At 37.8% G+C, this 72,089-nt stretch overlaps 1 long non-coding RNA gene across 1 annotated transcript; it reads left to right on the top strand.

Annotated features, from left to right (window-relative positions):
- The first annotated feature begins 21,993 nt into the window (after positions 1-21,993).
- LOC132519181 (uncharacterized) lies at positions 21,994-53,553 on the top strand. The gene is made up of 4 exons (XR_009540110.1): positions 21,994-22,103; positions 29,847-29,931; positions 31,921-32,029; positions 53,426-53,553. It is a non-coding gene; the product is annotated as an uncharacterized LOC132519181 (long non-coding RNA).
- The last annotated feature ends 18,536 nt before the right edge of the window (positions 53,554-72,089 follow it).

Genomic DNA, 72,089 nt, shown 5'->3' with positions numbered 1-72,089 from the left:
CAACTTTCAAGTATATAATTCAGTATTATTAACTCTGATCACTGTGCTGTACATTAGATCCTCGGAACTTATTCATCTTATAACTGGAAGCTTGTACTCCTTGGTCAATATCTCCAGTCGCTCCCACCCTCTCGCCCCTGGCTGGTAACCACCAGGCTAGTTTCTTTTTTTTTTTTTTTGCGGTACGTGGGCCTCTCACCATTGTGGCCTCTCCCGTTGCGGAGCACAGGCTCCGGACGCGCAGGCTCAGCGGCCATGGCTCACGGGCCCAGCCGCTCCGCGGCATGTGGGATCCTCCCGGACCGGGGCACGAACCCATGTCCCCTGCATCGGCAGGTGGACTCTCAACCACTGCGCCACCAGGGAAGCCCCAGGCTAGATTCTTGAAACAGGTCTTTTCTATTAAGAGATTTGCAAATACGAAAAACAATGCTACTCTTCTCAGTATTTTTTTATGTTTTGGAAAATATAACTCATTTTATTAAACTATTTATGGTAGCATATCGGAGTTTATTGTTACTTTAAATGATTGAAAAAATGAATATTTTAAATATTTCTGTTTTAATTTCTAATATTATAAATATGGATAGATATAATCCACACAAACAAAAGCTCTTTGGAATCATCATACGTTTTAAGAATATAAAGAGGTCCTGAGAACAAAAACATTGACAAATGCTGGACTAAATTAGAGGAGAAAATAGATGAAAATAAGATAGTAGGATAAAACAATAATTTTAGCATTAAACCTGACGGGAAACCCAAGAATAATAAAGATCAGAACACTTTCATTTCCAAGGCAAAATTTCTAAGATGCCAGTCATATTTGTAATTACATATTTTGATTTAATATATAAATTAAACTGTTAAAAAAGCAAACTTCAAAAAAATGTAAATTAAATATGGAAAACTGATCAAAATATTATACTTCCTTTAAATAGTGCTCCACTCCACCCATGTTTAAAAAAACTTCCTGAGGGCTTCCCTGGTGGCGCAGTGGTTGAGAGTCCGCCTGCCGATGCAGGGGACATGGGTTCGTGCCCCGGTCCGGGAATATCCCACATGCCGCGGAGCGGCTGGGCCCGTGAGCCATGGCCACTGAGCCTGCGCGTCCGGAGCCTGTGCTCCGCAACGGGAGAGGCCACAACAGTGAGAGGCCCGCGTACCGCAAAAAAAACACAAACAAACAAACAAACAAACAAAACTTCCTGAGGCAGTCGTAGAAAATCTACACTTAGGTCCTTAAACTTAATTGTAATTAAATCCTGAAAAAATAAACACACAAAAAAAATCAAAGCATAATAACTCAGAAAAATAAAAACCAAGCCAAAAAAAAATAAAAGATCAGAAATGGATGCATTCTTTATAAAGATCTTATGATGAAAATAAATCCCCAAGTATAAGTCAAGTTAACTATGTCTCTCAGTGAAAACAAATGAAGAGAAATCAGACAAATGGTTAGTTTCATTAGGCAAAACAAAACACCAGATCTTAGAGAAGCTGAATTAATGCATTGCAAATTAATGCCGTATATAGTAAATTCTATTATGTGTAAGACCCTGGGCTGTGAACTTCTAGGAAGCCTTAGATGATTTGTAAAGAACATTGTGGTCAAGACGTTTGTAGTTTAAGATAAAAAACAAATCCAAAGTCATTTAGATGATAAAGTGAAGCGTAATTTTTTGAAAAAATGATAAAATATGTAATAGGCTATAAAATAATGAAGAAAGTTTTTTTAATTCTTCAGAAATTTTAAATTACATTAATAGCTATATATATTTCAAATTTAGCCGGACATAACCCTTGGCAACAACATTCATTCACATAATTCGCATCTACTCATTCACTCATTTATTTAGTCTATTAGTCATTTAGTTATACAAAAAATATCTATTAACTATCTACAATGTGCCAGGTACCTTGTAGATGCTAAGAATAAAGAAAAGAGCAGAACAGACTTAATTGGCCCTCATGGAACTAAAGGTAAAGAGAAGATAATAGTCAAATAACATGGTTAAACATATATGTTCAAAACTCACTGAGCTCTGAATGAGCAGCAGAGATGCTGTGAAGTACAGGACAGGAGGATGCGATCAAGCTGGGTTTCTGAGAAGGCTTCCCTAAGAATGTGCTATTTGAGCAGGCCTTTGAGGGTGTGTGGAAGAATGGGTAAAGGAGAAGGTCATGATGATGAAGAAGATGAGAAACTGAGAGGCCTAGGTATTGAATTTACCTGCTGTGTTGGAAAGAATTAGAGTGGGGAAGACCACTGTCCAATATCAAAGTTCAGTGAACGAGGAGTGCTCAGCGGATGGGCCCGCTAAGTGGCATGGGTCTGAAAGCTGCTGTTCTGGTTCGTTTGCTTGCTTTGATAAGTTCATGGTTTTATTTTGCTCTCAAAAAGAAAGTAGAGGAGGAATGGTCCAAAAGTTTTATCAGAGGACTAAGGGATACCAGTCCTAATTCTGAGGCATGAGGGGTGTGAAAGATTAAGAAGCCACAGCTAGCCTTGTGGTGGCCATGAGAATGTGCCTTGCAGACCTCCAACTACAGGGAGATTAACTAACCAAGGGCCCCAGCAGCCGGTTCTGGCACCAGGACCATGCTGCCCACAGGCTGCCCCAAGCACTGACCAAGTACGGCAGGGGTGATGCTAAGGCAAAAGGCAGCTCTAGGGAGACACAGGACTGCTCATGGGCCCTCGATGGCCTTGCAGACCCGTCCTTAGACTGCAGGACTGTCTAGTCTGCTTCCCTCTCTCTCTCCTTCGTGCCCTGTCATACCTGCACCACAGTCTCAGCTCTCCCAGCCTGTGCTGGCGACTTCTCCATTTTCTCTCAACCGGGCATTACCCTTGAGAAAATCTTTGTGCCTTTAATCCCATTTTAGAGCTGCTTTTCGGAAGACAGATTAACACAGGAATAGACTCCTGGAGGAAATGCTTCAGTTCAAGTAAAGAACCACAGAAACTGCACAGAGGTTAAGGCTAAAGGGGTTTGCTGATTATGGCTTAACAGTTCTCAATGGCAGAGAGGGAAGGGTTGAGGAAAACATACTTTCCAAAAATTGCACCCTTTGAATCATTTTTGAAAGGGCATTTGTTTACATACTGACAATCTTTAAGCTATAAAGAAAGAAGTTATTAAAAAAGATACCGTGAAACATGCATGAAAGGTATAAAAACTTTGTGACTTTTTATATTCTTCATTGCTGACAAGCAGGGAAGGTCCTTCCATTCTCCACCAGGCATCGCTCCTAAATTCATTCTTTAGGTGTAGAAAGATAAATCCCACCCCTGACGCCCACCCATGCTGTTGTTTGGGGGTTTGCTATCAAATCTCAAATGCATTAACGTGTGGGCTCAGGACCAGGATGAGGCAACCCTGGAGGGCAAGGCTTAGAGGGGCAGGTCGCACAGTGACAACCCAGAGCCTGCAGGGCCCTAGAGTGAGTGCCTCCTCGTTTGCCTCAAGTCCTGGCCCTGTGCAGGCTGTCCAAGGACTCAGAGAGGGGCACAAACTTTATTTGTAAGAACTTTCAGCCCAAAGAATTAAGCCAATCCAAAGCTTTCCCTCGTCTCTTCAGGCCCCAGAAGATGGACACTCAGGGTCTTTCACTGATGGGTGGAGTGAGGCAAACAGTGCTCAGAGCTATTTATTTGCTCTTCTCTTTGGCCGTCAGTAATTTCACATAAATAAATTTCAGTGAATTGCAAAAAGAAGGCTCAGGGGTATTTTTCTCAGCAGAGTAGCGAACTTGGAAATAATTCCTTATGTAGGAGCCTCAGTACTTTTTTTTCCCCCTAATAATTAGGAAAGCCACTTTCTTATCTCATACCACCTGCTTGCCTGAGTTGTTAACTTCTGCTAGTGCTTTCAGTTCTTCAGTGCTAGAGGTTTGGAGAGAATTGTTCCGTTTTTAAGGATTGGTCTGTTGAATAAAATAAATATAAGCAGTGTGTAATGATTTGGAATCATTTGGAAAATTCCAGTGTCAATATTTGATAGAAAAGACAACTGAGAGGTCATGTTGAAGAGTAAGGAGACAGTTAACAAAGCTAGTGAGGACAATGAGGAAAATCCAACTAGGTATGAGTAATTTTTAACAAGATTAAAATTTCCAGTTCACCTTCCATTGGTAGGGATTGATATCTTCAAGTTGTCTGCATTTGGAATTGATAGCAACAGTTGTGATAAATCAGAAATAGAACAGTTCAGCTACATTTGATTGGCTCTTCAGTAGAGTCAGCTTTGGCATCTTAGGGCTTATAAGAACCTTCCTAGGTGTGTACATTTCACAGATCAGTAAACAATTTTAAATTTAAAAAAAAGGAGTGAGAGAGAATACTGACATGGGTTTGTCAATTACTTTCTGTTAAGTAAGGACATTAAAAAATCAGCCTCCATTTATCACCATAATCATTTAACTCCCCAAGAAAAGACTGGCAAAATCCTAGAGGAGGGCTTCCCTGGTGGCGCAGTGGTTGAGAGTCCGCCTGCCGATGCAGGGGACATGGGTTCGTTCCCCGGTCCGCAGAGCGGCTGGGCCCGTGAGCCATGGCCGCTGAGCCTGCGCGTCCGGAGCCTGTGCTCCGGCAACGGGAGAGGCCACAACAGTGAGAGGCCCGCGTACCGCAAAAAAAAAAAAAAAAAAAAAAAAAAAAAAAAAATCCTAGAGGAAAGTTGGGTCTTCCCTCAGGAAAGAAAGCTCAGCATTTTAGAAATCTTAATCTCTCTCCTTTTCCCTTACTATTATTTTCTCTTTTCAATATAGACTGGTTAAATCTTTGCCACAGACTGGCCCTAGTCCACAAACAAATATTTGAGAACCACAGATTTGCCAACCCACTTTATAAAGAGCAAGAACTTAAGATATTCTAGAAAGATGTAAGTCTATTTCACTCCTTAAAATCTTTACAATGGGTATTTTTTAAAATGTAATACTATTCTGATTGAGGATTTTTTGAGATTTAAAAAAAAAAACGCATTCCAAATACCGCCTGCTTTAATACATATTAATTTATTTTACTTTTATAATCTCATAGTAGAAGACTGAAACTTTTTTAAGCTTTTATTGCCAGAGGCCTAATCATTTATATTCCTATGTTCCTTGAATAACTATTTTATTGCTGAAATTCGCAAATTTTTATTTTGAGAGGAATGGAGGCAGAACACTTGGTGATCTTCTTGTCCTAAGAAGATCAACGCCATACTAGTGGAACACGAGGCACAGAGGTTTCCATGACCATTTCTGGAGAGTTCAGATGTCAATAACATGACCCATTAGGTGAACTGAAAGAATAAAATATAGACAAACATCAACAGCCATTGTTCAACCTGAGGCTTTTACAGTTCCCTTCTACAACACACCTGTTACTCCAGATGAAATTCTGCTGCAGTGTGAAGTGCCCTATTTTGCATGGACTTTTGGTGACCTATCTGTAAGCACACAGCAAACACACACCTGCCTGAAAGGTTGGGTCCTCTATTTGTATGTCATTGCTTACTGCAGGGAAGTATAACAAAGCAAGACAACATAGATAAAAATCGCAGACATTAAAGAGGAAATAGAATAGCAAATGATCAGATTAAGTAATAGGAGTGTCAAAGTGAAAGGATAAGACAGAACCAAAAGTCAAATGAATTGATTTATATCTAGGAAACTCCTTGTGAGCCCTGACAATTTTTTTTCATGGAGTTAAAACACAAGGTAAAATTCTTTCATTTATAGGTCTTGCAAAATAATGAACTAGGTTTGGTGGAGAAAACATGAGGCCAAGGGAGCTTGAGCCTTTGAATGCACAGTTGGCCAGTGGGCTTATGATAGATCCAAGGTTCACAGAGAGACGAGTACAGGCAGTTAGTTCTAAGAGCTTCTGACAATCCACAGGGACATTGTTTCTACTCTGCATGGTATCTTCACATCTTGGCTGAGAAACATTAAGGTGACAGGTACATCTTCTCAGTGCACTTTTGTACAGGTAATTTTAGGAAGGAATTTATTATTTCCTTGAAATAAAATTGGTCTGACTATATAATAAGAATATAAATGAGAACTATATACCATGGGAAGATGGGAAAACCAGATAAGGAGCCAGGAAACCTGGGTTCTGATCTTAAGCCCTAAAACCCAGCACTGTATTGCAATAGGAAAACTACAACTATGTCTATATTTTGTCCTCACTTGCAAAATAAAAGGTTTAGACTTGATCTTTAAAGTCCCTTTCAGCTATAAAGTGTTAGATGCATGATGTATTTTCTATCTCCCGAGGGATCATTTCATCTAAACAGTGGCTTCATTGCAGTATTGTTCCCTCTTAGAGAAGATTTGCAGACTAAAATCAATATGCAATGCTACCCAGTGTTAAAACATTCTAAGGAGTAGATGAAAGTGATTTTGAAGAAAATATGTCATGCTACCTCATACAGCTATAACAAAATAAAGACACGAACTCATATAGTTATACCAAAATAAAAATAAGAATTAGTATGGTTAACCTGAATAAAACAGATTACACCTGTCCTTTTTATGGACAAAGTTGTCCATAAAGAAAATCTCATGCATCTTTTTTCTTTTCTTTTTTACACGTTCTTTTAAAGATATTTTTCCTGAAAAAGGATTGCATTCAACCTGTGATCCATCACAGCTAAGAGATCATTACTGAGGCTATAGTCAGGCATATAGTCTCAGTCACAGAAAATTGACTCCTCATGCGTTAAGGACTGTGATTCAGGCTCTCTTGGCTTTTGATAAAAAGTGATTTCTCTTTCAATATCTCCATTGGTCTTGCATCTGCAAACCGCACTGTCAATTTCCTTCCTCTCTCTGCTCTGGTCTGTGCCCTGGGCTGGGGAAAGGGGAGGTTCTGATCCTTGAAGACAGCAGCACTAAGTTCATTTGGGCTTCTGGAGGCACAGCAGGAGATAAGTGGACAGGAGGAGAAAGAGATCAGGGTATTTCTTCCCTCTCTCTGGCTTTGGCTCTATGGCCGTGTCCCTCTCATGTGGCTGAGCTCTCACGTGGTCTGGAAACGCTGCTTCTTCCACTTGCCCAGTAGCTTTCCAGTGGTGATGGGTTCCTGCTCTTGCTGGTCCCTGGCTGACTCACCATCTCTTACTGGTTCCTTTACTCCTACCCACAGCTGTGACAACTGTACCTTCCTTCATTCAATTTTCTTCACTATCCCTATGAGGGTGTCTGCTGCTGAGCAGTACACTATCTTTCAAGGGTTTTAAAAGTCTTCCTGTTATACATTTAGCAAAAGTACATTTGTCCCCCAAAAGGTGTACTTTGATTTTAAAGTGAGGTTTAATTCTTAAGAGTTCCTGTGAATTTTTAAAGATAAAAATATTACAGAAAACAGATTTCTTTGTCATGGCAGTAAGCTTTTTATTTAGTTTTGTCATTAATCGGGACAGCGTGCTTACAGCCCATTCTAAAAAAGTTGATGATGAAACAGTCTCCATTATGCCTTTTTCTTTCTCTTAGACATTCCTTCTCACCCTACTAAAAAATAAGTCAATCCCTCTGCACAACCCCCGCCCCCCCAACAAAAAGGAAAAAGAAACCTACCCAAATCTTTTTGGATACATTAATTCTTATCAGTGCCACTTTATACCTGAGAGAGCAACAATTTCTATTTTGTGATTTTTTTTCAGACTCCTTAACATTTATGTGGCAATCACTGGTATAAGATTGACTTTCCAGTGTTACCACACAACACATCATAAGGCATCCACAAAAGACTAAAGATACTAGAATAAGCCAACTGATAACTGAGCTTTGATATACTGAGCTGCCATCATCTCTCTTTTCACTTAACGAATTCTTTGAAAGGAAGTTGGAAATAAAAGGCAAGGAGCAAAACGCCCAGTTGCCCAACAGAGATTTCTTTAGACTAAAGATCACCTAACACATTTGTTTCTCCTTCCTTTTTTCTTGTTAACTATGTCTGATCCTGCTGTACAGGTGCTGGTTGATACATTTTACCTCTGCTGCTCCTCCTTTTTCTTCCACCATTAACTCTTCCTGGATTCAGAATATTTTTGAAAAGATTTTATCAAAGAACTACACCCTTAGATTGAGTCTCAGAATCTCCAAACATAGAACGAAACTTAAAGGCAATTATATTTTATAAACTTTTTATTAAAGTTATAGCATTGTTGCATCTGGCATGGACTATTAAATGTAGCATGAAAACTGGTTTACTTCTGATGGACAAACTTTGGTCATGTGTACATAATCCAACCTGTGGAACTTGCTACAGGGATAACAGCACATCTCAAAAATCAATGCAATCAATGCCCGTAGTATACTATCTGAGTTTTTTCCCTCCCCATATCCTACTCCTTTTTCTTTCTCCTTTTTTAAGGGTTAAACTGGGTGGTTTTCAGAGTTTTACAAGAGAACTATTAGTGAAAAACAATCTGATACATTCAACTTACTAAGGCCCTACTCTTTCCCTCTAATCTTTCAGCAGGACCCAAGGGAGGCTAAAGTTTAGATCAGTCTATTCTCCACAAGAACTTTGATTCACTATTAAATTCCGTCTAATGAAGATGACTTTGCCATCCCACGGCCATCAGCAGGCTATGTGTGGGACAATGCAAAACCCACCTTGTATAGAGGAACATTGTTCTTTCTTCTTAGTTACACCAGTTGAATAGAATCTCATGGAAATTCACATGCACAAGAGACCTGTGAAATCAGTAACAGTATTAATCTCTAGGGTGCCTTGCTGAGTCAAGTTAAGGAAATAACTATTTTGCTTAAGTACACACTTGTTCATGTCTTACAGCTTGTCATGTTTATGATAAGAGCAAATAGCTGAGACAGAGAAAGAGAGGGAGGGAGGGAGGGAGAGAGAGAGAGAGAGGAGAGAGAGAGAAAGGGATTTTTTCTCAATGATAAAAGTTAAGGGTATAACAAAATATAATGCAAGTATTTGCAGAGTATGCACTAATCGCATTGAATCTAATTTTCCTATACTTCTTGCCTTGTATATAAATTTAAAAAGAGAATGTACAAGTTTGAGAATTCTGGAACTTGCTTTAGTGCTTAAAGAATTTCTGATATATCAATCATATAAACTAGAAAAATGAAAAATATGAAATAAACTCTGATTCTGAAATTAAACTATTCCATTTAATAAAATCATATATTTACAATATTTATTTACTATTTACTTCCTATTTACTTCACACAACACACTAGAAATTAGGGAAAATTAGACAAATGCAGCCTTATAAATAACTAATTTTTTGTGTTAATAATGATCCAAGCTAGTGTCAAAGACAACAATTTGTGTTTTTAGGAGGCAGTACTGCATAATGGCTATATGCATGGGCTCTTACAATTCACCATATACTACCTGTGTAACAGGTACATGCTACCTAATCTCCTGGGCCTCAGTTTCCTCATTTCTAAAGTGAATTCTCTTCTGTAAAACTACTGCCTAACTTGTATGTTGATGTGAAGATTTACTGAAATAATACATATAAGGCATTTAGAAGAGTAATTGTAACATTCAGTAATAAATATGTTATTATTATTAATATTTTATTCATCAGATACCATGCATGCTTTCTGATGGGGAAAAACAACTTCAAAGTGATGAAGTAGAAATATTTAACATATTAGAGTTAAGTAATGGTTTAAAAATATAGCATAATCCATACATGTTATTTAACATGAAGCAAAATGTTAATTCTTAATTTTTTTCTATTAAACTTGTTAGAAAAACAGGTGAGTCTACTCCAGATGTGATGGCGTAATTCTTATAAGATCAAAAGCAGGCAAAATCTGGAGGGGACATGATTTTGGGAAGAAGGGAATAGCCCTTATGAGTTTCTTTTTGTGTGTGTGGCTTTTTGACTGAGTGCAGGCCCACTCAGTGACATAAGGAGCACCTAAAACTTGGATAGAAATCTGTAGTCTTAATGGCTTGAAGACTTAGGGGATAGAGTTTGAGACCGCCACAGCAATTGGGAAGTAAGGGAATGTACTGGGTTGAATAGCGTTTCCCTCAAAATTCATTTCCACACAGAATCTGTGAGTATGACCTTACTTGGAAATAGACACTTTGCAGATATAATTAAGGTAAGATCATATTGAATTACAATGGATCCTAATCCAATGACAGTGTCTTTATAAGAAGAGGGAAATTTTGACACAGACATACACAGAGGGAAAACTGACCTTGTAAAGATGGAGGCAGAGATTGGAATATGCAGCAACAAACCAAGCAATGCCAACTGTTGTTGGCAACCACTAGATCCTATGAGAGAGGCATAGACCAGCTCCTTCCTCAGAGCCTCCAGAAGAAGCCAACCTTGCCAATACCTTGATTTTGGACTTGTAGCCTCCAGAACTGTAAGAGAATAAATTCTTGTTTTAAGCCACCGGTTTGTAATACTTTGTTATGGCAGCTCTAGGAAATTAATACAGGGATAAAACATAGGAAAAGAGAAAATCAACACAGGATACCCCCAAATTCTGAGTATAAAATCTGCCACTATCTCTGGCTGACCCCTGAATTGCACATGTATGGAGTAACTAAGGCTAAAATAATTGAATAGGCTTTCAGTTGCTTCACTCTACAGGGATACAGAGTTTGGATTTCGAGTTCAGTCAAATAAACTGTCTGCTGAGACAACAACAGCAACAACAACAAAACCCACAATGCTTTTGGAAGAATATTAAAAAATCCAGAATCTTTACAATATATCACTCACAAGATAAAATATATATTTACAAAATATCATTCACACAATACAATTCCAAATAACCAGACAAATGAAGAAACAGAAAATTGCAATCCTTACTCAAGAGGACAGGTCATCAATAAAGACTCTTAGATGATGCAGATGCTAGAATTATCAGACAAGGATTTTAAAGCAGCTATTATAACTACGTTTAAGGACGTAAAGGAAAATGTGACCTTAAAGAGCTAACAAGGGGCTTCCCTGGTGGCGCAGTGGTTGAGAGTCTGCCTTGCCGATGCAGGGGACATGGGTTCATGCCCCGGTCCAGGAAGATCCCACATGCCGCGGAGCGGCTGGGCCTGAGAGCCATGGCTGCTGGGCCTGCGCGTCCAGAGCCTGTGCTCCGCAGCGGGAGGGGCCACAACAGTGAGAGGCCCGCGTACCGCAAAAAAAAAAAAAAAAAAAAGAGCTAACAAGTAGGACATCTCAGCCAAGAAATAGAAACTATGAAAAAGAACTATTAGAAAATTATAGAACTGAAATGTGAAATGTCTGAAAAAAATTTTTAACATCTTTATTGGAGTATAATTGCTTTACAATGGTGTGTTAGTTTCTGCTTTATAACAGAGTGAGTCAGCTATACATATACATATGTCCCCATATCTCCTCACCCTTGGGTCTCCCTCCTACCCCTCTAGGTGGTCAAAAAGCACTGAGCTGATCTCCCTGTGCTATGTGGCTGCTTCCCACTAGCTATCTGTTTTACATTTGGTAGTGTATATATGTCCATACCATTCTGTCACTTTGTCCCAGCTTACCCTTCCCACTCCCCGTGTCCTCAGGTCCATTCTCTACATCTGAGTCTTATCCCTGTCCTGCCCCTAGGTTCTTCAGAACCTTTTTTTTTCTTTTTCTTTTTTTTTTTAGATGCCATATATATGTGTTAGCATACGGTATTTGTTTTTCTCTTTCTGACTTACTTCACTCTGTATGACAGACTCTAGGTCCATCCACCTCACTACAAATAACTCAACTTCGTTTTTTTTATGGCTGAGTAATATTCCATTGTATATATGTGCCACATCTACTTTATCCATTCATCTGTTGGTGGACACTTAGGTTGCTTCCCTGTCCTGGCTATTGTAAATAGAGCTGCAGTGAACATTGTGGTACATGACTCTTTTTGAATTATAGTTTTCTCAGGGTATATGCCCAGTAGTGGGATTGCTGGGTCATATGGTAATTCTATTTTTAGCTTTTTAAGGAACCTCCATATTGTTCTCCATAGTGGCTGTATCAATTTACATTCCCACCAACAGTGCAAGAGGGTTCCCTTTTCTCCACACCCTCTCCAGCATTTATTGTTTATAGATTTTTTGATGGTGGCCATTCTGGAAATGTCTGAAATTTAAAAATACTGGAAGCTTAACAGAAGACTGAAGATGACAAAGAAATCATCAGTAAGCTTGAAGATAGATCAACAGAAATTATTCAATCTGAAGAACAGAAGAAATAAAGATTTTTAAGAAAATGAATGGAGCCTCAATTTCTGTGGGGAAATAGCAAAAACTTTAACATATGGTTAGAGTGGAAAATATTTGACAAATAATAGCTCAAAAGATCTTAATTTTTGATTTAAGAATCTTACTGCAGAAAGACACAGAAAACCAACCTAGGCACATGTTAATGAAAAATAAAGGTAAAGAGAAAATATTACCAGAGGAAAAAAAACACATTACATACAGGAGAATAAGAATACAAATGATTTAATATCAAAAACAATAATGTCCAGAAAACAGTGGAACAATATCTTTAGGACACTGAAAGAAACCTGTCTGACCAGACTTCTATATGTAGTGAAAATATCAGATATTTAGAGAATCCCTCAACATTTGGAAGTAAATAACCTACTTCTATTTTTTTTTTTAACACAACAGAGAGAAACATCAAGATCAACAATTTATCTAAAGGTTGAGATTATTTTTATAGCTAGTTTGTCATTACTTTTGGACACCAGGCACTATTTGAGGTCCTAATCGGCACTTAGGAATAAAGTAATCATGCATCTTATTTTTACTCAAATGACAAATTTCTAAAAGAGACCAAGAGGTTTTCCTTAAGTCAACCATCTCTGGGAAATTCCATTCTACTTTGTTACACTCTTAAAAATCTCTCAGGTATTTTCTGGACAGTCTCAAAGGACTTACTAAATTCTCACCTTTCTTAAATTGGTATTACCCACTTTGACACTGGGTAAGCCTTACATTTGTTCAGAAATTTGCACAACGCCATTGATGCTCATCAAGGAGACAGCTATCTTAACAGCATGACTAGGATTGCACAGCCACATATGACTCACAGGGATTACTTAGCGGTGTCTACTGGTGGGAGTCGTGAACACCCTGGATTTCAAAAGGAAATTACTTTGGTTATGGCAAACCATATATTTTCACTAGGAAAAGTCTGGCATCACAGAAAGATTTTTATTACCTTTTGTTGTTGTTGTTGAATGAGAAGGAAAATTTTTTGAATGGTCCAAGTTTAAATGGATGGTTCTTAAGTAATCATTTGAAAGATCAATATATCAATTTACACTGTGAACTATGTGCCCACATGTGTGAACTGGGAACCACAAAAGGAATGGCAAGACAATGACTTATCCTTTTTATGCTATTTTTGTCTTTGACATATATACACTATTGATACTATGTATAAAATAGATAACTAATGAGAACCTACTGTAGAGCACAGGGAACTCTACTCCATGCTCTGTAGTGACCTAAATGGGAAGGAAATCCAAAAAAGAGGAGGTATATGCATATGTATTGCTGATTCACTTTGCTGTACAGTAGAAACTAACACAGTATTGTAAAGCACCTATACTACAGTAAAAAAAAAATTAAAATAACAGAGGAAAAAATAAAAGAAATACTGAATATATTTTTTTCCTGTTGGAAAACAGTTAAGCTGTATTTGCATCTACTAGTCAAGAAGAGCAAAACATCTGTCTTCTAAAGCAGAATTAAAAAATAAACACTTTTTTACCTTACCAAAAGCAATATCTTTTTTTTTTTTTTTTTTTTGCCGTACGCGGGCCTCTCACTGTTGTGGCCTCTCCCGTTGCGGAGCACAGGCTCCGGACGCGCAGGCTCAGCGGCCATGGCTCACGGGCCCAGCCGCTCCGCGGCATGTGGGATCTTCCCGGACCGGGGCACGAACCCGTGTCCCCTGCATCGGCAGGCGGACTCTCAACCACTGCGCCACCAGGGAAGCCCCCAAAAGCAATATCTTTTAAGCTTTTATTTTTATTTTATCAAGAATGCCTATATATGTTTCATAAGCTCCTTTTATCCATTACATCAGTTCCAAGTTTCCATTATTGGAAAGACAAGCTTTTAGCAACTTTTCATAGCATGAAAGAAGTGTATTTTTCTTGCTTGCTTTATTATTTTTTATTTGATGACAAAATTTTTAATATCCTTTATTTTTATAATGTTGATTAAATGAAAAAAACCCAGTTGACTAATTTTCCACACCCCCAACCCCCTGGCCTGCCTCTAGCAACCACCAATCTGTTCTCTGTATCTAGATAGATAGATAGATAGATAGATAGATAGATAGATAGATAGATAGATCTATATGGCAGGATTTCCTTTATTTTAATGGCTGAATAATATCCTATTGTATACATATGACACAATTTTTGAATTCATTCATCCATTGATGGGCATTTAGATTGCTTCCATGTCTTGACGATTACAAATAATGCTGCAGTGAAGATGGGGGTGCATATATCTTTTTAAGTTAGTATTTTCTTTTTCCTTGGATAAGAACCCAGAAGTAGAATTGCTGGATCATATGGTAGTTCAATTTTAATCTTTTTGAGGAACCTCCATACTGTTTTCCATAGTGGCTTCATGAATTTACATTCCCACCAACAAGTGCACATGTGTTCCCTTTTCTCCACATACTCACCAACACTTGTTATTTCTAGTTTTTCTGATAGATAGCTATGGGTAAAAGAAGAATTCACTAGTCAATTTTAAACTAATAATGAAAGCACAAAATTATAAAAATTGTACAGTGCAGCTAAAGCAGTGCTTAGAGAGAAATTTATAGCTTTTAAATGTTTTAATGAGAAAAGAAGAAAGGTATAACATCAGTGGAAAGTAGGGAGACAATTGAAAAATTTAACAAAGTTAAGTTAGTTGTTTTGAAATATCAGCACAATTGATAAGCTCCTAGAGAGAGGGATCAAGAAATAGAGAGAGGGGACATAAATTATATGTGTATCAGGAATAAAGAGGGACTTTCACTATAGATCTTAATAGACATTAAAAGGATAATAAGAGAATATATGAACGACTTTATGCCACTATTTCTACAACTTAGATGAAATTGATAAATTCTTCGAAAAATACAACCTACCAAAAGTGACACAAGATAAAACAGAAACTCTGAAGAGCCCTATATTGTTGTAAATTTATCAACTAATTAGAAAGAGAATGTTTTTTCTTCTTTTTGTTTCATACCTGATTGTTCTACAAAGTGTCTTAATGTATTTTGTGTGTGCCATGGATCTCTTTTATTTTAGTCTGTCTGGGCTGCTGTAACAAAATACTGTTCTCTGTCAGCTGTTTTACACCTTCATCATGTGATCAAAGTTAATATCACCTATGATGGGACAAATTGATACCATGTGCCTCCTGATATGATGCACTGAGAAGGACACAACATCACTACTGTGGTATTCTTACCAACAATGAATAATCTGAATTTAATCATGAGGAAACATCAGATGAATTCCAATTGAGCAACATTCTAAGAAATAACTGGCTAGCATTCTTAAAAGTGTCAAGTTCACGAAAGACAAAGAAAGGCTGAGTAACTGCTTCAGATTACAGGAGAGTAAAGTGACATGACAACTAAGTGCATCATGTCATGATAGATTAAATCCTGAACCAGAAAAAGGACATAGTGGGTAAATTGGCTAAATTTGAATAAGGTCTATAAATTAGATAATAGTATTACCTAATGTTAAGGTTGATTCTAATGTTAATTTCTTGATTTTGATGATAGTGCTGTGGTTATATAAGATAATATTTATGGGATATGGGTGGAAGGTATATGGGAATTCTCTGTAGTATTTTTGCAACATTTTGCAAGTATAATATATCAAAATGAAATTTTAAAAAATTCTAGGCTTAAAAATTAAAAGAAATTTAACAAAAAAGTAGCTTTTGCACTTGGCTTGCTCTCTTCAACCAGTCCACAATTATTTATGGAAGGTTTACTGCCTGCTAGTGATTATGCTAAGTTAGATGTACAGTCTCTGTGCTCTTGGAGCTTGCATTCTGGTAGAGGAAGACATTTATTAAAAAAATACTTACAAGAATGCAAGTAGATTTTTTTTTTTTTGCCACTAGAGACTTTACCATGAACTAGGCTTCTGGGGCAGAATTTAAAAGCACCAAAACTTTGATTCTAATGTTATAAATTTAAGTCCTAATACTCTAACTTTAAATCCTAAATCTATCTACCAATTCACTCTATACTCTGCACTTCCCTATTCATCCTTCCTTATTCACCTCCTTATTTCTGTGTTACAAGGGCAACTCCCCAGATAGACAGTAAAAGATGAGATTAGCTTTCTTTTTTGTCTTTGCATCTTCTCCTAGTCTTTGTGCCTAGTACACAATAAATGTTAAATAAATACTTGTTTATTATAGGCTTTATTTAAACTCCTTAAAATTTGTCTATGTATTTTGAAATTCACAAAATAATAAAGTCCTAAAGTCCTAAAGTGTCTATAAAGTGAATATAAATCTTTCACTTTATGTATATTGCTGTGGACATCAGACAATATGAGATGTTGATTGCATATATATTCATGTTACATTTATTTAAATTATTAGTAAATTTTTAAAATTGAATATCCAGTGACCAGCCTGTGTCTATTGCTCTTTACAGAAATTACTCTGTCCTTACCTCTGAAGAGGATATATTGACCAAACAATCACAACCTGAGCCACGTCCCCTAATAAAATAAAACTAAATACAAATGGGTAATATGTATTGTACTTATTTATATTTAATCATTATGATGGCGTCAGTAAACAGTTTTGAAGATGAAGTTTTTAGTCTTGCTGGCTGGCCCAGTCTTTCTTGTGACTAGTGAAAATTTTGGTGCTGTCTGTGACCATAAAACTTAATATACACAGGAATTAATTCTATGGCCTTAACCTTATGAGAAGACTCTATAACCTACTGAGTTCAGCAAAATCAACACAGTGTTTTAGAGCACAGAGATGTGGAAAGCCAGTGAACCAAGAACAAAAATGCTGGGCTGACAATTCTGTGTCCTACTAGGGCACCTCTGCCTTTATTGTTTTGGAGAAAGTGCTCTGACATTCAAAGTTCAAAGGACATAATGAAGTGTTTGCGCTCATATTTAATTTTCTGACCCAGGTAATAAATGACACCATAAATTTAGGATTTCTTCAACCTTAATGGATGAAATTTTTTTTCTCTTCATGGGCCTGTAAGTACAAACCCTTAAGGATGAACATTTTAGTCTCCCAATGACGATCTAAATCTTCACATTTTAAACTTTGGATCAATTGTTCACTGTGCAAGAAAGTTTAAAGACTGCAGTCCTATCATGTTTTCTTCTACCTTTCATTAAGCTTTCAAAATCCTTGTTATGGATAGTCTTTTTCTCTCTCTCGGGGCCTTTTAATTTTTAATCACTGTTGTCTCAAGTGCTGATCATATTTCTGAGAAATTACTTTATGTAAAAGATGGAGCAAGATAGAGTTGCCACATACCTTTTTATCTTTTCTGTGAAATTATTTGGACCTAAAGTTGTGGTGACAAGGTTGCTTCTAATAGATTCTGTTGCCATGGAAGCAGGCTGTTGAAAAGAGCAGGACTCAGGGCCTCCAAGTCTTTGCATGTTTATATCCACACTCACAAATATACAAATTTTAGATTGAATGGCAAACTGTATACAATGAAACTTGTTGATCATGCAATATTTTTCGAAAACAAAAGTTATAGATACTAATATAGCAGAGTTGAGCTAATCATATATAATCAGGATTCTTTTATACAATAAATTGGTGAGCTGAAATAAATTTTTTTTTTATGTTGGGGGTAGGAGTTTATTAATTTATTTATTTATTTTGGCTGTGTTGCGTCTTTGTTTATGTGCGAGGGCTTTCTCTAGTTGTGGCAAGCGGGGGCCACTCTTCATCGTGGTGCGCGGGCCTCTCACTATCGTGGCCTCTCTTGTTGCGGAGCACAGGCTCCAGACGCGCAGGCTCAGTAGTTGTGGCTCACGGGCCTAGTTGCTCCGTGGCATGTGGGATCCTCCCAGACCAGGGCTCAAACCCGTGTCCCCTGCATTAGCAGGCAGACCCTCAACCACTGCGCCACCAGGGAAGCCCCTGAAATAAATTTTAAAAAATACTTCTAGGAGCCAGAGAGAAGTTATCATTCAAGATCTGAAATGAAAGAAAAAAAAGGAAGGAAGAGGAGGGAAAGAAGGGAGGAAGGAAGAAAAAATAGCCAACTATTTAGTCACTAAGTACACACACCAAGTATGTGTATGTGTTCCATAAGGATAAGATCAATGTCCAACGTGTTTCTTTCCCTATTCTCAGTGCTTAGCCCAGTGCATTACACATAATAGATGCTCCGTAAATACTTAATGAGCGAATGAAGACGTAGGGGTAGCAAATAGCAATGTTGGTGACAAAAAGATTTGACTCACAATGGTGTGGAGAATCTAAGGGGAGAAGGTAGTAACCCTTAGAGTATCATATATATGAAACCAGCCGGACTCAGCTAGATCCTCCTATTAGGGTAAGAGCAGTGCTTGGGCAACTGACCCACTGCAAGACTTACAGTAGAACACAGAATACATAGTGTTCAAGAGCCAGTGACTATCTCTGGACCTGGTCCAGACAAAGTTAATAGTAAAAGACTATTCAGCTCCACCTGAAATTTACAATCAGAATTTGAGCCCAGGATTGCAAGATCCTCAGATGGTTTTTGTTTTTTTTTTTTTCTGGAGAACTTTCTTTTTTCCCCAAGAGAATTTTATGTGAAAATTCTTATTTTTATCTATTTTTTAAAATTTTAGGAGATTTTATACTCACAAAACAGCTGTAACATTAAATTTTCTCCATAAAATATGTATGAGTCTCAGTTAAATACATCTAGATGCTGGATGGCCTGCTAAGTGTGCTCAACACCTAAGTGACTAATTTCTACTCGCTGCTCTTGCAGTGGGACAAGTCAAATGCCGTAGCAAAAGTACAAATTATTTCATGTCATAGACTTTTAAATTACTATTAGTAAGTTCAAACAAATCAGAAAAAACCAAGAGTCTATTACACTAAAAATTTCTAGGAAGGTGATCCGTAGACAACAGTGCTGATAGAAAATTTTTATATTTAAATGTTAGTAACTAACAATGGCCTGTGAATTTCTCTTGAAAATCCCTCAACTCTTGAATTATCTAAGAATTCCAAGGCCTTTCTCAGTCAATCAGAGTCGGTCTGCTTCCAAACACTGTGAAAAGAAAAAAAGAGGACAGATCAGTTTTCTCTTGCTTTTACTTCTCCTGGCCATGGAGTGGTCATTGTTAAAGATGGGTTGGAACAGATGTTGGTCCACTGCTGTTGGATGGTCCTTGCAGATCCAGATCTTATTCAGGCCACAGTTGTCACACTGAGCTCCAGCATTACAGCTCTTTCACATTCCCACAGTCAGCCGTTGCTCCCCAGTGCCCAGAAACATGCTAGACTGACTATGCCCAGTGGAGCTTCCAGTATCGTCCAGAAGGTGTTTTCCTTGACAGTTTTCCTTGAAAAAAATCTTTGGACATTTTGTGGATCTCTAGTCTTTGGCCCAGAATCCTGCTTTTCTCAGGGAAATTTTATTTTACTTGATTATTTCGTCTGTCCTACACCTGGGCCTTATTCTGTGCCACTCTGGTCTACTCTATACCAAAAAGACTCGTCAACTCTGAACTTTGAGAAGTAGGAACAGTGGAGGTTGGAACTTCCTTTTTTTTTTTTCCTTTCCCAGGAGGTTGAAGCCTCTTCACACAAATTCATCTACCTCTCCCTAGTAATCAGCTCTACTGAGGTGGCTTTTGCTAAACCACTAAGTAAACAAACAAATAAATAGTCTAGTTACAACTTCCTGGAGGATAAAGGTTACAGGTAACATTACATTTACATAACTCAATGAGGCCATTCAAGTGACTCAACCCAAAACAAAGAAGGTCTGGTCCAAAGCAGTCTCATCTTGAGGCATAGGAAAGGCTTCCCTAAATTTAAGAAATTTCCCTCAACTAGCATTTGATATAAATCTTTACCTTAATACGTAACCTGTTATCCAGATTTAAAGAGTTTGATAAACTTGAAGCCATTCCTTATAGGGAGTCAATATAGGAAGTAAAAGCAAAGAAATACAAGATTATTACTGATATGTAATTATTTGACATAAAAAATCTTACTTCCCCATTATGAAATTGCAATTGGAATTGGAACTGAAAATGAGCACATTTATCACAAATCTTTAGTAGGTAGAAAGTGCAATTCCTATACCTGTTATAACATATATATTCAAACATCTGCAAGAAAACTTCAGCAAGCACTTACATATTCTGTGCCTAGATAACAACTTTGTTGCTGGTTAGATCTTTCTTTTAACCTTCTGCACAAAGTGAAGAGCCAAAAAATGCTTCAGTCCTCAGTGAATCTGTAACAATTTTCCCTCTGTGGGTTGTTAGCAATAATTAGCTTGGATGCCATTTATGGCAAGGGTACAAACATTTCGATCTGTGAGAGTATGTTTCAAAGGCTCTTCAGTGCTGAATGTCTTCCTTGATTGGGAATGTGAAACTGAATAAAGGAAACCTCATTTAAAAGGGAGTTGGGGGGCGACTTCCCTGGTGGCGCAGCGGTTAAGAATCCGCCTGCCAATGCAGGGGACACGGGTTCGAGCCCTGGTCGGGGAAGATCCCACATGCTGCGGAGCAACTAAGCCCCCCGTGCCACAACTAGTGGCGCACGGGCACCCAGAGCCCGTGCTCCGCAACAAGAGAAGCCACTCCAATAAGAAACCCGCGCACCACAACGAAGAGTAGCCCCTGCTCTCTGCAACTAGAGAAAGCCCACGTGCAGCAACGAAGACCCAACGCAGCCAAAAATAAATTTAAAAAATAAATAAATTTATATAAAAAAGAAATAATTAAAAAAAATAAAATAAAATGGAGTTGGGAATCCAGAAGGGGAAACTCTCACGCACTACCACTTATTACCATCTGCAGACCCCAAGAAGGAAGAGACATACCTTGCATCTCCAACAGGAAAAAGATTACTACTTTACTACCCCGGCAGAGGAAGGAAGATTTTCTGCTTGCCCAGCAACAAGTGCAAACAGTGGGAACATTGCAACTCAGCCACTGGGAAACCATCATTAGCCTGAACTCTCACTTTCCTCTGATGGACTTTCATTCAAAACACCTCCTCCCAACCTTTCCCTCTCCTCTATAAAGTAACGTTACTCTCCTTTGTTTGCTGGACTTGGCTATGGTTTTTGCTACAGAGAATTGCAATTCTCCTCTATCCCTGAATAAACTTATTTTGCTTGTAAAATAACTTGCTGTTTTTAACAGAAATAATACTTTATTTTGCTTTTCTTCTCTTCTACTTTTTCCCAAGAAACCTAAGAATTGTTTCAAACTTGTACTATGTGTGAACTTTCTAAATAGATTGTAGTGGGTTTGTGAGCTTTAGGAGAGACAACGCTTGGGGAAAAGATCCCAGGCTGGTGAGACTTAGGGACTTGGATTTCATCAGATGAGCACCGAGAGACTTCGTTTGCTCACTGGTAAATGGAGAAAATAATATTGGCTCTGTCTGCCTTACAAGGCCGTGTGAGAAATAAATGAGATAAAAAATAATTATTTGAAAATTCCTAAAGCACAAATACAAAATATTAGTCCAGGGTAGAAAACTTTGTAAGTTTCAAGGTGAAAAAGTTAGTGCTAATCTAATCTAAAAGTCAGTATGTGATAACTTTTTATTACTGTGCTTATAATTTTATGAATAACAGGAAAAAACCATATATGATATGGTTAAATGGTTCATACGGATGACCTAGCAATTTCATACATACTCCAAGAAGACCATAAATACTACTCTTTACATGGTAAACATGGGTCAAAATGTTAATACGAAACAAATTTTTTATTTCTTTCCTCAGAATAAGAACTTCTTGGAAAAATAATTGAAGCATCAAAGAATGCTCTGGATGAAACAGGTCCTGGACACAAATTCCAGTTTGCAGCCTACATTCCCTCAGTCTTACGTCTCATTTTGGGTATGCAATTCTGTAGTTGTTGTCTTTTTTCTTTGAGGTTACAAACTTGCATGTGTATGCAGGTGTTTTGAGAACTTGTTTTTGAAAAGTTGATTGGTGGAATGGATTTGAAAAGACCACGAAGGATCAGTGATCCGTTAAGTAAAAACAAATTTAACCACTTACATGATGTTGTCCCAACCTTGTTAATGAAAAAGAAATAAATGTTTGAAGCAAATTAACTCGGAGACTCTCCAGGATTTCTTAATGCAGCTAAACTCCTTTAAGAAATGCTTGGAATTTTTGTTTTAATTGATATTTCACATTAACAAGCTGGCATCCCTTAATGGCCTGAAATAAGAGCCATTTAACTGAGCTCAGTCACCCGTGAAAATTAATTTTCAAGATTTAATAAAGGATATTATGAAGGGTGGGCCAAGATGATTCCCATGATGAAAATCAGTGTAATGATACTAAGGGCAAACTGTGCAAGCCCACCATGGGTTCAGGTATTTCAGTGGGCCTCCCAGTCAATGTTACCCCTTCCTAAAAGAGATTATTGCCAAAGTTTTACTGACGATGAATAATTAATTCTAGTGGCTTTTGGAACATGTAGTTTGTTGATTGAAATATTGGATAAAAATATAGAGTATACAACATGGCTCATTTTTAAATGGATTCAGACCTTTTACAGGTCAAACCAACTAAGCCTCTCCTTCAAACATAAAGATGTACATAACTCTAAAGTGAGATTTAATTGTGTCCCAAAAGCAATGTTATATAAAAGGTCATATCCCACACATAGCATGGCCTTATGTATCCACAGAAAGACACACAAACACAAGCACTTTCATTTGCCATGTGATGTAGCGCCTAGAATGTTATGTCCATACTGCCTTTGTAAGACTTTTAAAAAGGCATAATTGAGGAAGCACCCCAAGTGAAAAGTATACACCCAGAGGCAAATATATTTGAAAATATTTTTCTTCTTTTAATAGATTAATTTAGACATTTGTTGATATGACAGGTACTTTTGGTGTCATACTTCTATAATATTACATTATGCTTTAAAATATTTTTGTGGGTTTAAAGTTTTTTGGTTTGTTTTTATTATTTTGATTGAGTGTTTTGAAGGTTTGCATTTGTGTTCTATTTATTACATTTATAACTATTACTTTACATAATACTCTTAATCCTCTACTATTTTAAATAGTATCTGTTAATTTCCTTTGATGAGTAATAAAAAAAATTAGGTATTTCTTTTTCCTTCCCATTCTTTTACCCATTCTCTTTCCCATTCATTGTGATTGGTTATAATATCTTTCTTAGTGTTTACTTTTACTGTTACGTGTTCTTATGACTCTATTATATTATTTTCTACCTTTAAGTGATATATCTTAAATCCCAGCTACATAAGATGAGGTTATCAGTGTGCATTATATTTTCCCCAGATTCTCACCTGCTTCACTGTATAATTTTTGTGAGAGATCTCATTTCTATATTGTCAAAGTTTATACTATTTTCGCTTGATTCTGTAATCATAACCCTATATCCATGTTACTCTTGGTCCTATGGTTATATAGGATTAATATTCATCATCACCTTTTCCTCATTCATCTCGTACTTGGATGAAGTTCTTAATCTAATTGTTTTTTCTTTTTCAAAATGGTTTACTCTTATAATTAGATGATAAAATAGCCAGGTATAATTTTTTTATTAGGTGACAGTGTCTTTTTTCGGTAATTTGTAGGCAATGCTCAGTGAATTTTTCATGTTCAGTGTTGACTTGAAGGCCTGTCTGATTTTGTTTTTCTCCTTTACTGGCTTTTGTGGGATAGTCCCAATTTATGCCTATTGTCCAGTCATACTTTTTTTTTTTTTTTTTTTTTTTTTTTTACTGTGCGCAGGCCTCTCACTGTTGTGGCCTCTCCCGTTGCGGAGCACAGGCTCCGGACGTGCAGGCTCAGCAGCCATGGCTCACGGGCCTAGCCGCTCCGCGGCATGTGGGATCTTCCCGGACCGGGGCACGAACCCGTGTCCCCTGCATCGGCAGGCGGACTCTCAACCACTGCGCCACCAGGGAAGCCCTATTTTTAAGGTTTTTGATAAGCATCACCAAGTTGCTTTTCAGGAAGATTACACCAGAAAATCTTCCACCATGAACATATGAATGTGCTCATTTCAGCTCATGTTTGCTAACAGTGAATACTATTATTTTGAGATATTTGTTTATTGCATTCCTGAAAAGTAGTATCTCATTGTATCAGAGGCAGCCAGTTGCCACCAAAATCCCTTCTTCCATTCTGCAGCATGGATCTGTAGTTCCCCTCTTTTCCATGTGTCTGCTCAGCTACAGGCCTCATCCCCCAGCCCCCCTTGCAGCTAGATTTCACTTTGTGGCTAGATTATGAGCAGTGTAAACAGAAGGACATGTGCCACTTATGGATCTTGACCTCAAAACACTGACTGACTACTTCCCTGAGGTTTTTTTTCCACTGTCTTTCCCCTAGTACATGGGTGAGCCTATGACAATGTGTTTGGGAATTGCAGAACTACAAGATGGGAGAAAATGGTGTTCCTGAATGATAGTGTGAAACAAAACCACTCAGCTGACTTGGACTTTGTCACCCATGACTGTTGTAAGAGAGAGAACTTAATTACTATGTTCTTTAAGCCACTGTATTTTGGGCCTGTTTATTACATCAGCCTAGCTTTTACCCTGATTTATGTACTCATTTTATTTTATTTTGAATTATTTGCTGACTTTATATTACAAATTTCTTTCTGGGGCTAAATGGGTTTGAAATAACGCTTTGTACATTAAAATTAATAGCCCTTTGTTGTTTATAATTTCATTTTCTTTCAAATTCTTCTTAGGCAGTTACACTTCTCAATTATCTTGGTATCATGTCCAATGCATTTCTTCGTTTTACTTAGGGAAATATTCTATGCTAATATACATAATGCTATTAATGAGAGTCTTGAAACTAATATTCTCTTTCTGCTTCTGCCATTAACTCATCTATAAAATTAATTTCCAAGACCTCTTCTAGCTGTATAATTCTGTGATTCAGAATAGCTTTCATACTTGAGAACTAATAAGGACACAAACATCTAAGAGCTACAACTTTAAACCACAAGAAGAACGAGATAAGTATTATAGATCATCTAACTATTTTTTGCCATTTCCTTCTTTCTGCTGTATTTCTTAAAGAATTGGAGATGGGATAATAACATAAGGGGGATTTCAATAAATTTTTTGAAGCTGGACATTAGATAGAGGAATGAGAACTGAATTAGTTGGGTTACCATCTCAGTGATTATAGTGGGGCCTACTGATGTAATTAATCACCATGCAGAACCTATAAGAGATTCATCAATTGAAGGTGTCAAGTACTGTGAAGGATAAATATAGACCCTTTCTCATATCTCAGGAGAGGAGAGTTTTAATCAGGACCAGGGGGTACCTGGCATTTAAGAGTACCGGGGTGAGAGGTAGGGATGAAAACATGGTATGTAGTGAAAATCTTCATACTGAACTGTGGAATCCTCAGTCACTTCCTTTATTCCTAGCATTTCTGAAGTAATGTGTATAGAAAACTCTGAATGACCCTAGAGAAAATATCTTAAAGTGCTGAAATTTGAATTTCTTCCCATGAAAAGTGCCTAATATAACGAAAATCCATATAACTGCATATCATCATAAACTTTCAGAAAAGGAATAAAGAAAAAAAAATCCTAAAGTCTTCCTGAAGGTAAAACAGGTCATGAATAAAAGATCAGAAATAAGAATGACATTAGATACCTCAAGAACAAAACTGAAGTATGAAGAAAATAGAGCCATACCCTTACAATTGAAAGAAAAAATAATTCTCACTCAATTAAGTGTGAGGATAAAGATATTTTCAAATTCTCAGTGTTTCAAAAAGTGACCTCCCATTCACCTTGTTTCTCCTAGGAATTGACTGGAGGATATGTTCAGCTAAAATGAGGGAGTAGATCAAGAAAAAGGAAGTGAAAAAAAAATTAAAAAAAAAGAAAGGGGCTTCCCTGGTGGCGCAGTTGTTGAGAGTCCGCCTGCCGATGCAGGGGACACTGGTTCGTGCCCCGGTCTGGGAAGATCCCACATGCCGCGGAGCGGCTGCGCCCGTGAGCCATGGCCGCCGAGCCTGCGTGTCCGGAGCCTGTGCTCTGCAACGGGAGAGGCCACAACAGTGAGAGGCCCGCGTACCGCAAAAAAAAAAAAAAAAAGGAAAAAGGAAGAGGTGGAGCCCTGAAAAGAGGGGAAGACATTGTGAAGGGAATTATTAGGATGATGGCTGTGTATAGATGGAGAGAGAAGACAGTCTACAGTGGAGCAGGAGAATGGAGGAGCTGAACTGACATCTCCTGGACAGACAATTTGAAGTAGTAGAAAACTTGGAAAAAATCTTGCTAGGTCTGTTTGAATCTTTGGGGAAAATTAGAGATAGGCACATAACAGGCCAATCAAAAAGAAGTTAGGTATTAACTAGGGAAAATAATCTTATGAAACACCAACATAATTGTAGTATACTTGGCAGTATACAGTCTTTACATAATCACAATGCTGTAAACTCTGACTACTGATCTCACCAAACAATTACAAGTATATTAGAAAGGAGGGTGGAGGTGAGATACGTGTTTATGAGATTACTAAATCTTCACCTGTCTCCGGTGCTATTTTATCTTTAAACTATGAATGTGAATTTCTATAGTAAAATAAAAAAACATTATAGACAAGAATATATCCATACTTTGCATTAGATTTCCAGAAATTTTCTTGGAATAATCTTTTAAAACTGCTGTCTGTGCTTTTAGAACTGATCCTTGCAATGCTCCAACTGTAAAAGCAAGAGCGATGCAGTTGTATTTTTAAGATATTGTAGACACACTTTTAAAAGTGTTCTTCTTAGGTCAAACTTCTCTCTTGTTTTTTTAAAAACTTTATCAGTGTTTCAATATTCTTTAGCCACTGGTTTTCAGTGAAGGTTGAAACCCTGAAGTTCCACAGAATCCTTGATAACAGGTCTCCTTATCCTACATGAAATGAAAAAATACATGATTTGATGATTAAGGGTTCATTCTAAACAGAATCAAAGGGAATTATATATCACATTTTTATATTTGAGCACAAATTTTATATCTTTTAACAATCATATTAAGTTACTTGCTCTTGCTTCTAACCCTTTGTTCTCCACAGGTCTTGCCATGCTGTCTGAATAGAATATCCTTTCCACTATTTGTCTCTTGATCCATATTTGTGCCTTTATCAAACATCAATTGAAAATAAATTTTCTTCATCAAGACCACTTGAATGGTTCTACTCTACACTGATCATTCCATTATTCCATTTCTCTTAGCGTTGATTTTTTGTTACATTAATTTGTACCTGTTTCCATGTCATCTTTGCATGTGTTGTTATATCTTTTCATCTGCATTTTGTTCCCCTATTATATTGCAAATTCTCTGAGAATGAGGACAATGTCCTTAACTTCATTTGCATATCTCCATGACATCCAGTAGAGAATGCCATTTGAAGGCAGCACTCAATTAAATCACATTTCCACTGACAGAATCATGTCTAGCTTTGGAAAATATGGTTTATGAGGCACTAAGTATATATACTTTTGTTATGTATACTTTTTTCTTAAGAATTCTTTAGGGAACATACATATACAGTATTATGTAGAAGATACATGCTGAGTGGCTTCAAAAAAACTTACCACCCAATGTACTGACTTATAATTTTTAAAAGTTCAGATGGCAGATAACAAAATATCATATATATATGCAGTTTGGACAAATAATATTAATTCATTCCAATAATATCCAAAATAAACAAACAACAAAATTTTATCATATGTTCTTTCTCTCCATAGTTTAAAAAGTAGTCAGCCTGGGGCTTCCCTGGTGGCGCGGTGGTTGACAGTCCGCCTGCCGATGCAGGGGACACAGGTTCGTGCCCGGGTCTGGGAGGATCCCACATGCCGTGGAGCGGCTGGGCCCGTGAGCCATGGCCGCTGAGCCTGCACGTCCGGAGCCTGTGCTCCGCAAAGGGAGAGGCCACAACAGTGAGAGGCCCGTGTACAACAACAACAACAACAAAAAGTAGTCAGCCTGAATTTATATATTTACATTAAAAATGTATGTTGAGAATGGTAAAATTTCTAACAGACTTTGGCTTTCTATAGTATCCAGAATGTATATAACCTCTTTAGCTTGGTTTTTTACACACTTGCCTCAAACTCCTTTTTCAATCTCATCAAAATTGTATCAAACGCGCAGTTCCAGAATTCTGCTTTTGGCTCCGTAAACACAGAATCTTAAAATGTTAAAGCTGGAAGAGTTCATTAAGTTCCAAAAATTCCCAAATATTCCAGAGCAATAGAATCAGGAAATAATTCATAAAACTGAAGATCCCAGGCCCTATTCCCAGCAGTTGCCACTTATGAGGTAGGGCCTAGAAATCTATTATTTTAACAGGCACCCTGCTTATTCCTAATGTATTGACAAATCAATGATTTAGTCTAGTTTCTTCATTATAGATATAAATAAATGAAGACATTATACATATATAAGTATGTGTGTGTGCATATGGATGTATTGTAAATGTCATGCTGCTCCTCAGATGTAAGCAAATTCTAATTTTTCTTTTATTTTTTATTGAATTTTCTTTTATTTTTTATTGAATTTTCTTTTATTTTTTATTGAATTACAATGTCGTGTTAATTACTTCGTACAGCAAAGTGACTCAGTTATACACATATATACATTCTTTTTCATATTCTTTTCCATTATGTTTTATCACAGGATATTGACTATATTTCGCTGTGCTATATATATAGTAGGACCTTGTTGTTTACCCATTCTATACATACCAGTTTACATCTGCTAATCGCAAACTCCTAATCCAGCCCTCTCCCACCCTCCTACCCCTAGGCAACCAGCAGTCTATTCTCTATGTCCCTGGTGAATTCTAATTCTTAATCCCTCCCTGCTTCCATCCCCTGTCCCATGGCACACTTCCACCTATATCCCTTGGGCAGTTCCATCTTCAAGGCTTTGCCCACACTCTTTCCCATCTGCTGTGGCCTCTCTTTTCCTTTCGGCCAAATCAGTCTTTATGGTACATATCTATCAAGATGCCTTCAGCATCTCACATTCATACAGTTATCTTTCTTCACTAAATTCTTGTTGAACCATTTATCTGACACTGAATCAGATACTGCTGGCATGAAGATTATTTATGGATAATAGTGAATTCTACTCTGGCTTGTGTTCCCATCAAGCCTATTAGAAATTCTATCTTGGGAAAAATTTTACCACCGTGGGGCGGAGGGGGGAACCTTATTAATGGCAACAAATCCATACGCATTTTGGGAAAGTGTTTTAACTATCAGCAAACCACATCAATGATCTGACATAGTCTGAAAGTATCATGATATCTCAGTTTCTCAGAAAAGAGATTCTCAAATTTTAATGCACAGATGAATCACTTGCAGTTGGAATCTCTTAGTATGGTCCAGTGGTATTTTAATCTACACTTATTATTCTATTACTTAGCTTTTGATTTGATTTTATCTCTCATTCAATTGGAAATCTCACAAAGTATTCTGTCTTCGCCAATCCTCCATAGCATCTGTGTATCATATACATAATAAATGGTTAATAAATAATTGAATTGAATAATTAAATTTGTTAAGACTGCTACCTAACTTTCTGATTTTAAAATCTCTTGTTAAGACACGTAAAGCAGAAGTTTAACTGGAAGAAATCTGAGCTGCACCGTAGAAAATCCTTTCTCCTTTGTTTAAGCCAAAAGTAAAAGGTAAGAAAAAGGTAAAAGATGTCATTCTCAAAAAGAAAACCCCAGAATATGTAAAGAGTGGGTCTTCTTTTGCCAGCATCAACTTTAGTTCACATAATTATTTATAATTAGTTCACATAATTATTTATATGAAACTTGCGAATTAAATTATTTATTTATTTACAAAATCAGCTGTGCTAGATTGTAGAATTTAGAAATAATTCTCACCCATGAAGGATTAATAACTGTTGGACTAAATGTTCTTGTCCCAACTGGCTTTATTATTTATTTATTTGGCTGAACCGGGTCTTAGTTGCAGCATGCAGGATCCAGTTCCCTGACCAGGGATCAAACCCGGGACCCCTGCATTGGGAGCATGGAGTCTTAACCACTGGACCACCAGGGAAGTCCCACCAACTGGCTTTAGAATTTAACTAAAAAATCAGACAGGCCTGTCTCTCAAGGAAGAGCTGCTATAAAATCAGTTGCAAAGGACACTTTCCCTATTGTCATGTCGCTAATCAGTTTGTTTTATACAAGCATCTGAATGCCATGTGTGACTCTCTAAGGTTTAATGGATCACCAAAGTAGTAAATTGTGTGTTCTATCTGACAAGGTTGCAGGGTTTTAAACCTATTGTAGTAGATAGTAGAGGACACTTAGTGGACTTCAGACCCTCATTCCTGTGCCTCTCTTTGCAGTAAGTATTTCTGGAGATGCACAGACTTTTTCAGGTCTCTAGGACTCATTTAGGCCAGTAACTGTCATAAGTTTTACCAGGAATTCCTTCTTTTGGATTAAGGCTCCAAGATTCATTTGCTATAATCACAAAACCTTAATCTTCCCAGTTCATGCATATATGGCTGTATTAGTGTAACTTTAGTCCATTTATGAATATTCTTCATATCATTTGAAATATGCATATAGAGAAAAAGCAGCCAGTAAAGTGACAGCTGTATATTAAAAAGAATTTTTTTTTGCTGTGGCTCCTCCTTAAATGGGAAGGAGGAATAAAATGTTTTTTATTATCAGGAGACGTCTATTTTTCAATTTAGGACTTCTTTCCCTTGCTTATAGTCATTTTATTAATTACTATGACAATATCTCTGAGATATAGGTTGGTATTGTTATCTTAATTTTATGGTTACTGCATTTAATCTATTTTATGCTTATCTCTGGTCTCTAGTTTATGGCAATGTGCATCCTGGCAAAAGAGTCTGAAACTTTCCCACATTTCTGTGATATAACCCACGCACTTTGTCCCATATTTGAGAATAGCTCCATCCTATGAACCACACCCATCTTTGTAGGTATGCTGATTTCTTCACTTCTAGGTGTGAAGTTGTATCACATATTTATTACCTCTAGTAAACATTAGCATGAGGCTGTGATTGAAAGTGTCCCAAGTGGGATTTCATTTTCAGTATTCAACAATGAGGAGAGTCCTTGCATGCATGCCTTGTTCTATTAGACTTTCAGTCTTGTGCCCTCCCCCCTCCCCTATTTTCTTTCATTCTCTGACAAAGAAATTCTCACTTGTTCATAAATGAATCTGATGTTCTTAGATGCAGGGAGGAGCAGAAGAGGAAGGGTAGAAAACCTGAGAGGCCACATGGAAGAGGTTCAGAGCACCGACTCTGAAGTCAGCTGGCCTGAATAGTACGGGGCTCTGCCCTTAATAGCTGGGTATTTTGAGAAAGTTACTTTACCTTGGTGTGCCTCAGTTTCTCTATCTTTAAAATGGGAATAAAGCCAGAATTTGCATTACAGAGTTTTTCTAAGGATTAAGTAGATAAGTATTTGTAAAGCACTTAGAAGGATGCCTAGCACAGAGAGTGATATATAAATAGATAAACAACAGGTGTTCTGGGTGATTGAAACTGACAATAACTGATTACAGTTTTAGGACTTTGCACTACCTTAGGAATTTGAATCATTTCAATATACAAATTTGTATAGAAAAATCAAAGTTTCTATTTATATATATATTTCTTTCCTTTGTTGCTACAGGCCATTAATTAGACAATGGAAAAGAGATCATAACAGTAGATGGTTACATTGGAATGGTTACTACAAGAGACAAATACTCTTCTTGGCCTGAGTTCACTAAGTTCATCTTGTAAGTAGACATGGAAATAATACTTATTACTTCCTCTAGGAGTCTCCTGGGCAATTCTACAAGATCCTTTGCCTGGAAATTTCTGTGAATAAATTGCTAACAGTTTGCTAATGAGTGAGTCATGATATATATTAGTCGTTTTTACCTACACAAGGAGAATACCCTTTTCCAAAAACTCCCTCTTCCTTAAGGTGTGGCAAGGCCTGAAATATTCACACAAACATTTGAATAGCACTCTCTATCTTCCGGACATTTTACGACCATTTGAAGTAAGTTTGCAAACCAGCAAATCTCTAGGAATTTATTTTATGAATAAAAATACCATGCCTGACATTATATCAGAGAGTGTGCACTACTTATTTCATCTTCTGATTATAGCACTGTGTATTCTTTGCCCTAAAATGTCATTTGTGTGGGGAAAAAACCTATGGTTAAATTTAAATCTCCAATGAAAAAGGCATGGCAATGAAGCAAACGAAGTTAGAAATAAAATTTTTTAATAGTCAAAGGCAAAAATATTGTATTCTGATTCATAAAAAATGTATTTTAGAAGTGTAAATTTCAGTTCCTCTCTTGGCAAAGTCTGTTTTATCCCTACTGCTTCATTTTCTATAAGCATGGTCCTCAAAATACTACAAATGGTAAAGGCATCTGACTGGGTACTGTTTTTGGACTTTTAAAACAGGCATTTAAATATTTTTCTGTAATGTGACTTTGTGGAACTGTTGTAATAAAATCCTTTTCAATTATAGGCTTACACATTTATGCTCAATGAAGAGAAAGACAACTAATATCATCAAATTTATGTTTTACATTTCTTTGTAGTGCTTTGAAAGACAGAATATATGTCTTGTATAAATGTATGATATATGAATATCTTCACTAATTTAGTATAGATCTCATAAGCTGGGGCATAATATCAGTTAGCCAGTCCATTAAAGATATCAGTTACACTATAACAGTAAATAATCTTGATTCTACATGCCTCAGTTTAGCCCTCAGAGATCAAAAGCTTAGTGATCCATCTGTTAAAAACGTACACATTAAAGGAGATTACATGAAGGATTGGACTACTGTCACGAAGCAGGTCAGAGAAATTCCATAATGGCAGAGCATTAGACTGAACTACCAGGGTTTTCAACCCCCTGCTGCTTTTCGACCCTAGTTCATGGGCAACTAAACCAAAGTTAGGTATCTCAAGACCATCAGGTAAAGACCTAGGAACTTATTGGGAACAAGTCCAATTTCGGATAGCTGGAAAATCAACACACTCTCAGAGAAGCCCAACAAGACCTACGATTTTTGTGAAAGAATCTAGAAGTCTGATTTCCTAGTGGCAATTTAAAAGAAAGCCTACATGTATCCCAAGTTTATATTTGAGGCTCAAACCTGCATTCAAACACTCAAAGTGCATAGAGGCTGCAGTGAAACCTCGTAAATTATAAGCAGATGGTATTTTATGGGTATTTTATTTTATTTTATTTGGGTGATAGAAAATATAGGTAATACAAAATATAAATAAAGGTCCTCATAAGCCTCAGGAGGTTAGTTGCCTGCTGGAATAAACTATGCAAAGGTAACTTATACATAACAGTAAGAGTGTTCAGTGTAGATTTTTGTTAAATTTTATGACATATGGGACAATTTTGATAATTTTTCTATGACAACCACAAAATTTACTGGAAAAAAAGATGGCCTGTGGATATCTAAAGTGCTCATCTTTTCATCCAAATAAGCAATTTAAATCTAAATCCATGAAAATGTGTGATATTATTTTAATAAATATATTGTGAAATATCAGTATATTTCTTTAATCAAAATGGTGAGAGTGGTTTTCCCCAAATTGAAGATACATTAATTACAACTGTGAAGTTAACTTGCTGTTCTATTTAACTATCCATGTCACAAAACTAAATATTATTAGAGTATGAAAACTTTTTCAGAAGAAAATCATCTTTGTTGATGTGAGATTTAACTGCTGAACTTTAAGAACTCAAATCACTAGGTGTGTTTTATACCACCAAGCTACAGTTGCTGTCCGTGTCATCCCCTGCAGCAATGTTCTAGGCAGTCCAGATGGCTAGCACAACTATTAACAAGTACATGCAAAAAATTGTGAGATGAAGTAAAACTGAAAAATTGGGACAATTGATTTATGTGTGATAAGTCACACAAGGAATTTTGTTACATTATTTCAATTAAATAATGGTATGGTGAATTTTATTTCCAGCTGTAAACGTTATTGAATGATTGTAATTGTGAAGTTAGATTAAGGAACATAAAAACTCACAGTCTTCCAGAGATAATTTTTTTTTTTTAGATCTTGGGCTGATAAATAAGCTCTAATTTTCATAGTTATACAGGTATATATTCACTGATATAAATAGAAAATGAGATTAAGCATACAGTTCTATGTAATGAGGAGTTACATATATTCCGATGGTTTGTGCCAGTTGTATTGAATACCACCTGAAATAAGAAATCTGAATAGATTGATACACATATAACCAGAAGTCCTAGGACATTAGGAAAAGAGAACAGGACTTAGAAAGCAGAGGAATTGAGGGCTTGGATCTGCTCACTTACTGGGAATTAAAGCTTGAGCCAATTATTTAGCCTCTTAAGCCGGAGTTTCTTTATCATGGAAATCTGGGGAGTGGGCTTCCTGATCTTTAAATTCCATCCAGCTCTACAGTTTTATAATTCTATTCACCTCCTATTTTATATTTGTATCTGTCTACATGATCTTTAAAATTACCTCCAACTTTTATAATTCTGTTTACTTTCTGTTTCATATTTGTATCTCATTAAGAGGAGAGGATAGGGATAGGAGAAATAATGTTAGGTGAAGAGGCTGCCGTAAAGAAAGATAACGCTCGGAATGCACCTAACTATGCTGGCCTGGACAGACTTAGTCCTAGATTGAAGAACTATTATGAATGATCTTTGAGTAAGAGAAGAAAACATACATGAGGCCAGGCAAGTAGTCTTTTTCTTTTTTCTCAGGGGAAAGAAGGTGGATGTCAGATACAGATGGAGACACTTGTTCAAGATCTGGGAGACCAGGATGCCTGCCTTTCCTGCCCTCAGGGCCATAAGCCAAGTGGAATCTTTTCTATAAATTCTTTCCCATCTTTAATCTGGGGCTCAGGAGGGTTTTTGTTACTTGTAGCTAAAAACATTTGGCCAAAGAATTCTAGCAGCAAAGTGGATGAACAACAAGAATAGCTCTTTTACAACTAAGAAAATAGACACAGGGAAATAAATTCTACCTCACCAAAGAGTAAAAACGTGCAATGGAAACAATGTGAATTCCGTCTTTTGTTCACCAGACTGGCAAAAATTTAAATGTTATATCCAGATTTTGCAGGAGAGAGGGAAATAGGTCTGTGGTTGGGTTTTTTACCACGAGCAATATGCATGGAAATTAGGCAACATTTATCAAAACATAAATCGTCCGTTCATATGAATGTAACCAAATAATATACAGTGTTCTATGACTGACTTTTTCACTTAGCACAATATTTTCAAGGTTCATTTATGATCTGGTGTATATCAGTACTTCAGTCCTTTTGGTGGCCAAATAATATTTCATTGTATGGACATACCACATTTGTTCATCCATTCATCAGTTGACAGACATTTGGGTCATTTCCATCTTTTGACTATTCTGAAAAATGCTGCTATAAACACTCATATACAAGTTTCTGTGTGAACATATATTTTCATTTTCTTGGGTATATACTTAGAAGTAAAATTGCTGGTCATATGGCATCTCTATGTTTAATCATTTGAGGAACTGCCAGACTGTATTTCGAAGCAGCTGTACCATTTTACATTCCCGCAAGTAGGGTATGAGGGTTCTGACTTTTCCATTCCTCATCAAAACTTGTTATTATTGGACATTTTGATTCTAGCCATCCTAGTATGTGGGAAGTAGTATCTCATTGTGGTATTGATTTGCATTTCCCTGATGACTAATGATGCCCAGCATCTTTTTGTGTGCTTATCAGATATTTGTATATATTCCTTGAAGAAATGTCTATTCAAATCCTTTGTCCATTTTTAAATGTCTTTTTATCATTGAAGTGTAAGAGTTCTTTATATATTTTGAGTACAAGTCCCTTATCAGTTATCTGATTTACAAATATTTTCTACCATTCTGTTGGCTGTCTTTTCACTTTCTTGGTGATGTCCCTTGAAACACAAAAGTTTCATTTTGCTGATGTCCAATTTATCTATCTTTAACTTAGTTGCTTATACTTTTAGTGTCATATCTAAGAATTCTTTGCCAAATCCAAGGTCATGAAGTTTTACCCCTATGTTTTCTTCTAAGAGTTTTAGCTCTTACATTAGGTCTTTGACCCACTTTAGTCAATTTTTGTATATGACGTGAGGTAAGGATACAATTTTATCCTTTTGCGTGTGGCTACCTAATTGTTTCAGCACCACTTGCCAAAAAGACCTTGCTGAACTCATCTAATGGTTCTAAGAGGGTTTTTCTGTTTATTTTTAATGGCTTTCTTAGAATTTTATATATACAGGATGATATCATTTGCAAGCTGATATAGTTTTACTTCTTCCTTTTCAATCTGGATGACTTTTATTTGTTTTTCTTGCCTAATTGCAAGAAAAACAATGGGATAGAATTGCAATTCAATCCAATTGTCCAATTGGATAGAACCGCCAGTAAAATGTTGAATAGAAGTGATGAAAGTGAACATCCTTGTCTTTTTCCTGATCTTAGGGGAAAGCATTCTAGTCTTTCACCAGTAAATGTGATGTTAGCTAGAGGTATTTCATAGATGCCCTTTATTAGGTTGAGGAAGTTTCTTTCTATTCTTAGTTTTCTGAGAGTTTTTATCATGAATGGGTCTTGGATTTTGTCAAATGTATTTGCGCCACCAATAAAGGTGATCACGTGGTTCTTGTCCTTTATTCTAGTATTACAGTATGCTACCTTGATTGACTTTTGTATGTTAAGCTAACTTTGCATTGCTAAGATAAATCCACTTGGTCACGGTGTGTAATACTTCTTATATGTTGCTGGATTCAGTTTTCAAGCTTTTTTTTTATTAAGGATTTTTGCATCTATATTCATAACAGGTATTGGTCTGTAGTTTTCTTTTCTTGTGATGCCTTGGCCTGGTTTTGGTATCAGGGTAATACTGGCAACATAGAATGGGTTCAGAAGTATTCCCTCCTCTTCTATATTTTGGAAGACTTGTGAAGTATTTGTGTTAATTCTTCCTTAAGTGTTGGTAGAATTCACCAGTGAAGCTATCTGAGTCAGGCTTTTCTTTATAGGAAGTTTTAAAATTACTTATTTAATCTCTGAATATAGATATATTCAGATATCATACTTCTTTCTGAGTCAATTATTTTTTAACATCTTTATAGGAGTATAATTGCTTTACAATGGTGTGTTAGTTTCTGCTTTGTAACAAAGTAAATCAGCAATACATATACATATGTTCCCATATCTCTTCTCTCTTGTGTCCCCTCCCTCCCACCCTCCCTATCCCACCCCTCTAGGTGGTCACAAAGCACCGAGCTGATCTTCCTGTGCTATGCGTCTGCTTCCCACTAGCTATCTGTTTTACATTTGGTAGTGTTTATATGTCCATACCACTCTCTCACTTTGTCCCAGCTTACCCTTCCCTCTCCCACTGTCCTCAAGTCCATTCTCTAGTAGGTCTGTGTCTTTATTCCCATCCTGCCCCTAGGTTCTTCATGACATTATTTTTTTTTTAAGATTCCATATATATGTGTTACCATACGGTATTTGTTTTTCTCTTCTGACTTACTTCACTCTGTATGACAGTCTCTAGATTCATTCACATCTCTACAAATGACCCAGTTTTGTTCCTTTTTATGACTGAGTAATATTCCATTGTATATATGCACCACATCTTTATCCATTCGTCTGTCGATGCACACTTAGGTTACTTCCATGACCTGGCTATCATAAATAGTGCTGCAGTGAACATTGCAGTGCATGTGTCATTTTGAATTATGGGTTTCTCTGGGTATATGCCCAGCATTGGGATTGCTGGGTCATATGGTAATTCTATTTTTAGTTTTTTAAGGAACCTCCATACTGTTCTCCATAGTGGCTGTATCAACTTACATTCCCACCAACAGTGTAAGAGGGTTCCCTTTTCTCCACACCCTCTCCAGCATTTGTTGTTTGTAGATTTTCTGATGATGCCCATTCTAACTGGTATGAGGTGATACCTCATTGTAGTTTTGATTTGCATTTCTCTAATAATTAGTGATGTTGAGCAGCTATTCATGTGCTTCTTGGCCATCTGTATGTCTTCTTTGGAGAAATGTCTATTTAGGTCTTCTGCCCATTTTTGGATTGGGTTGTTTGTTTTTTTAATATTGAGCTGCATGAGCTGTTTATATATTTTGGAAATTAATCCTTTGTCTCTTGATTCGTTTGCAAATATTTTCTCCCATTCGAGGGCTGTCTTTTCATCTTGTTTGTAGTTTCCTTTGCTTTGCCAAAGCTTTTAAGTTTCATTAGGTCCCATTTGTTTATTTTTGTTTTTATTTCCATTACTCTAGGAGGTGGATCAAAAAAGATCTTACCATGATTTATGTCAAAGAATGTTCTTCCTATGTTTTCCTCTAAGAGTTTTACAGTGTCCAGTCTTACATTTAGGTCTCGAATCCATTTTGAGTTTATTTTTGTGTGTGGTGGTAGGGAGTGTTCTAATATCATTCTTTTACATGTAGCTGTCCAGTTTTCCCAGCACCACTTACTGAAGAGATGGTCATTTCTCCATTGTATATCCTTGCCTCCATTGTCATAGATTAGTTGACCATATGTGCGTGAGTTTATCTCTGGGCTTTCTATCCTGTTCCATTGATCTATATTTCTGTTTTTGTGCCAGTACCATATTCTCTTGATTACTGTAGCTTTGTAGTATAGTTTGAAGTCAGGGAGTCTGGTTCCTCCAGCTCCATTTTTTTGCTCAAGACTGCTTTGGCTATTCAGGGTCTTTTGCATTGAATCTGTAGATAGTTTTGGGTAGTATAGTCATTTTCACAGTATTGATTCTTCCAATCTAAGAACATGGTATATCTCTCCATTTGTTGGTATCATCTTTAATTTCTTTCATCAGTGTCTTATAGTTTTCTGCATACAGGTCTTTTGTCTCCCTAGGTAGGTTTTTTCCTAGGTATTTTATTCTTTTTGTTGCAGTGGTAAATGGGAGTGTTTCCTTAATTTCTCTTTCAGATTTTTCATCATTAGTGTATAGGAATGCAAGAGATTTCTGTGCATTAATTTTGAATCCTGCTACTTTACCAAATTCATTGATTAGCTCTAGTAGTTTTCTGGTGGCATCTTTAGGATTCTCTATGTATAGTGTCATGTCATCTGCAAACAGTGATGGTTTTACTTCTTCTTTTTGAATTTGTATTCCTTTTATTTCTTTTTCTTCTCTGATTGCCGTGGCTAGGACTTCCAAAACTATGTTGAATAATAGTGGTGAGAGTGGACATCCTTGTCTCGTCCCTGATCTTAGAGGAAATGCTTTCAGTTTTTCACCATTGAGAATGATGTTTGCTGTGGGTTTGTCGTATATGGCCTTTATTATGTTGAGGTAGATTGCCTCTATGCCCACTTTCTGGAGAGTTTTTATCATAAATCGGTGTTGAATTTTGTCAAAAGCTTTTTCTGCATCTATTGAGTGATCATATGGTTTTTATTCTTCAATTTGTTAATATGGTGTATCACATTGTTTGATGTACGTATATTGAAGAATCCTTGCATCCCTGGGATAAATCCCACTTCCTCATAGTGTATGATCCTTTTAATGTGTTTTTGGATTCTGTTTGCTAGTATTTTGTTGAGGAATTTTGCATCTGCATTCATCAGTGGTATTGGTATATAGTTTTCTCTTTTTATGACATCTTTGTTTGGTTTTGGTAACAGGGTGATGGTGGCCTCATAGAATGCATTTGGGAGTGTTCCTTCCTCTGCAATTTTTTGGAAGAGTTTGAGAAGGATAGGTGTTAGCTCTTCTCTAAATGTTTGATAGAATTCACCTGTGAAGCCATCTGGTCCTGGACTTTTGTTTGTTGGAAGATTTTTAATCACCATTTCAATTTCATTACTTGTGATTGGTCTGTTCATGTTTTCTATTTCTTCCTGGTTCAGGTTTGGAAGTTTATACCTTCCTAAGAATTTGTCCATTTCTTCCAGATTGTCCATTTTATTGGCATAGAGTTGCTTAGGGTGCTTTGTATTTCTGAGGTGTCTGTTGTAACCTCTCCTTTTTCATTTCTAATTTTATTGGTTTGAGTCCTCTCCCTGTTTTTCTTGATGAGTCTGGCTAATGGTTTATCAATTTTGTTTATCTTCTCAAAGAACCAGCTTTTAGTTTTATTGACCTTTGCTATTGTTTTCTTTGTTTCTATTTCATTTATTTCTGCTCTGATCTTTATGATTTCTTTCCTTCTGCTAACTTCGGGTTTTGTTTATTCTTCTTTCTCTAGTTCCTTTAGGTGTAAGGTTAGGTTGTTTATTTGAGATTTTTCTTGTTTCTTGAGGTAGGCTTGTATTGCTATAAACTTCCCTCTTAGAACTGCTTTTGCTGCATCCCATAGGTTTTGGATCGTCATGTTTTCATTGTCATTTGTCTCTAGGTATATTTTGATTTCCTCTTTGATTTCTTCAGTGATCTCTTGGTTATTTAGTAACGTATTGTTTAGCCTCCATGTGTTTGTTTTTTTACGTTTTTTTCCCTGTAATTGATTTCTAATCTCATAGCATTGTGGTCAGAAAAGATGCTTGATATGATGTCAATTTTCTTAAATTTACTGAGGCTTGATTTGTGACGCAAGATGTAATCTATCCTAGAGAATGTTCCGTGCGCACTTGAGAAGAAAGTGTAATCTGCTGTTTTTGGATGGAATTTCCTGTAAATATCAATTAAATCTTTCTGGTCTATTGCGTCATTTAAAGGTTGTGTTTCCTTATTAATTTTCTGTTTGGATGATCTGTCCATTGGTTTAAGTGAGGGGTTAAAGTCGCCCACTATTTACTGTGTTACTGTCGATTTCCTCTTTTATAGCTGTTAGCAGTTGCCTTATGTATTGAGGTGCTCCTATGTTGGGTGCAAATATATTTATAATTGTTATATCTTCTTCTTGGATTGATCCCTTGATCATTATGTAGTATCCTTCCTTGTCTCTTGTAACATTCTTTATTTTAAAGTTTATTTTATCTGATATGAGTATTGCTACTCCAGCTTACTTTTGATTTCCATTTGCATGGAATATTTTTTTCCATCCCCTCACTTTCAGTCTGTATGTGACCCTAGTCTTAAGTGGGTCTCTTGTAGACAGCATATATATGGGTCTTGTTTGTGTATTCATTCAGCGAGCCTGTGTCTTTTGGTTGGAGCATTTAATCCATTCATGTTTAAGGTAATTATTGATATGTATGTTCCATTTACTTAATTGTTTTGGGTTGTTTTTTTTTTTGCGGTGCGCGGGCCTCTCACTGTTGTGGCCTCTCCCATTGTGGAGCACAGGCTCCAGACGCGCAGGCTCAGCGGCCATGGCTCACGGGCCCAGCCGCTCCGCGGCATGTGGGATCTTCCCAGACTGGGGCACGAACCCACGTCCCCTGGATCAGCAGGCGGACTCTCAACCACTGCACCACCAGGGAAGCCTTGGGGTTTTATCTTGTTCCTTCATATGGTACATAGCCCTCTGCTTTTTCATCTTGTCTGTCTTTCTGTGAATGTGGTTTTTGTTCCACAGGCTGCAGGATTGTAGTTCTTCTTGCTTCTGCTGTCTGCCTTCTGCTGGATGAGGCTATCTAAGAGTCTTGTGCAAGTTTCCTGATGGGAGGGACTGGTGGTGGGTAGAGCTGGCTGTTGCTCTTGTGGGCAGAGCTCAGTAAAACTTTAATCTGCTTGTCTGCTGATGGGTGGGGCTGGGTTCCCTCCCTGTTGTTTGTTTGTCCTGAGGCGACCCAACACTGGAGCCTACCTGGGCTCTTTGATGGGGCTAATGGTGCACTCCGGAAGGGCTCATGTCAAGGAGTACTTCCCAGAACTTCTGGTGCCAGTGTCCTTGTCCCCATGGTGAGCCACAGCCACCCCCCACCTCTGCAGGAGACCCTCCAACACTAGCAGGTAGATCTGGTTCAGTCTTCTCTGGGGTCACTGCTCCTTCCTCTGGGTCCCAGTGTGCACACTACTTTGTGTGTGCCCTCCAAGAGTGGAGTCTCTGTTTCCCCCAGTCCTGTTGAAGTCCCCCAGTCAAATCCCACTAGCCTTCGAAGTCTGATTCTCTGGGAATTCCTCCTCCTGTTGCTGGACCCCCGGGTTGGGAAGCCTGATGTGGGGCTCAGAACCTTCACTCCAGTGGGTGGGCTACTGTGGTATAAGTGTTCTCCAGTTTGTGAGTCACACACCCATTGTTTATGGGATTTAATTTTATTGTGATGGTGCCCCTCCTACCCTCTCATTGTGGCTTCTTCTTTGTCTTTGGATGTGGGGTATCTTTTTTGGTGAGTTCCAGTGTCTTCCTGTTAATGATTGTTCAGCAGTTAGTTGTGATCCTGGTGCCTTTGCAAGAGGGAGTGAGAGCACGTCCTTCTACTCTGCCATCTTGAACCAATCTCTACTGCACTGATTTTGAGAAGTCCCTACACTTAACTATTCCTTGGATCTCCTTTTCCTTAGTCCCCCAATGTCATCCTTTCGAAGTCCCTGATCATCTGATGAAACCATCCACCACTGTCCATGAACTAATGTGGATGTATAACTCTAGCCAACTCTCCTAGGTAGGGTGGACAGCCAAATGTAACCCTGAAAATTTCTTCTCATCAGAAATATTTCTTTCCCTATGTACTTCAGGGCCTCCTGCTTCTAGTATGTATCTTCAAATCATATAAAACCATTCATAACCCATAGTTTAACCTATTTTTTCCTTATCTGCTGGTCATGATGAAGTCTCATAAGACCATAGGTGTGGATTAAAGGAGAAATAACAGTGCACCAGGAATGGAAGTTCTGGTAGTGTGAGCATCTGCTTACGAAGCCTAATTGTGTCTCCAGGATCTGTGCAAGTCCCTTCTTTCATGTATCACTATCACTCAAGAGGATATATTACTGTGCATGCCTACCTTTATGGCTTTGTGGATTAGCTATCCCCACATTTATGATGGGTGTATCTGATTGCAAGGTCACTTTGCTGTCTCATGGCAGTTCACCAGATATAAGATATTTCTATGAATTTCTATTTTGGTACAAATATGTAGATACAGAGGCTTCCAATTGGACTTTCTATTATAACACTTCACATTCCGTAGGTCTGGTAGCCAGTGTAGATTCTGTGAATTGCCCAGTAACTTAGACAGTGTTCCCTAGACTACAGAGCCTGAAGGAAGCAGGAGAAAGGGAAAAGGGAGTGAGTCAGGAAGGAAGGGAGAGCAAATGCAGAGGGGAGTGTTACCCCAGCCACAGATTCTGCTGCTTCTGCTATTCTGCCTCTTCTTAATTTGGAACCAATTTCAAAGTAACAGATAATTTGCAAGACTGGAATAAGGGCCTCCCCCGCCATTAGTTGAGAGTAAATTGCCAACATAATGCCCATTACCCTTAGGTGCTTTAGCGTGTATTTCCAACAGTCTCCTTCATAACCATGACGTAAACGTCGAAACCAAGAAAATCATTCCAGATGCATTGCTGTCATCTAATCCCAAGACTCCATTCAGTTATGCCAGTTGTGCCAGTTGGTATATCTTTTATAGCAAAAGGATCCAGTCTATCATCTCATGTTGCTATTAGTTGCCGTGTCTCTTTATCCTCTTTCAGTTTGGAGTCGAATTCCCCAGTCTTTCCTTGATTTTCAAGACCATAACATTTTTGAAGATTACAGGCCAGTCATCTTGTAGAAGTTCCCTTAATCTGTGTCTGATGTTTCCTCATGATTACATTCAGGTTCTACATCTTTGGTAGGAATGTCACGGAATTGATTCTGTGTTCTTCTCATTGCATCCTATCAAGTGGTGCACAATTCTGATTTTTTGCATTATTGGTGAGGTTAACTTTGATCACGTGATCAGGTGGTTACTATCAGGCTTCTCCACTATTTACTCTGTAATTAATAAGTATTTTGTTGTGAGTTACTTTGAGATAATGTTCCTCATCAAATTGAAAATATTTCATTGATATATCATTATGGACTCATGAATGTGTTTTATTCAATGGGTTATAATTCATTACTGTTATTTATTTTGTTGCTAAAATCATGCTAGATTTGGCCTGTGTTATGTATATGCCTTCAAGCTGGCTTCTGTGTCTTGATGAAACGTCATCACTTTTAAGAACTTTCTCACCTTTTGGCAGAATAAGATGTTCTAGGTTCATCTCGTTTTTTCTCAGCCCCAGCCTTGAAACCAGCCATTCTTCCGAAGAGGGCTGATTCCTTATAGTGAAGAGTGATATTTAAAAAGTGTGTGGGCCCTAATTGTCTGTATTGCTATTTGAGGGTTTCAACTCCTAGACTGTCTCAGTGGCCAGAGCTAGAGAACACACACACACACACACACACACACACACACACACACACACACACACACACACACACACACACACACATATACATGTTCACATCTATATTTATTTCTGTATCTAGCTATATAGCTTCAAAGTCATGATTTCACCCCTAGATTTCTAATTTCAGTTGAACACCATGGGGCTTAATCTAGTTTTCCACCTTTCTGTATTTGTGACTCCCCTCTCTGACAGTGAGGAACGTGGCTCCCATCATCTTTATTTGAGCAGCCTACTCATATGGAGACAATCTTACTGCTGCTTTCCCCCACCTCCTCATGGGTGGTCTCCTCACTTTGCTTGGCTCCAGGGCTCCACTTCCAGGTGCCACACTCCACTCTGGGCCATCGTGGATTTTCTTCTCTCTCCTCAATCTATCCCCACACCTCCTAGTGTGGACACATGTCTTGCTCAGCCCCAAATAATGAGTTTTGGATTGAACTGTTTAGGAAGGGAAGAAAAAGAGGGGAAAGGGGAGGGAATGGGAGAGGAAAATGAGAAAGAAAGGGAGAAGGTTGAGAGGTGGGAAAGGACAAATAAAAAAGGGAAGGAGAAAACAGAAGAGAAAGCTGACTGCTACAGCTTCTTTACAGCCCAATAATTGCTTGTCCCACTGGACACTGTCAGAGAGGCCATGCAAAACTAATGCTAGACTGAGCACTGTTCTGGGAGAGGAAGAACTCCTTTCTATCCCCTGTCTCCCACTGGGAAAAGTGTCCCCCATGGGGCATTAACTACCATGTGCTTCTGGTTGCATCACCTGACTTTTGCAAGCGTTTGCGAGGGGACCCAGAGGCCCCACGGTCTGGGCAGGCCTGTGCACAGCCGTGTTCTCTCTCCATTAGGTGGCCCTGCATCTCAGTCTGAAGCAGTGACAATAGCAATGGCAGCAGATGGGCTCAATGACACACAAGCAGCTGCTTCAGCCATTCTGACTGGAAAAGACGTATGTGTGAATCTAGAGTAGTCATTAAATGGAACTGGTACAGTCCATCCCTTTCCTGAGAGGAAAAGCATGCAAATCCAATTCTTCAAGCTAGTGGCCAGGTGCAATTTCCCAGAATATTAACAAAGCAAGCTACAGTTCATCTCTTGCAGTTTGTCCCAGAGTTGTAATTATAACCAAATATCTTCTTCCTGCACCACCTATTCTAGATTTCTCTCTTTTCCGATAGCACCTTAGCAGCCTGGATTGCTTGCAGTGGAGTGACCTCCAACTTCAAGTGTTTTGAGCCCTTGGTTACTTTTTCTTAAGGACCAGAGTTTTTGCTGTTGTCCGCTCGCAGCTATCTGGTCATGGAAGGATGAAGAGGACCCACAGCGCCTTCTGTAATTTCCTCATGAATCAACGTTGGTTATGCTATTCTCTGCTTGTTGGCATTCTGGCACGAGGAGTCTGCTATTGCCCACTTGAAGCAGCCACCGAGTATGGAAGTGTCAGGAGAAACCCTGGTAAATCGTAATCCTACATCTCGGTTTTCCAGATTTGTATATTGCAGCTCTTGGGGACACAGCATCGTTTATCAGCCATTGGTTCAATGCACACGTGCACCCTGGAGGGCAGAGTCCAAATCCTTCAACATATGTCCCTTAAGCTGGCATCTTATCTGAGCCTTCAACTGCCACCCCTTCGTTTTATACAGCTGGCCCATAAAAACCAACCCGTGTGACTTTCCGTGTTCTTTCCTCTTCCGCCTGTTTGCTGTAAAACAACAGAGCGCCTTTAGAAGGCATATGTTAAATGTGGCAAAGCCACACGATGGAAGGGACTGAAAACGTCACATGAAGGAGATCAGTTACCCATTAGGAATATCTATTTTGGGTTTTATATGAGCAATAAATAAACTTGTGTTTTAGTCCTTGTACATTTGGGGCATTATTTAGTAAATTTGCTAGTGTTACTAGTAATGCAATGCTCCACTGAGGCCAAAACTCTGAGCTAAACTCACACCTTTTTAAAACTCCAAATAACAAGTACATGAAAATTAAGCCACAGTGCACCTTAGCTGGTATTTACCTACTCTCAGACTATACACAACTGATTTCAAAGTTGTAACGTCAAAATATAAAATGGTAGGCCCAGTAATGGGCATAATGTTATTGACAGTTGTAATCATGTAGACTATTCTATCCGGAATTTGCTAAAATTATCGTAACCATCGTAATCCACAGCAGCAGTCGTAGTCACGTGCCCCACCTCAGACTGCTTTGCTGGGACCTGTGCAAAGTGCCTCCTATCTTTGGGGGTGGGCATTACTCAGGCGGTCAACACTGATATAGAGAGAAAAGTTGAGTTTCATGTATAATGATGATGTAATACATGCAAAATAAAATAACCTAAATATTGTACATACTGAATTACTCTCCTAAATAGTTTTCGATAGCAACTTTGATTTTGAAGGAACCTGGGGGGAAGTGATTATTCTTCAGTACTATTGATTTCTTTATGACTTCGATCAGTGGTCCTCAACTGGTGCAATTTTGCCCCCAGGGGACTTTTGGCAATTCAGTCCAAAATGTCAATAGTGTTGAAGAACTCTAATTTAGGTTATGGCGTTTCAAGCTTCCTTCTTTCATGGGGCTTAATCTGAAGTTAAAATCCAAACCAAAACAAGCCAAAGTAAAATAACTGAAACCACTACAAAGTGGGAGAAATAAAATAAAACTAATAGTCAGTTTGCAGTTATACTGTTCCTGATATCAAAGTGCCACTAAAAAGATGTATCACTCTCCTATGTCTATTACATTATCTGTTAAAGCAGTAAAGCCAACCTCATTTTTATAGTTGTCCTGCGCTCCTATATATTCCTAGTCTTGGTTTGCAGAATGGAACATCAAATACCAGATGTCTCCCAGGTTTGCACATCTTCATTAGCTCCATCATAAAAGTGAGGTGAATGCAGAAATCTGCTCCTAGCAAAGGAACATCTCCAAACATACACATGAATAGAGGCAGTGATCTAAAGGGCAGTGATCGGGGTAATCCACACATGACCCCAGGGGCTGGTAGGAAGAAAGCAGAAATCTCTTGGTGTCCCCCGCAGTCTTGCCAAGCGTTCCCAGCTGTTTTAGAGGGTGTTAGATAACACCTAGAGGTCCCACGTGTCTACGGTTTTGCTTAGAGCTACTCTGGGATTAGAGAAGAGAATTGTGTGAGTGTAAACTCACAGTGGAAGGAGGCACAACATGTACCTTCTTGCTGCCTTGACATAGACTCTGTTGACTTAAGAGAACCTCACCCTATCCACGCAAACCTGGCAAACATAGGAAACAAAACAGCCTGGCTCACCTGGTGTTTTCCCTTTTTTTTTTTTTTTTTCCTTCTCCAAGTATATTCAAGTTTGGGGAAGTGGCTTAGACTTGTCCGTCAGGAAAGAAGTTGGCTTTAGCCCTCCTGTTCAGGGCAGTGTAACTGACACAAACAGTTCACACACATTTGGGCAATGCAAGTAAGATGGCGCCTCTGAAGGATGTCACTATTTCTCACCATGTAGGCTAGAGGAGAAACATAAAATAAAATAAAGTTATTCCTACTTGGAATAATTCTTTAAATACCAAGGGGTTCTGTTTAAAAGCTTGACATTTATCAATGTGGGTAAACATCACTGACATGGACTAATTACAGGCAAGGCCCATAATAAATTAAAGAAATACTTAGAAGAAAAGTAGTATTCTAACTTTCAAGGACTTACAATAGTTTGTGATAATGCTAATAAGATCCTTCTAAAGAAAGATCCTTCCAGAAAATTGTTTCGGTGTTCTAAGGCATTATTGGCAGCACGCATCTTAATTTAACAAGTTGTGTGTTAAAGTCATACAAATAGTTTGTGGTAATTAAGTAGGTTTAAAATGTCCTCAGATGTGGTATTTTTACTGCTAATTTGCTAACCAAACCCTTTCTTTGTAGATTGGATGAAGGAAATTTTTAGCTCAGATTAAGACAATTGATAAAAATTAGAAATTAGAAGAGTTGTAAATTAACAAGATGTATTACATTATGCAAAAGAGAGGTTCCTCTGAAAATAGGATGTTGAACTTGGCAAGTCAGAAGTCCCGGATGACTTTAGGAGAAAGGGAAATGAGCCTACAGTGGACCGAATGGGACTTAAGGGGGAGGACACCCGGGAAGTAAGAGTGAAGTTTTGACACGGAGGAGGCTGAAAATGGAGGCCAGTGTTGGCCGTTGTTTTCTCTGGAGAGGTGAAGCTACACAGACAATTTAAAGTTGATGGAAATTGTAAATTTGGAACAGTCATTCATTGTGGAGAACACAGAATAACGCTGACCGGAGAAATTTAAGTACTGCCAGTTTAGGTCGAAAACCATAAAACCACAACAATAAGAAAGGACCAATGATAGGACATCAAAAACAGAAAATAAAATCACGTTAGCACAGCTGGGACCATTTTGGCAAACGTCTGACTCAAATCTTGTTCTGGTCTGTCCCATTTTAGCGATCTTCCACGTGCGCCTGTGGCTTCCCTCCACTTCAGCACGTTAGGTGAGGTGGGCAGCAGACCCGGGTCTTGTCTTTTAAGAACTAGGTTGTTATGTGCACATTAAACTTGGTAGCCACAGCACTTTTTCAACAAGGCAATTCATTGTGCAAACGCTAAACTTTAAATTAGTTGGTAATATTAATTTTTCACTTGTAGACCATCATAAGGTTTGGGGGAGAAAGGATGGAATAAAATTAGGGAATGATGGACATAGAATTAACCAGGCCACGTGTTTTGTGTTGAACTAAACAATTATTCATCTTAATTCAATCTTGGTCAAAGAGCCACTGTTTTCTTTCCATAATTTAACCACCCATTTAAAATAAGACCTTGTTGGGGCTTCCCCAGTGGTCCAGCCGTTAAGACTCCGTGCTCCCAGTGCAGGGGCCCGGATTTGATCCCTGGTCAGGGAACTAGATCCCACATGCATGCTGCAACTAAGACCCAGCGCAGCCATGTAGATAAATATTTTAAATAAGACCTTGTTGGGGACTTCCCTGGTGGTGCAGTGGTTAAGAATCCACCTGCCAATGCAGGGGACACGGGTTCGAGCCCTGGTCCGGAAGATCCCACATGTCACAGAGAAACTAAGCCCGTGCACCACAACTACTGAGTTCATGCGCTTAGAGCCTGTGCTCCACAACAAGAGAAGTCACCGCAGTGAGAAGCCTGCGCACCGCAATGAAGAGAAGCCTTCGCTCACCACAACTAGAGAAAGCTGGCGTGCAGCAACAAAGACCCAATGCAGCCAAAAATAAATAAATAAAAAGACCTTGTTGATTCAAAATCTACTAATTAAGAAAGGTTATGTTAGGTGGTAACAGTATAAATAATGTTAAAGAATGAATATTAAGCTACTTGTGAAAATAAAATATTTTAACACCTCTTCAAGAAGTTAATAGGTCTTTATAGCATGCAAAACTAATGCTAATGGAAAATAATCGAAAGTCCTGTATTCAACTAGAGATAATAGCAATACATCTTGTCAGTTTCATCTACTCCAATGTGTTTCACATTAAATATATTGGATTCAATAGTGCAGAAATTCTCAACCATGGCAGCTTCTTGGTATCACCTGTATAGCTTTTAAAACGCTATTCAGCAGAGATTCTAATTTAATTGATTGGAGTGGGGCTCACACATTCCTTAGTTTTAAAATCTCCACAGACAATTTTAATGGGTAACTAGGTATGAGAACCACTATGTTAGCACATTGTGAAAGCAAATGACTTGGTCTATAAGCAGCATTTTAAAAATGAAATACAGTATGTATGTAGTAAGGTAATCTTAGTTTGTGAAACTTTCACATTGGTTGTGTTTGTGTCAGTGTGTGGACATGAATATTTACTTGGTTGCTATGCAAAATATATTTTTGACCCTGGATTATGCTAATCCAGTCATTGGAACTGGTCTTCTTACTCACAAACTGAGTTAATGACGTTTATGTGAAATTATTTTTCTATTCATAAGGACCTTCCTGGGAAATTAAATTGGCTTGTAGTATGTAGAAGGTAAGAACACAGATACTGGGGCTAAACTATCTGAGTTTGAGTCGCTGATCTGCCACTAACTGGCCTCAGTGACTAGGCAAATTCCTCGATCTCTTTGTGTTTCAGTTTCTTCAGCTGTAAAGTAGAGAAAATAACAGTTGCTACCTGATAGAAGTGTTATTAGGATTAAATGAGTTAATGTTTGTGTAGCATTACAGCAGTACACTATAGTAAGGAATATGTATATATAAATACATTTTAAGTAAATTAGATTAAAAGAGACTGCAAAACAATCTTTATATCTTTAATAAAGACAGCAAAAAAGTCTTTATTCTAGATGACAACATATTTCACAATCAAAAGAACATAGCCAAAGCATGGGATTTATAACCAATAATTCACTGGAGAAGGAGTGCTAAAATCAAACCTAATTTCATATTCAACTGATGGGAAGAATAAATCCTAGAAATATTGACTGAATATGTTCTTAGTTGGTACCTATTTACAAAAACCTTTAAATTTGCTTTATCTTTTATTTTAGCACATTGAATGTTTTCATATTTAATAATGAAATGACTTCTGTCTTTATTTCAATCAAAATGTGATATAATACGCTGCCTGTTGAATGTTGTGTGAACATATTGTAATCTTGTACAGCACCGGGTCTCCTAACTGAATGAAGCGTCCCTCAAAGATACTTTGTTCAGAGCTTTTGAGGTTGCAAGTGAAGCACAGAAGTAGGAGCAGTGAGTAAAATTTCAGTTCCTGTAGTCACTTGGGTAGATTTCAGTTTTGGATTTGGGAAATTATAGGCTCCATGATAAATATTTCAGGCTGCCAACTACAATGAAAAGTAATTAAAGCAGCTATGACAACAGGTGCTGTATGGGGGAAATGGTGCCTTTTATCATGAGGTTATGGGTGCATGTGCTAAACGTGCTCATCATTTTCTCTTTCCTATTATTCACCGAATACCCCGGGGAGATTATTCTATTGCCAGCATTTATAGGATATAATGAAACCACATTAAATATGTATCTGATTGCTACCAACTGTGTAGAAAGCTTATGCTAACTATGGTTATGTACGGTGAGTTAGACTCAGACCAGTGAAGTTCAACTTCACTGGGACTTCTTTGTGCTTGACCCATGGGCCTTCACTGTTTCATTGACCTTTAGTTCAAGCATCAGATACCTTTTTATTTGTTTGCTTGTTAAATGAAAAGTTTAAGAGGGTTGTAATAAGATATATACTGCTTTAAGACGATGTGTTGCCATATAGGGAACTCCTTAACATATGGCATATGAACAGCTACAATGGAAAATGATTTTAATCTTATCAGCTTTAATTATATATTTCTTTGGAATATTGAGCACTGTATTTCACAACTCATCTGATTTTAACTTTGTCCAACTCGTAGGCTTCTCCTTAAAAACAAAAAGGAAAGGTGTTTTAAATAATATAGTGGTTCAATTTTAGTTAATAAGGAATTATGTCCATATTAAATGTCTAAAATGAAGCCATGAGTAAGAGAATGTTTTGTAAAATAAAATGTTCAACAAATGAGTTATGATAATGCTTCTTTTATTTTTTAATATTTATTTTATTTATTTCTTTGGTTGTGCTGGGTCTTAGTTGCGGCAGGCAGGCTCCTTAGTTGTGGCGTGCAAACTCTTAATTGCGGCATGCATGTGGGATCTAGTTCCCTGAGCAGGGATCGAACCTGGCCCCCCTGCTCTGGAAGCGCAGAGTCTTAACCACTGTGCCACCAGGGAAGTCCCAATAATGCTTCTTTAAAACTTTCTTTTCTTAAAGGTTAACGAAAAGTTTTTAATCTTTTACTTTCTACTTGTATAGAAGACGATTATAATTGAATGGTAATCAAACTGCTGCCTTAAATGTAGAAGTAACTTTTATGTATATATTATCCCTTTTTATTATAACATTTCCTTTCTACAAGGAGACACATTCTTGCAAGGTTATATGGATTTAGGAGTCATTTCTGTGTATATATAGATCAGTACTTGTTCGTAGATGGCAACTTTATGGTCTACAGTTAGGTTTACTGACCTCAGAAGAAAAAGAATCAAATCTAATGAGGCATAGTAATATTCAATTATTTAACTACAAGTCTAATGCAATAAATTTAAAGGTTAAATGTGTTGAATTTGCATACACTATTGACATCCTTATAATGTTTCAAATAAATTTGCTGTCAAAGTACCTGAGAGCTTTGGAAATATCATATTGAATTTCATGAGAAATTATTTCTTCTGTGCATTGTAGCTTTATGAATATAGGAAAATAAGTATCTCTAAAACTTTATGAAAAAGAGAATTTGAATATATTCTGAGTTTTAAATAATTTATTTAAACAAATGTTTACGGTACCTACTCCATGCCTGGCACAACCAGGCTGAATAAGTCACTATTATAGATCCAAACGCTTAGACACGTGCTTTTCTTTCAGAGTGAGGATTCAGGAACCATCTCCCCAACTCTCTCTAGTGTTTAGAATTATTGATCTAAAAAGCAGAGATTCTCTATGGGCATAGCTCTGCTTCCTAGAGAAGTCCCTGGGCATATGCATTCAACTCAGTGGGTCCCACAATCAAGTAGGAATGGAGCCACTGAAAAGAAGGAGATTTTTGATTGAAATTGATCTACAACTTTCTGACGCTATAGGCGTCATAGAAGAATTCTGCAGTCTGTATAATCAACAGCACTCCTGCCTTCTGGTTGATTAGAGTTTATTTAACTAGGTTTTGTTCATTTATTTATTGGAAACTTTTTAATTTATTTTTATTTTTTATTTATTTAGGTTACAGGTGAACGAGAGAGACTCCATTCCTGCACCTATGGAGCTTATGCGCATCTAGTTGGGAAATCAGATAAGGGAGCAGCAATTAGAAAACAGCATGGCATAAAAAGAAATGGAATTGAGTTATTTGTAGTGAGGTTGGTGGACCTAGAGTCTGTCATACAGAGTGAAGTAAGTCAGAAAGAGAAAAACAAATACCATATGCTAACACATATTTATGGCATCTAAAAAAAAAAAAGGTTCTGAAGAACCTTGGGGCAGGACGGGAATAAACACTCAGATGTATAGAATGGACTTGAGGACAGTGGGAGGGGGAAGGGTAAGCTGGGACGAAGTGAGAGAGTGGCATGGACATATATACACTACCAAATGCAAAATAGATAGCTAGTGAGATGCAGCCGCATAGCACAGGGAGATCAGCTCGGTGCTCTGTGACCACCTAGAGGGGTAGGACAGGGCGGGTGGGAGGGAGATGCAAGGGAGAGGGGATATGGGGATATATGTATACATATTGCTGATTTACTTTGTTATACAGCAGAAACTAACACAATGATGTAAAGCAATTATACTCCAATAAAGATGTTAAGGAAAAAAAGAAAATGCAGCATGGCAACTGCAGTGATCAGTATTGCTGAGAGGCCAAATAAGGTGAGTATGAGTATTTATAAATGTTCATTAGACTTAGACACAGCATATTTCATTGCTTTGCCAAGGGCAGATATAATTTCTGTATCATGCGCAGCAACTTTCTTGCCATTCTAGTGCTATGTTTTAAGTCCTGTGGTAGGCATTTTGGATATATTACCTTATGATCTTCACAATATCCCTCAGATCTGAAACTGCTGTGTTAATCTGACACAAGGAAGTCAAACTTATAAAACTTGTTTTGAACCACAGAGACTTACAGTTGGAAGTAGGTTTACTTTTTTCCTCTATACCACACTGCCTCATAGGAGTTGTAGCCTAAACCCTGGGGATGTTGTATCAAGTCCTAACTGTTTCAAGGCGGGTTCTGATCTCTTTTTAGTCGAGTTTGCACCAGCCCCTGGTTCCCAATTTATAACCCAGTTTGGACTTCAGCGTTATTGTTCTGTGTCCAAGTTTTGTCTCAGATATCTGCCTAGAGTAGTAGACAGCACAACCATTGACATTTTGGGCCAGATGGACATTTGTGGTGATGGCTGTCCAACACATTGTAGGAGGTTTAGCGGCACCCCTGGCCTCTACCCACTAGATGCCAGTTGTACCCACCCACCCCCAACAGTGACAATATAAAATGTCTCCACACATTGCCAAATGTCCCTGGGGAGCAAAATCACTCCCAGTTGAGAACCACTAGCCTAGAGCCAGAATCCATTTAGGACCGATGCTCTGCCTTACCCCTATAAGCCTTTGTCTCTTCCTCTTCTATACCATGAAGAACCTGGGATCCAGTCCCTGACCACTGGGCACGCTGTTATGGTGCCCCTATCTAATCACCACTGTCCCCTGACTTCGATTCTAGTAGCCTTCTCCTCAATATACCACCACTGGGCTCCACCTGCCTACAGGGAAAAGTATGTTACACCACTTGAAACAGCCCACCTGGTAGCCTTTTTCCACATCTGTGTCAACTCCTGTTGCTGAACTACATTTCTTCTTCATTCCTGCAGCCAAGTGGCTACCTCTCTAAAGTCTACTTTAAGGTCTAAATACCTGCTTTCTGTCTCTTCTGTTATAGTTAACCAGGAAGTTTCTGTCCGTATTCCAAGATAGGAGCCTAATAATGACACAAAAGCATGTTTAAGGGGGAGGGTATAGCAGCCTTCTAGACAATTTCCAAAGCATCTCTACTTTCCTTTAAAGAAATCCTATTATAGCTTAAGCGTCCATCAATTTGTTTAAACCCTTTCAAACTTTATTTGCTGTATTATCCCTGGGGCAATGTATCCAATTAAGTGGTGCCTCATTTAATATTTAATATGCATTAAAGTGGCTTTTTCAAATTCTAGAGTTGTGTACTAGTTTTAGAATCAAGGGCTTTAGTAAGTAAGGTGATGTCCTTAGTCATACTCAAACCTGCACCTCCAATATTTAATTATCACCTTCACAGGTTTTATGTTCCCACACTTGGGTTTTTCTTCTTATATAGTTAGTCAGAAGCACTTTTCTCTTCTTGATTATTTCAGTTGCTGTGAGCTTAATACTCTCCTACGCTTGTTCTAGGCTTGGCAAACAATATTGTGTGCAATGTTCCAAATGCAGATCTGCCATCATTTTGCTTTGTTTTGTTTTTATAAGAGTAAAATAATATTTTCTGCTATAAACATTCTTTCTGTTGATTCTGATTTTGAATACTGGGCTATTTCAGACAATTCCATTAAAAAACAAAACAAGACAGTTTATTCAATGAAATATCAATATTTAGTCACTCTAGTTGATGACATTTTATTCCCTCTTCAACATAAGATGATTTTTATATGTATAACTGATTCACTTTGCTGTACACCTAAAACTAACACAACACTGTGAATCAACTATATTCCAATAAAAATTATAAAAACAGATGATTTATTTTGCTAATTTATATAATGAACCAACTATATATGTCCTATATCTATATGTACATATTTCTAATATGAACGTTGATCATCCAGCTATGGCCTATAAGATTACATCTCCATTATTAAGCCTGGTCTCTTTTGAAAAGGTGTCATTCTGGGTGTCAGCCATCCAAGAAACCTAAGGTATAATTTATTTAGGCGGGTGAGGGGATATTACTCTCTAGATTCATCTAGATATGATGAATCTAAGAATGCTGAGGAGAATCCCTGGATAGGAATTAAGAGTATAAATAACACTAGTTATAACTAAATGATTCTTTACGTGAGGCAAATAAGAAATTTATAGTTTCGTGTAATCATCACGGTAACCATATAATGCAAGTGGACACAATGTTATTAGCCCTATTTTGTAGCTGAAGCAATTGAAGCAGAGAGTTTTCAGTAATATGTCCAAAGTCACTCAGGTAGTAAGCGGAGAACTGAGATATAAACCCAGGTCTTCTTACATCCAAAATCCTCAGTCTAAGCCAATATATTCCTAAAAGTTTCTACAAAGGTGGCAGGCTGGGAGCGAGGCAAAAATATTGCTAGAGCATTTCTCTAAAGCACTGTCCAAAAGAAATATACCACAAATCATATGTGTAATTTGAAATTTTCTAGTAGCCACTTTACAGTAAAAGAAACAGATGAAAATAATTTTAATAGGGTATTTTATTTAACCTACCTAATGTGTCTGGATATTATCATTTTAATATGTAATCAATATAAAAATTATTAATTTTACATTCTTTTTTTGTGTTAAGTCTTTGAAATCCAGTGTGCATTTTATACCTTCAGCACATCTCAATTTGGACTGTGTTTAATTTAAGTACCTAATTGACATTTGTGGCTAACAGCTACTGTATTACACAGCACAGCTCAAGAAACCTCAAAACTGGATTTAGGTAACTTATATTTTAAAGACTGCCTTGTATTGTGCCATTTTAACTCACTTTTAAGATTCTTCTAGCCTCGAGTAATTGCATGTTAGAGTGATCCAGCGTGGCCTCAATCATGTTGTGAGGAATTAAAAGATTGATGGGAATCAATAACCACCCCCTACCACTTCTACTAATGGCCATCATAATGGTGGCAGGTGAAATTAGTTAGGAATTCCCAGGGGAAAGGTGAAATCAAGGGACAAAAGTCAGGATTTTCGATCTAGCTGCTCCTGCTTCATCCCAAATCCTGGAATCTTCTTTTCTGAGGAGGTTAGTGATTGCCTTAAATTTGTTACAGCAGTTTGGAATTTGGGCACTAGTGATTTTCAGTGTATTAGTCTTTGACCTTTCCTTTCTTGCCTAATGTCCATTTATTTGGTGAATTTACAAACAGGTTGCTTCCTGGAAAGTGTAGACACAGCCTTCTTCTTTTTCCTAAGAAGATTAATCCAGTGAGTGATCTGGGAGGGGGCGATTAAATCTTTCCCCCCCCCAGTAATCTCCAGCAGCTCCCCTCACCAAACTGATGCCAGAAATGCAGCAGCTTAGGTAGCAACAAACTCCCAACCCCATGGCCGTGCAATAGTCGCTTCTATTTAGAGCAGCGGTCCCCAACCTTTTTGGCACCAGGGACCGGTTTTGTGGAAGAAAATGTTTCCACGGATCGGGGGTGGGGGTGGGCGAAGAGTGATGGTTCAGGTGGTAATGTGAGCAATGGGGAGCGGCAGATGAAGCTTCGCTCACCGCCTGCCGCTTACCTCCTGCTGTGACGCCCTGTTCCTAACAGGCCACAGACCAATACCGGTTCACGGCCCGGGGGTTGGAGACCCCTGATTTAGAGTTTCTAGCATCACTGTAGTTTAATCCTAGAAGCAAAATGAAGAGGTTAATAACAGACAACTGAGCAAGAAAACCAGGCTTCCATAGCAGCTAAAAAGACTTAAGACCAAGAACTGGTTCACAAAGCGGGCAACGGAGTGTGTTACCAAAGCACAAAGAAACTAGATACTTACAATGAGGAGCTGAGGCGAGGAATACTTTTACCAGTAAGATATTTCAGGATAGTTGTGCTGTAATCATGAGTTTTGGGAAAATAAGTAGAGCATGATAATTGTAAATTATGTAATTCAGAAAAATGTTTTAAATCGTGTACTTGCTGACATTCCATTACAAATGGAATTGTGTGGAAAATTTTAGATCTGAACTACCAGTTGAACTAAGACAATCTGCAGGAATCTAATATATGTGGAAATGTGTACAGCAGAATACCCTCAGTGTTCAGTCTCACCCCTGGATGAAACTTTTTAAGGTTTTCCCTTTTCTTTATTCGGATTTGTTCACCTACATTTGTAACTCAAAGGTGGATGTGAGTTTCACGGAGATAAACAGAGTGTGGAAACTAGGTTTATGTTTGATAGCCCCTAAGGTAATTGAGGCTGGTATGTTTTGGAGACCAATGGAAAATCACAGCAAAGAGAGCTGAGAGGACATAATAAGATAAAACACGTATGATTCAATGATTAGGCACACATTTGATTTTGTGCTTTGTACCAAGCAAGCTGACAACTAGAATACAGAGTCCCATCTATTTCTTGAACAGACCTAAGAATGGAAAGGAGTTGGCTATAAAGTGACTTATTCTCTTTACTCCGCCTGCAGACTTATCTTCTAAGAGCAAAGCAGATGTTAATCTGGGGAGCATTTCACCTTAATTTCTAAGCATGTGAAGTGTCCTGTTCTGACAAATTTGTCACAATCAGTATCACGGAGACTAGGTCCTGAACAAAACAACAGTGACAACCAAAAGGCCAATGGGAACTGCAAGTGGAGATCAGAGACGTGTGTCCCTTTTCAGATTGAACAGCACCGCTCTCCCTGCTTCCTCCCTCCTCCCCGTGAAAAGACTGGGAAACCCAAGGAAATAGAAATAGGCCAATAATTTTTATCTAGCCCAGTTCCTGATCACTGAATTTTTAAAATAATTGTTTTGGAAATTTAAGCATAACTGGCTTGGAACTACCTTAAAAAAATAAGGTAAACTCTGAATGGTGATCCTTCCCTCTCTTTACTGCCTTTATTTCTTCCAATAAAGAAGACTAGAATGGGAGATTTTTACAAACACTCATGATAATGTTTCTAAGAAAATCTTAAGTTAACCTACCCCTGTTTTTTTTAAACTACCATGAAAACTTACTTTAAAAATTGTATATAACAACATCAGGCCAGTTTCTTAATTCTTTGCTCAACGGCTTTTTTCCTAAACTATTAGACATCTCATGGAGAAAATATTTTGCATCTATTGAAGAAGGAACTTGATTTTACGTGGATAATTCATCCCTTGCCCTGGGCTGACAGCAAAAGGGCCAAGCTCTCCATATGTTGAACAACATTCCACAATGGCATAAGCACACAGACAGGTTTGTGGCTGTTACTACTTGTTTCTATGTCAGAGAGGGGCATTTTCACTTCTCAAAGCTTTCCTGGATTTTTTCTTTCCTTTTCTTTATAGATTTTGCTGATCTATGGCAACATACCAACATAAATTTCGTGAGACTTAACTACTACTTATAAAGACATGAAATCTTTTTCCATCTACTGTGCATGGTCCTTTCTTTAAAAAGGAAAAAAAAAAAAAAGGAGTTCCTTAAAATGGTCCTGCATCTGAGGTCCTGTGAGATCCTTATTTTAATCAGTCAACCTGGGTTCAGCACATACCACAAACACATCATTAAATAAGCCTCTATTTGTAAAAGGTATAAATTCTCCCATATAGGATGTGAATTGCCAGATGTTCCAAACCCTAGTATACTCCAAAATCTGTTTCATTAATCTGCTTCCTAGACTGAAGTTCTCGTTATTAAATCTTTAATTTCACTTAGACTAAAAAGGTAGGAACATCGTCTACATGTGGGTACTGTTCAAAGCCTGTATATAAGATACATAGAATAGGTAAAATGTTGATCAAGTCATGTCAATTTGTCTTTGATCTAACAGTAGGTGTCGTGAGGTATGGAGCCTATACATACTTACGTGCCAAACTAATCATCTTCTTCACCACACACTGTAAGGTAAAGCTAGTTTTCTAAACAGAGGCTAACGGCAGAAAGATCTCCAAACCCAGCTCTCTACTGAATATTTGATCTTGCTGAAATCAAAGCATCAGAGGACTAGGAAATGATTGGTCCACCTTCAAACCAATCCACCTTTCAAGTTTTTTGAGGAGTTGTCCTGTTTGTGTGTAAAGTCTCTCAAAGGAAGACTTCTGACAGCAACTCGTGTATACTAAATCTTCCTGGTGGGAAAATCTTTCCTATTCCCTAATTGAGTTTAGAGCCACTGTAAAAAAAAACAAAAACAAAAACAAAACAAAAAGAATTATAGAGAAGTTAAGACCCATGGGAAAAAATTCCCCACAAGAAAGCCCGAGTGCAATATTTCTTTGATGGCAAAATTATAACCCAGAATTTCTTCAAACTGAGCAATGAAAAGCACAAATTTTCAGATTAGCGTATGACTGAATAGAATCTGTAACAGTGACATCTGGTGGCTTTTATTATAATGCTGTGACATCTTTTGTACAAAGCCATGCCACAGTTAAATAGAATTATGACATGCCTTGTGCTCTGTGCATGACAAAATAAATACATGCATATTAGCTTTTTACCAAAGTATTCCTTCTAAACTGGGTACAACAAAATGTCACTTTTTTTTTTTTACGTTCACAAGTTTGAAACTTTCAGATAAGAGTATACAAATTTGTATTTTAACTTTAAACTTTTTGTCACCCTGCGATGAACTTGCTGGCTTTAAATGTATGTGTATTTAACTTTCATTCACTTTCCTCGTGTTGAAGAAGAGTAGGCTCAGATTGGCATACTCTTTCAGAGCTGCTTCCAACACCAGTCCGTCACTCACAGTAGCTAAAACCCCAGGCTGTCTGGAAGAAATTTAACTCATTGCCCTCTTGAGCTCCACCAGGGCTAAATAGAGAGGGAAGGGTGAATAGGTGAATCCCAGTCTTTCTCTCGGGGTGTTGAATGTTTATGATGACCTTGATTTGTCCATGTGCACCTCTCCCCTCACCCCATCCTGAGGTCTAGCAACTCATACTCTGAAAAACTTTCCAAACACAATGAGAAAACTATGAGAACATATATATAAGCAACAAAGATTCTTTTAAAAATTATGTTTTAGCTCCACAGAGTTTGTTTGTTTATTTATTTATTTTTGGCTGCATTGGGTCTTCTTTGCTGCGCGCGGGCTTTCTCTAGTTGCGGAGAGCGGGGGCTGCTCTTTGTTGCAGTGCGCGGGCTTCTGTAGTTGTGGAGCACGGGCTCCGTAGCTCTGCGGCATGTGGGATCTTGCCGGACCAGGGCTTGAACCCGTGTCCCCTGCATTGGCAGGCGGATTCTCAACCACCGCGCCACCAGGGAAGTCCCTCCATAGAGTTTTATAACACTGTCCTTCAATTTGCAGTTTTTTCACTGATTGGAAAGCAGTCAGGAGACTGATCTCTTTGGCAATTCTCATCTCTTACACTTCTTTGACAGTTGCTCTCTTTGTAAATGTTGGCTGATACAGAGCTCCTATGACAACGTTCTGTCATTAAGGTGACTTTTAACCTTGTGTTTTCTATAGATTTTGCACACAGATAATTTACATTAGATCATTTGGTTTAATTTGCACTGTTGAGTCTAGAAAAGAAATGTGGCTCAGATAGCAACAACTGTACTTGTGTGTGCAAGTTGATGATCTAAGCATCAGACCAAACGTGATATTTCTGATTATAATGTGTTATATTTAACTATATTCAAATAAGCACATTCATTGGCTTACTTCAAGAACCTGCAATTTCTGCTTGCTTTCTTTCTGTCTGTCAGGGCATGTTATTTGTGGTAGACAACAGCACTTATCAAGAGAAACACTTTATTTGAGAGTTACAGAAACAAACTGTATTCTAGCAACTGAACTGCATTAACAGCAATGCACTCTTTCCACAACACTACATTGTGAATATATTCAGGCAAAGAAAATACTAGATACAAATGCCATTTTGTAAATAGGCCATGCCGTGGAGTTCAAATTCAAAGAATAAATCTACTAATAAGTCAGTTTTATTATCACTTAATCCTTCATGAGGATAAAGAATTCTTTTTCCAGGTATATCTAATCTGTGAAATAGTGTATCAGGATTAGTATCCATCTGCCCTTTATGACTATTTACATCAGTCCCATAAAAAGCAGAAGACTCCTTGATGAAATTTTCCAGCCTGAAGAACCATCTAAATACTGAAAACTCCCAAATTGATAATTCCATGTTTCTACTAACCTCCAGATTGTTCTCTAACTGGATGTCTAGTAGACATCTCAAATTTAACATGTCCAGAGAATTCCTGATCTGTCCACCAAAGCATCTTCTCCTACAGGATCCACCATCTGAAAAAGTGGCATCTTCATTCTTCTAGTAGCTCACTCTAGAAAATCTTAAGTCATCTCTGACTTCTCTCATACACATATCCAATTCAATCCATCAGTAAATCTATTGGTTTTCCACCATCAAACTAGATCCTGATTTAATCACCCTTTACCACTCCATCATTATTATCTTTGTCCAAACCACTATTTTCATTTGCCTGATTATTCCACTCTTTAACCTACTGTGTAATCTCATTCCAGCCACCAGAAGACTCCTTTTAGATCCAATATCATGTCATTGTTTTGCTCAAACCTTCCAACAGGTTAATTTCTCACATAGAGTAAATTCTTACAATTTCTTAGAAGGCTCTAGATAGTCTGGTTCCTTCTCTCCTTCATCTCCCACTGTGGTCTTCTTTGGTTAGGTTCCAACATCCTGGCCTTCTTGCTTCTACCAGACTGTATCACTGCTATTGCTTTGGGGCCTCTACTCTTTCTATTCCCTCTGCCTGAAACATCCTTTTCCCAGAAAACTTTTTTGCTGCCTCTCTCATTTCCTTCAGGTTTTTGTTGAAATCTCATCATCTCAGTGAGGCTTTCCCTGCCCATCCCTATATGTGATTATCTCCTTCCATCTATCCTTGGGCTTGCTATCTTCCTTCTCTGAATTTTCCTCCATTTACCCCCAACTGACATTGTATATATAATGTATTTGTTCATGTCCATTCATTTCTCATAGTATAAAGCCTGTGAGGAGACTGACAACTGTTTTGTTCACTGCTGTATTCCCAGCACACAGAACAGTGCCCAGAACACAATAAAAACTTAATAAATGATTGTCTGTAGCTGCATCACACATACACAATTCCTCAAAGGAAAGAACTTTCTCTCTGATTAACTGGGTATGTAGCATCATGTTTCTGATTAATCTGCTCTAAAACAAACCTGTTGTTGGGTGTCATAGAGCTTGAATACTAAATTCACCACACTAAGTTTCTTCAGTAATTGAAGACTAGCCTGGGGGTCTATGAATTGATAACCATTCCATTCTGCCTTTATTTCTATTGACTCCTAGAAATACATGAAATGCATTTTCTACCTTATTCTTGAGAGTAAACAAAGATTGATTTGCAAATTGGATATTTCTTTTATTTCAAATGAAATACCGCCTCTCAGGGTAGAGGTAAATCACTCATCCTGGTTATCTATCATTGTATAACAAATCATTCCAAAACATTAATTTGCTCATGAATCTCAACTGGGGAAAGGCTTGACAGAAATAGCTTGTCTCTGTTGCACTCAGCATCATCTAGAGTGGCTCAAAGGTGGGGCTGGAGTCACCTGAAGGCTCGCAGTTGACTCTGAGACCTTAGCTGAAGCTCTCGGCTGGAACACCTTGACCTGCCTCCACAGATGGTTTGGGTTTCCTCACCATACGGTGGCTGGGTTCCAAGGGTGAGCATTCCTAAGACAGAAGCTCAGGTAGAAACTGAGTCACCTTTTGTGAACCAGTCTTAGAAATCATGCAGTTTCGCTTTTGCAGCATTCTGTTTGTCAAGGCCATCACAAAGGCCTGTCTGATTTCAAAGCAAGCAGGAGATTCTACCTCCTGATGGGGTGGTGGCAGGATTCTGAAAGAGCAGAGTGTACTAGATATATCGTTATGGTCATTTTTGGAAAATGCCAACTGTCACAGCTACTACAAGGTATTTGAGGTGATTTCAGCTCTACATTGATTAAAGTGAGATTCTTTTGATAGAGCTCATGGTGAAGATGTAGGATTTCCATGTTGTCTTTCAAATGATCTGTAGTATAAAGTGGGTAGTATCCATAAGGAGGGTAATGTGGTAGTTTTAAAATATGTCCACAAATCTTTTACAATCTTCCTATTAAGAAGTGGCCACTCTATCCCCTCCCCTTGAATCTTGTCTGGCCTTAAGAGACTCAATCATATCCAATACAATTCAGCAGAAGTGCTGTTTTGTGAATTCCAAGGCAGCTTTTACCTTTGTCACTGGAACACTTGTGTTGGGAACTGTGAGCTGCCATGTAAGAAAGCCAACTATGCTTAGGCCTCCGGGCCGTGAGGAAGCCAAGGCCATGCTCAAGAGACCTTGCATCGGTGTTTTGGTTGCCAGTGCAACCGAGATCCCAGTTGACAGCCAGCATCAAGTACCAGCCCCAAGAGTGAGCCACCTTGGATGTCCAGCACAGGTGAACCTTGATAGCTTCAGCCCCACCTACCTCTGATGCTACCTCATGGGAGACCCCAGTGAGGACTGACCAGCCAAACCCTTCCAGAATTTTGGACCCACGAAGTCATGAGCAAAATAAAATGGCTGTTTTGAGCCCCTAAGTTTGGCACATTTTTTATTTAGCAAAAATAACCAAACAGGTAGGGAGAATGGCCAAGGGAGTCTAATTTTTGTTCAAGAGCTAAAATGATAATCTTCAGTTCTCCATTTGCTATACAAAACATAGGTTGGTTTCAGTGATTAAACCCTTAATTATTTGTTTGCAGTAAAATAATTTTTTAAAAAGTGAAAAAACTCTTCAAATTTTTGAATCATCAATCCTAATCCTTTACAATAGTTGTGAACATTGTGGACTGTGCACAAATAAACATGAGGACACTTTTATGTAGGTTTCGGCAAAGTCACTGTATAGTTGGAGAATATCATCAAAGTGTATTGAGTTCATAATGGTAAAGTTAATTGCTTAATATTTTAACTGTTTTGTTGTAATAAATCATACAACTTTTTGGTTACTAACACAACTATAAATGTACACCTTGTTATACTGTCTTAATGTAATGTTAATATTGAAAGTCAACCTTCTGTTAGATCTTTGAAAAGGCTAGAATGCTAGTAAATGTTAATGAGCTTTTAAAAATAACACCCTTTCAGACACAAAGAAGCAACAGTGAAATGCATCTATAAGTTAGAGAAATATTGGAGTGGCAGACTGAAAATAGTGAAACATAATTTAAGAAGAAGATCAAAATAAAAATTAGTTCAAAAAGTTGACCTGGTTCCTTCTGTTGATGAAAAATTACCAAAAAAATTATAGTAGCAACATATATATTTACTTTTTCATTGTTTCTCATTCAAGGCTGGAGTATTATTAGCTCTACAAATTTTTTTTCCACGTACAAACTAAGCATTATTTATTTAACTTCTTTCTTGATAGAACAGAAGCAAAGGGTGTGACCAGAGAATACTGCAATTAAGAGAACTAGCTTCCTCCTGGTGTGCTTGTAAATACTCCTGCATTCTAAGAATTGCAGTTTGGGTGTGTCCAGAGCAAATCTGAATTGTTACAGTTATTAAAAATAAAATCAAGTATATAGGGATCCAACTTCCTACAAATAAGTGGGCAACTATATATTTCAGTAAATATGATAGAACCACCATAAGACTCAAGGAAGGTAAATGCTCAAATTTTGTCTTAAAATTTTTTTTTTTACTCTTTTTGACTTTCCACATATGATTACATTTGAGCCTCCCATCCCTTTCAAAAAACTTTCTGTTTTTGACCTTCAGACATAAAATACAGCTTTTGTGAGAACTTTGAGATCATTTTGTTGCTTTTGGGACAGAGCTAAAACGGTTTACAATTTCAAACAGCTCCGAATCGTGATCGTGTGCGTCTGTGTGTGTGCCTGCACGTGTACGCCTGCCTATGTGGGTAAATAAGAAGCATGCCAGACAGCATCAGACATTCACTGCAGAGAGGTCCTGAATCTGGTTTGGCAAATCAGGATGCCACTGCGTATGAGGGTATTACTTACACGAGCGGCAGCTGTTCTTGTGACTCTAACGTTAAACACATTGGCTAAGTAGATTCTGAAGCCAGTGATAAACAAGTGTCTCAAAGATACATCCATACAACAGCACATGTTTAGCCTTTGATGCACTACAATGGGTGTCCCACATCAGCTTTCTTCTTCTTCAGGTTTCCTGCAGCCCCCCTGACTGTCCCTGTCACCCAGTGCCAGATGGGAAGTGAGAGCTCAGCTGATCTACCTCTTTGTGGTGGAAACCCCCAGAGCTTCAGCTCCAGGCTACAGGTTACCGAAGCCGTCATGAAAAATTCAGAGCTGATATTAACAAGTCTGCTGAAAGTAAAGCGCGTGTCACATTATCTACCCTGCCTTTCAGTTAATACTAAAGCTACTGTCGCCAAAGGAGAAATGCAGACTTGCTGTGCTTGTGTTCAGAGCTATTTGCGTTGTACTATGTAGATTCAGAAATAAGAAGAAAGATGTTGTAAAAAGTAGAAGACAGAAAGATCAGACAGCTGAATTACTGAGAATCCTTGAGAATGAGGATAGAAGAGAGAATTGAAAGTGGCCTCAATACTTGGAGTGAAATATGGAAATATGTTACTGAAGTTCCCCTCCTGCAGCTTCGGTAAATAATTAAACATGTTGTTATATATGCACATTGCTGCTATTTATCCAGTAATAAATCTATTTCCTAAAGGTTCTTTTAATTAAAAAAGACAATCCTGTAGAAAAAATTTTGAGATTAAAAAAATTACTAATTAATTTATTGAATACTTACTGTGTTCTAAGAACCATTCTAAACACTTCCTGTATTACCTCATTTACTTCTCACAACAAGCCAATAAGGTAGGAACTATTTATTGTTAAGCACCATTTTACTCATTAGGAAACTGATGCACTAGAAGGTTCAGTGACTTTCCTCTGGTCATGTAGTAAGTGGCAGGTTCAAACACAGGCAGTCTCTCTCCAGACCCAGTATACTTAACCACTACTCTATCAGTACCTCACGCCCTTTCCAAATCAAGAGATTTCATGCCTTAAAAACAATGACAACATTTTACAGATGCAGTTGAAATCCTCTTTGACAACCAACCTCAGTCCTATTACCATTGAATCTTTCCAGAGGCAACTATGATCATGAGCTTGGTGTGTATTTTAAAATACAATTTTATATAAAAAACAATATATATATATACATAGTATGATATCACCCTGTAAATATATTTCTACAGCTTTCTTTTTTCTCAACATTTGTTTTTTGAGATCTAACCGTAGTAAATATAAAACTTAAAAGGAAAGCCTAGAGGAATGTGAGTTTGTGAGAATTTAACAGGGGAGAAAAAAAAAAAACAGCGATAACCCAGCCATAGGCTACAGTACATATATTACCTCATGAGCTGAATGGGATTTAATGGGAGCACATAGGAGGTCTTAGCATGAATGCAATGATTTAGTAGCTAGGCATCCACGTCAACCAACTGTCAAGCTCCTTTGATTCCCACTCCCCTTTCTAATGAAACGAAGGAGCCAGACCTCATCAGAATCATTCAAGAAAATACATGGAATCTCTTTGCAATTAAGAGATTTTTCTTTATTTTCAAAACATACCCATTTATGTTACTGTCAGGTCATAAAGTCATCCCTGAAATTTCATCAGGGTTAAAAATGTTTCTCAACTCGAATGCTATCAAATATACAATTTAAAGAAAAAATACCAGGTTATTGTGAAACTTTCGTAGTGAAGTTTCCAAAGAGCTGAGAATATATATTGGTAAGTTTTCACATGCTTCCAACAGATAGAAGCTAACATATCAAGGAAGAAAAATATTAGGTGAATTGACTATACATGATTTGACCACAACCCTACCTTCTTGGTAATCTATGCAATAGCTGTTTAGTTGTAAAAGACCAGAACATTATCTGGGACTCATCATTCTTAGTCTAACCCTTACGCTGCTCTAAAACACAGTCTTCAAAGATAGGGAGGAGAAGAGGGGATGGAAAGATAAGCAGAGTGATTAAAATATCAATAGATAATATTCTCTAGCACGTGTGAGTTTTATTAGTGTAAACAAGTGGTGTAACACAGGTGAAGTATGTAATGAAATATTTTACCAGAAAACCATTTTAAGATTTAGTTTGTGCTATTTACTGCCATTTTCTCAAAATACACAATTTGAGGGCCAGGAATAGGATTTACTTGTATCAACACTAGAGTTTCACATGCATTTACCTATTGTCCAACTTCAATCTCAAAATCAAAATAGTTGTAATATGTTTGATTTTAAGAGAATAATCGAAATAGAGAGTAATGTAGAATTTCAGGTTAATTGCAAAAGCCAAGTGGATTGTTTGGTAGTCATAAATCTGGCCCTAGTTTTCCAAGAATCAAATAAGCAATGGTGCCAAAATTATAATTGAATGAAAAAGGAAATTCTAATATTCTTTTACTGTCATTGTGTACGTTTTTACCCTCATTTATTTGTCAATGTTTTACTTCATGACAGTGTTCCAGTGTGATGATTATTCAAGTGCAATCTTACACTCTAATAAGTAAATGGAAAAGGATAACTTTCTTCTTTTTTCCTTCATCTATGAACGGTTTTCAGTTACCCTAATACTGAGCAAAGTTGGCAAGATAGTCATTTTAAATATCATTTGTACTAGAAATGCCATTACCAACTCCTTTCACTGCCTTGAGTTTATATTACTGGGGATAAAGTACAAGTTTGGCAACAAAAGAAATAAATGAAAATAAAGTAAGGATATTCTAGTTGATGCTTTTTTTTTTTTTTTTTTTTTTTGCAGTACGCGGGTCTCTCCCTGCTGTGGCCTCTCCCGTTGCGGAGCACAGGCTCCGGACGCGCAGGCTCAGCGGCCATGGCTCACGGGCCCAGCCGCTCCGCGGCATGTGGGATCTTCCCGGACCCGGGCACAAACCCGTGTCCCCTGCATCGGCAGGCGGACCCCCAACCACTGCGCCACCAGGGAAGCCCTGGTTGATGCTTTTATCCTCTTAAAAAATCCCCAAACATCAGTGTGACTAGTGGAACAATACTTTTCACGATCAAACAGAAGTTTCCAACCATGCAGGGAAGGGTAAGAGGCTAGAAAGAGACTGAAAGAGTAGAAGAAATCATAAGAACAAAGGACTTTCATTGTAAAGGTCTTTCATTGTATGAGAGCAGGTAGTGAGTATAAAGAGGTAAAAAGTTGGGTATTTGGAGTCTCAAATTTTTTTTTTTTACATCTTTATTGGAGTATAATTGCTTTACAATGGTGTGTTAGTTTCTGCTTTATAACAAAGTGAATCAGTTATACATATACATATGTTCCCATATCTCTTCCCTCTTGCGTCTCCCTCCCTCCCACCCTCCCTATCCCACCCCTCTAGGAGGTCACAAAGCACCGAGCTGATCTCCCTGTGCTATGCGGCTGCTTCCCACTAGCTATCTACCTTACGTTTGGTAGTGTATATATGTCCATGCCTCTCTCTCGCTTTGTCACAGCTTACCATTCCCCCTCCCCATATCCTCAAGTCCATTCTCTAGTAGGTCTGTGTCTTTATTCCTGTCTTACCCCTAGGTACTTCATGACATTTTTTCCCCTTAAATTCCATATATATGTGTTAGCATACGGTATTTGTCTTTCTCTTTCTGACTTACTTCACTCTGTATGACAGACTCTAGGTCTATCCACCTCATTACAAATAGCTCAATTTCGTTTCTTTTTATGGCTGAGTAATATTCCATTGTATATATGTGCCACATCTTCTTTATCCGTTCATCTGATGATGGACAATTAGGTTGTTTCCATCTCCAGGCTATTGTAAATAGAGCTGCAATGAAGATTATGGTACATGACTCTTTTTGAATTATAGTTTTCTCAGGGTATATGCCCAGTAGTGGGATTGCTAGGTCATATGGTAGTTCTATTTGTAGTTTTTAAGGAACCTCCATACTGTTCTCCACAGTGGCTGTATCAACTTACATTCCCACCAGCAGTGCAAGAGGGTTCCCTTTTCTCCACACCCTCACCAGCATTTATTGTTTCTAGATTTTTTGATGATGGCCATTCTGACTGGTGTGAGATGATATCTCATTGTAGTTTTTGATTTGCATTTCTCTAATGATTAATGATGTTGAGCATTCTTTCATGTGTTTGTTGGCAGTCTGTAGATCTTCTTTGGAGAAATGTCTATTTAGGTCTTCTGCCCATTTTTGGATTGGGTTGTTTGGTTTTTTGTTATTGAGCTGCATGAGCTGCTTATAAATTTTGGATATTAATCCTTTGTCAGTTGCTTCATTTGCAAATATTTTCTCCCATTCTGAGGGTTGCCTTTTGGTCTTATTTATGGTTTCCTTTGCTGTGCAAAAGCTTTGAAGTTTCATTAGGTCCCATTGGTTTATTTTTGGTTTTATTTCCATTACTCTAGGAGGTGGGTCAAAAAGAATCTTGCTGTGATTTATGTCATAGAGTGTTCTGCCTATGTTTTCCTCTAAGAGTTAGATAGTTTCTGGCCTTACATTTAGGTCTTTAATCCATTTTGAGCTTATTTTTGTGTATGGTGTTAGGGAGTGACCTAATCTCATACTTTTACGTGTACCTGTCCAGTTTTCCCAGCACCACTTATTGAAGAGGCTGTCATTTCTCCACTGAAAATACCTGCCTCCTTTATCAAAGGTAAGGTGACCATATGTGCGTGGGTTTATCTCTGGGCTTTCTATCCTGTTCCATTGATCTATCTTTCTGTTTTTGTGCCAGTACCATACTGTCTTGATTACTGTAGCTTTGTAATATAGTCTGAAGTCAGGGAGCCTGGTTCCTCCAGCTCCGTTTTTCGTTCTCAAGATTGCTTTGGCTATTCGGGGTCTTTTGTGTTTCCATACAAATTGTGAAAGTTTTTTTTCTAGTTCTTTGAAAAATGCCAGTGGTAGTTTGAAAGGGATTGCATTGAATCTGTAGATTGCTTTGGGTAGTAGAGTCATTTTCACAATGTTGATTCTTCCAATCCAAGAACATGGTATATCTCTCCATCTATTTGTATCATCTTTAATTTCTTTCATCAGTGTCTTATAATTTTCTGCATACAGGTCTTTTGTCTTCTTAGGTAGGTTTATTCCTAGATATTTTATTCTGTTTCTCGAAATGGTAAATGGAAGTGTTTTCTTGATTTCACTTTCAGATTTTTCATCATTAGTGTATAGGAATGCAAGAGATTTCTGTGCATTAATTTTGTATCCTGCTACTTTACCAAATTCATTGATTAGCTCTAGTAGTTTTCTGGTAGCATCTTTAGGATTCTCTATGTATAGTATCATGTCATCTGCAAACAGTGACAGCTTTACTTCTTCTTTTCTGATTTTGATTCCTTTTATTTCCTTTTCTTCTCTGATTGCTGTGGCTATAACTTCCAAAACTATGCTGAATAAGAGTGGTGAGAGTGGGCAACCTTGTCTTATTCCTGATCTTAGTGGAAATGCTTTCAGTTTTTCACCACTGAGGACGATGTTGGCTGTGGGTTTGTCATATACGGCCTTTATTATGTTGAGGAAAGTTCCCTCTATGCCTACTTTCTGCAGGGTTATCATAAATGGGTGTTGAATTTTGTCAAAAGCTTTCTCTGCATCTATTGAGGTGATCATATGGTTTTTCTACTTCAGTTTGTTAATATGGTGTATCACGTTGATGATTTGCATATATTGAAGAATCCTTGCATTCCTGGAATAAACCCCACTTGATCATGGTGTATGATCCATTTAATGTGCTGTTGGATTCTGTTTGCTAGTATTTTGTTGAGGATTTTTGCATCTCTGTTCATCAGTGATATTGGCCTGTAGTTTTCTTTCTTTGTGACATCCTTGTCTGGTTTTGGTATCAGGGTGATGGTGGCCTCATAGAATGAGTTTGGGAGTGTTTCTCCCTCTGCTATATTTTGG

This window comes from Lagenorhynchus albirostris, chromosome 4, assembly GCF_949774975.1.
Source record: "Lagenorhynchus albirostris chromosome 4, mLagAlb1.1, whole genome shotgun sequence".
In the NCBI taxonomy this organism is placed as follows: Eukaryota; Metazoa; Chordata; class Mammalia; order Artiodactyla; family Delphinidae; genus Lagenorhynchus; species Lagenorhynchus albirostris.
Note: the sequence above shows the minus strand (reverse complement) of the source record. Positions and strands in the feature narration are given on the sequence as shown.